Below are 72,089 nucleotides of genomic sequence, written 5' to 3'. Positions count from 1 at the left end.
TTCTTTTCAGTGGCAAACTCCACTCCATAAATATATATGGGGAGGTACAATCTCCAAATCTGTTTTACAGTGAAAACTGCAAGAACTTCAAACCGGCACTAGGAAACAGACTGAGAATCCAGAGTAAAAGTTTCTCCTGCAAACCGTTTCCTTTGTGCTAGATGAACGAACGTATATCCACATGCTCAGTTCTGAGAGATAAGTGTGTGTGAAAGCCGTCCTTCACCTAGCTTGTTGGGAACACAAATTTTCTTTTCAGTTGCAAACTCCATTCCATACATATATATGGGGAGGTACGAGCTCCAACACTGTTTTACAGTGAAAACTGCAGGAACTTCAAACCGGCACTAGGAAACAGACTGAGAAACCAGAGAAAAAGTTTCTCCGGCAACCCGTTCCCTTTGTGCTAGATGAACGAACGTCTCTCCACATGCTCAGTTCTGAGAGATAAGTGTGTGTGAAAGCCATCCTTCACCTAGCTTGTTGGGAACACAAAGGTTCTTTTCAGTTGCAAACTATAATCCATAGATATATAAGGGGAGGTACGAGCTCCAACTCTGTTTTACAGTGAAAAATGCAGGAACATCAAACCGGCACTAGGAAACATACTTTGAAACCAGAGTAAATGTTTCTCCTGCAACCAGATCCCTTTGTGCTAGATGAACGAACGTCTCTCCACATGCTCATTTCTGAGAGATAAGTGTGTGTGAAAGCCGTCCTTCATATAGCTTGTTGGGAACATAAAGATTCTTTTCAGTTGCAAACTCCAGTCCATACATCTATATGGAGAGGTACTAGCTCCAACTCGGTTTTACAGTGAAAACTGCAGTAACTTCCAACTGGCACTAGGAAACAGACTGAGAAAACAGAGTAAAAGTTCCTCCTGCAACTCGTTCCCTTTTTGCTAGTGAGCGAACGTCTCTCCCCATGCTCAGTTCTGAGAGAAAAGTGTGAAAGCCGACCTTCACCTAGCTTGTTGGGAACACAAAGATTCTTTTCACTTGCAAATTCCACTCCATACATATATATGGGGAGGTATTAGCTCCAACACGGTTTTACAGTGAAAACTGCAGGAACTTCAAATTGGCACTAGGAAACACAATGAGAAACCAGAGTAAAAGTTTCCCCTGCAACCCGTTCAATTTTTCTAGATGAACGAACTTCTCTCCACATGCTCAGTTCTGAGAGATAATTGTGTGTGAAAGCCGTCCTTCACCTAGCTTGTTGGGAACACAAAGTTCTTTTCATTTGCAAACTCCACTCCATACATATATATGGTTAGGTACGAGCTCCAACTCTGTTTTACAGTGAAAACTGCAGGAACTTCAAACCGGCACTAGGAAATAGACTGAGAAACAAAGGTAAAAGTTTCCCTGCAACCCGTTCCCTTTGTGCTAGATGAACGAACGTCTCTCCACATGCTCAGTTCTGAGAGATAATTGTGTGTGAAAGCCTTCCTTCATATAGCTTGTTGGGAACATAAAGATTCTTTTCAGTTGCAAACTCCAGTCCATACATATATATGGAGAAGTACTAGCTCCAACTCGGATTTACAGTGAAAACTGCAGGAACATCAAACCGGCAGTAGGAAACACACTGAGAAACCAGAGTAAAAGTTTCTCCTGCAAACCGTTCCCTTTGTGCTAGATGAACGAACGTCTCTCCACATGCTCAGTTCTGAGTGATAAGTGTGTGTGAAAGCCGTCCTTCACCTAACTTGTTGGGAACATAAAGTTTCTTTTCACTTGCAAACTCCACTCCATACATATATATGGGGAGGGACTAGCTCCAAGTCGCTTTCACAGTGAAAACTGCAGGAACTTCAAACCGGCACTAGGGAACAGACTGAGAAACCAGATTAAAAATTTCTCCAGCAACCCGTTCCCTTTGTGCTAGATGAACGAACGTCTTCTCCACATGCTCAATTCTGAAGAGATAAGTGTGTGTGAAAGCCGTCCTTCAACTAGCTTGTTGGGAACACTAAGTTTCTTTTCAGTGGCACACTCCACTCAATAAATATATATGGGGAGGTACGATCTCCAAATCTGTTTTACAGTGAAAACTGCAAGAACTTCAAACCGGCTCTAGGAAACAGACTGAGATTCCAGAGTAAAAGTTTATCCTGCAACCCGTTTCCTTTGTGCTAGATTAACGAACGTATCTCCACATGCTCAGTTCTGAGAGATAAGTGTGTGTGAAAGCCGTCCTTCACCTAGCTTGTTGGGAACACAAATTTTCTTTTCAGTTGCAAACTCCACTCCATACATATATATGGGGAGGTACGAGCTCCAACACGGTTTTACAGTGAAAACTGCAGGAACTTCAAACCGGCACTAGGAAACAGACTGAGAACCCAGAGTAAAAGGTTCTCCTGCAAACCGTTCCCTTTGTGCTAGATGAACGAACTTCTCTCCACATGCTCAGTTCTGAGAGATAAGTGTGTGTGAAAGTCGTCCTACACCTAGCTTGTTGGGAACACAAAATTTCTTTTCAGTTGCAAACCCCACTCCATACATATATATGGGGAGGTATGAGCTCCAACACGGTTTTACAGTGAAAACTGCAGGAACTACAAACCGGCACTAGGAAACAGACTGAGAACCCAGAGTAAAAGTTTCCCTGCAACCCGTTCCCTTTGTGCTAGAAGAACGAAGTCTCTCCACATGCTCAGTTCTGAGAGATAAGTGTGTGTGAAAGCAGTCCTTCACCTAGCTTGTTGGGAACACAAATTTTCCTTTCTGTTGCAAACTCCTCTCCATACATATATATGGGGAGGTACGAGCTCCAACTCTCTTTTACACTGAAAACTGCAGGAACTTCATACCGGCACTAGGAAACAGACTGAGAAACCAGAGTAAAAGTTTCTCATGCAACCCGTTCCAATTGTGCTAGATGAACGAACGTCTCTACACATGCTCAGTTCTGAGAGATAAGTGTGTGTGAAAGCCGTCCTTCACCTAACATGTTGGGAACACAAAGTTTCTTTTCACTTGCCAACTCCACTCCATACATATATATGGGGAGGTACTAGCTCCAAATCTGTTTTACAGTGAAAACTGCAGGAACTTCAAACCGGCACTGGGAAACAGACTGAGAAACCACAGAAAAAGTGTCTCCGGCAACCCGTTCCCTTTGCGCTAGATGAACGAACGTCTCTCCACATGCTCAGTTCTGAGAGATAAGTGTGTGTGAAAGCCGTCCTTCACCTAGCTTTTTGGGAACACAAAGGTTCTTTTCAGTTTCAAACTCCACTCCATACATATATATGGGTAACTACTAGCTCCAACTCGGTTTTACAGTGAAAACTGCAGGAACTTCAAACCGGCACTAGGAAACAGACTGAGAAAGAAGAGAAAAAGTTTCCCCTTCAACCCGTTCCCTTTGGGCTAGATGAACGAACGTCTCTCCACATGCTCAGTTCTGAGAGATAAGTGTGTGTGAAAGCCGCCCTTCACCTAGCTTGTTGGGAGCACTAAGTTTCTTTTCAGTGGCAAACTCCACTCCATAAATATATATGGGGAGGTACAATCTCCAAATCTGTTTTACAGTGAAAACTGCAAGAACTTCAAACCGGCACTAGGAAACAGACTGAGAATCCAGAGTAAAAGTTTCTCCTGCAACCCGTTTCCTTTGTGCTAGATGAACGAACTTATCTCCACATGCTCAGTTCTGAGAGATAAGTGTGTGTGAAAGCCGTCCTTCACCTAGCTTGATGGGAAAACAAATTTTCTTTTCAGTTGCAAACTCGATTCCATACATATATATGGGGAGGTACGAGCTCCAACACGGTTTTACAGTGAAAACTGCAGGAACTACAAACCGGCACTAGGAAACAGACTGAGAACCCAGAGTAAAAGTTTCCATGCAAACCGTTCCCTTTGTGCTAGAAGAACGAAGTCTCTCCACATGCTCAGTTCTGAGAGATAAGTGTGTGTGAAAGCCGTCCTTCACCTAGCTTGTTGGGAACACAAAGTTTCCTTTCTGTTGCAAACTCCACTCCATACATATATATGGGGAGGTACGAGCTCCAACTCTCTTTTACACTGAAAACTGCAGGAACTTCATACCGGAACTAGGAAACAGACTGAGAAACCAGAGTAAAAGTTTCTCATGCAACCCGTTCCCTTTGTGCTAGATGAACGAACGTCTCTACACATGCTCAGTTCTGAGAGATAAGTGTGTGTGAAAGCCGTCCTTCACATAGCTTGTTTCTGAACACAAAGTTTCTTTTCACTTGCCAACTCCACTCCATACATATATATGGGGAGGTACTAGCTCCAAATCTGTTTTACAGTGAAAACTGCAGGAACTTCAAACCGGCACTAGGAAACAGACTGAGAAACCAGAGAAAAAGTTTCTCCGGCAACCCGTTCCCATTGCGCTAGATGAACGAACGTCTCTCCACATGCTCAGTTCTGAGAGATAAGTGTGTGTGAAAGCCGTCCTTCACCTAGCTTGTTGGGAACACAAAGTTTCTTTTCACTTGCAAACTCCACTCCATACATATATATGGGGAGGTATTAGCTCCAACACGGTTTTACAGTGAAAACTGCAGGAACTTCAAACCGGCACTAGGAAACACAATGAGAAACCAGAGTAAAAGTTTCCCCTGCAACCCGTTCAATTTTTGCTAGATGAACGAACTTCTCTCCACATGATCAGTTCTGAGAGATAATTGTGTGTGAAAGCCGTCCTTCACCTAGCTTGTTGGGAACACAAAGTTCTTTTCATTTGCAAACTCCACTCCATACATATATATGGTTAGGTACGAGCTCCAACTCTGTTTTACAGTGAAAACTGCAGGAACTTCAAACCGGCACTAGGAAATAGACTGAGAAACAAGGGTAAAAGTTTCCCTGCAACCCGTTCCCTTTGTGCTAGATGAACGAACGTCTCTCCACATGCTCAGTTCTGAGAGATAAGTGTGTGTGAAAGCCGTCCTTCACCTAGCTTGTTGGGAACACAAATTTTCTTTTCAGTTGCAAACTCCACTCCATACATATATATGGGGAGGTACGAGCTCCAACACGGTTTTACAGTGAAAACTGCAGGAACTTCAAACCGGCACTAGGAAACAGACTGAGAACCCAGAGTAAAAGGTTCTCCTGCAAACCGTTCCCTTTGTGCTAGATGAACGAACTTCTCTCCACATGCTCAGTTCTGAGAGATAAGTGTGTGTGAAAGTCGTCCTACACCTAGCTTGTTGGGAACACAAAATTTCTTTTCAGTTGCAAACCCCACTCCATACATGTATATGGGGAGGTACGAGCTCCAACACGGTTTTACAGTGAAAACTGCAGGAACTACAAACCGGCACTAGGAAACAGACTGAGAACCCAGAGTAAAAGTTTCCCTGCAACCCGTTCCCTTTGTGCTAGAAGAACGAAGTCTCTCCACATGCTCACTTCTGAGAGATAAGTGTGTGTGAAAGCCGTCCTTCACCTAGCTTGTTGGGAACACAAAGTTTCCTTTCTGTTGCAAACTCCTCTCCATACATATATATGGGGAGGTACGAGCTCCAACTCTCTTTTACACTGAAAACTGCAGGAACTTCATACCGGCACTAGGAAACAGACTGAGAAACCAGAGTAAAAGTTTCTCATGCAACCCGTTCCATTTGTGCTAGATGAACGAACGTCTCTACACATGCTCAGTTCTGAGAGATAAGTGTGTGTGAAAGCCGTCCTTCACCTAACATGTTGGGAACACAAAGTTTCTTTTCACTTGCCAACTCCACTCCATACATATATATGGGGAGGTACTAGCTCCAAATCTGTTTTACAGTGAAAACTGCAGGAACTTCAAACCGGCACTGGGAAACAGACTGAGAAACCACAGAAAAAGTGTCTCCGGCAACCCGTTCCCTTTGCGCTAGATGAACGAACGTCTCTCCACATGCTCAGTTCTGAGAGATAAGTGTGTGTGAAAGCCGTCCTTCACCTAGCTTTTTGGGAACACAAAGGTTCTTTTCAGTTTCAAACTCCACTCCATACATATATATGGGGAACTACTAGCTCCAACTCGGTTTTACAGTGAAAACTGCAGGAACTTCAAACCGGCACTAGGAAACAGACTGAGAAAGAAGAGAAAAAGTTTCCCCTTCAACCCGTTCCCTTTGGGCTAGATGAACGAACGTCTCTCCACATGCTCAGTTCTGAGAGATAAGTGTGTGTGAAAGCCGCCCTTCACCTAGCTTGTTGGGAGCACTAAGTTTCTTTTCAGTGGCAAACTCCACTCCATAAATATATATGGGGAGGTACAATCTCCAAATCTGTTTTACAGTGAAAACTGCAAGAACTTCAAACCGGCACTAGGAAACAGACTGAGAATCCAGAGTAAAAGTTTCTCCTGCAACCCGTTTCCTTTGTGCTAGATGAACGAACTTATCTCCACATGCTCAGTTCTGAGAGATAAGTGTGTGTGAAAGCCGTCCTTCACCTAGCTTGATGGGAAAACAAATTTTCTTTTCAGTTGCAAACTCGATTCCATACATATATATGGGGAGGTACGAGCTCCAACACGGTTTTACAGTGAAAACTGCAGGAACTACAAACCGGCACTAGGAAACAGACTGAGAACCCAGAGTAAAAGTTTCCATGCAACCCGTTCCCTTTGTGCTAGAAGAACGAAGTCTCTCCACATGCTCAGTTCTGAGAGATAAGTGTGTGTGAAAGCCGTCCTTCACCTAGCTTGTTGGGAACACAAAGTTTCCTTTCTGTTGCAAACTCCACTCCATACATATATATGGGGAGGTACGAGCTCCAACTCTCTTTTACACTGAAAACTGCAGGAACTTCATACCGGAACTAGGAAACAGACTGAGAAACCAGAGTAAAAGTTTCTCATGCAACCCGTTCCCTTTGTGCTAGATGAACGAACGTCTCTACACATGCTCAGTTCTGAGAGATAAGTGTGTGTGAAAGCCGTCCTTCACATAGCTTGTTTCTGAACACAAAGTTTCTTTTCACTTGCCAACTCCACTCCATACATATATATGGGGAGGTACTAGCTCCAAATCTGTTTTACAGTGAAAACTGCAGGAACTTCAAACCGGCACTAGGAAACAGACTGAGAAACCAGAGAAAAAGTTTCTCCGGCAACCCGTTCCCATTGCGCTAGATGAACGAACGTCTCTCCACATGCTCAGTTCTGAGAGATAAGTGTGTGTGAAAGCCGTCCTTCACCTAGCTTGTTGGGAACACAAAGTTTCTTTTCACTTGCAAACTCCACTCCATACATATATATGGGGAGGTATTAGCTCCAACACGGTTTTACAGTGAAAACTGCAGGAACTTCAAACCGGCACTAGGAAACACAATGAGAAACCAGAGTAAAAGTTTCCCCTGCAACCCGTTCAATTTTTGCTAGATGAACGAACTTCTCTCCACATGATCAGTTCTGAGAGATAATTGTGTGTGAAAGCCGTCCTTCACCTAGCTTGTTGGGAACACAAAGTTCTTTTCATTTGCAAACTCCACTCCATACATATATATGGTTAGGTACGAGCTCCAACTCTGTTTTACAGTGAAAACTGCAGGAACTTCAAACCGGCACTAGGAAATAGACTGAGAAACAAGGGTAAAAGTTTCCCTGCAACCCGTTCCCTTTGTGCTAGATGAACGAACGTCTCTCCACATGCTCAGTTCTGAGAGATAAGTGTGTGTGAAAGCCGTCCTTCACCTAGCTTGTTGGGAACACAAATTTTCTTTTCAGTTGCAAACTCCACTCCATACATATATATGGGGAGGTACGAGCTCCAACACGGTTTTACAGTGAAAACTGCAGGAACTTCAAACCGGCACTAGGAAACAGACTGAGAACCCAGAGTAAAAGGTTCTCCTGCAAACCGTTCCCTTTGTGCTAGATGAACGAACTTCTCTCCACATGCTCAGTTCTGAGAGTTAAGTGTGTGTGAAAGTCGTCCTACACCTAGCTTGTTGGGAACACAAAATTTCTTTTCAGTTGCAAACCCCACTCCATACATATATATGGGGAGGTACGAGCTCCAACACGGTTTTACAGTGAAAACTGCAGGAACTACAAACCGGCACTAGGAAACAGACTGAGAACCCAGAGTAAAAGTTTCCCTGCAACCCGTTCCCTTTGTGCTAGAAGAACGAAGTCTCTCCACATGCTCACTTCTGAGAGATAAGTGTGTGTGAAAGCCGTCCTTCACCTAGCTTGTTGGGAACACAAAGTTTCCTTTCTGTTGCAAACTCCTCTCCATACATATATATGGGGAGGTACGAGCTCCAACTCTCTTTTACACTGAAAACTGCAGGAACTTCATACCGGCACTAGGAAACAGACTGAGAAACCAGAGTAAAAGTTTCTCATGCAACCCGTTCCATTTGTGCTAGATGAACGAACGTCTCTACACATGCTCAGTTCTGAGAGATAAGTGTGTGTGAAAGCCGTCCTTCACCTAACATGTTGGGAACACAAAGTTTCTTTTCACTTGCCAACTCCACTCCATACATATATATGGGGAGGTACTAGCTCCAAATCTGTTTTACAGTGAAAACTGCAGGAACTTCAAACCGGCACTGGGAAACAGACTGAGAAACCACAGAAAAAGTGTCTCCGGCAACCCGTTCCCTTTGCGCTAGATGAACGAACGTCTCTCCACATGCTCAGTTCTGAGAGATAAGTGTGTGTGAAAGCCGTCCTTCACCTAGCTTTTTGGGAACACAAAGGTTCTTTTCAGTTTCAAACTCCACTCCATACAAATATATGGGGAACTACTAGCTCCAACTCGGTTTTACAGTGAAAACTGCAGGAACTTCAAACCGGCACTAGGAAACAGACTGAGAAAGAAGAGAAAAAGTTTCCCCTTCAACCCGTTCCCTTTGGGCTAGATGAACGAACGTCTCTCCACATGCTCAGTTCTGAGAGATAAGTGTGTGTGAAAGCCGCCCTTCACCTAGCTTGTTGGGAGCACTAAGTTTCTTTTCAGTGGCAAACTCCACTCCATACATATATATGGGGAGGTATTAGCTCCAACACGGTTTTACAGTGAAAACTGCAGGAACTTCAAACCGGCACTAGGAAACACAATGAGAAACCAGAGTAAAAGTTTCCCCTGCAACCCGTTCAATTTTTGCTAGATGAACGAACTTCTCTCCACATGCTCAGTTCTGAGAGATAATTGTGTGTGAAAGCCGTCCTTCACCTAGCTTGTTGGGAACACAAAGTTCTTTTCATTTGCAAACTCCACTCCATACATATATATGGTTAGGTACGAGCTCCAACTCTGTTTTACAGTGAAAACTGCAGGAACTTCAAACCGGCACTAGGAAATAGACTGAGAAACAAGGGTAAAAGTTTCCCTGCAACCCGTTCCCTTTGTGCTAGATGAACGAACGTCTCTCCACATGCTCAGGTCTGAGAGATAAGTGTGTGTGAAAGCCTTCCTTCATATAGCTTGTTGGGAACATAAAGATTCTTTTCAGTTGCAAACTCCAGTCCATACATATATATGGAGAAGTACTAGCTCCAACTCGGTTTTACAGTGAAAACTGCAGGAACTTCAAACCGGCACTAGGAAACATACTGAGAAACCAGAGTAAAAGTTTCTCCTGCAACCCGTTCCCTTTTTGCTAGATGAACGAACGTCTCTCCACATGCTCATTTCTGAGAGATAAGTGTGTGTGAAAGCCGTCCTTCACCTAGCTTGTTGGGAACATAAAGTTTCTTTTCACTTGCAAACTCCACTCCATACATATATATGGGGAGGGACTAGCTCCAAGTCGCTTTCACAGTGAAAACTGCAGGAACTTCAAACCGGCACTAGGGAACAGACTGAGAAACCAGAGTAAAAATTTCTCAAGCAACCCGTTCCAATTGTGCTAGATGAACGAACGTCTCTCCACATGCTCAATTCTGAAGACATAATTGTGTGTGAAAGCCGTCCTTCACCTAGCTTGTTGGGAACACTAAGTTTCTTTTCAGTGGCAAACTCCACTCAATAAATATATATGGGGAGGTACAATCTCCAAATCTGTTTTACAGTGAAAACTGCAAGAACTTCAAACCAGCTCTAGGAAACAGACTGAGAATCCAGAGTAAAAGTTTCTCCTGCAACCCGTTTACTTTGTGCTAGATGAACGAACGTATCTCCACATGCTCAGTTCTGAGAGATAAGTGTGTGTGAAAGCCGTCCTTCACCTAGCTTGTTGGGAACACAAATTTTCTTTTCAGTTGCAAACTCCATTCCATACATATATATGGGGAGGTACGAGCTCCAACACTGTTTTACAGTGAAAACTGCAGGAACTTCAAACCGGCACTAGGAAACAGACTTTGAAACCAGAGTAAATGTTTCTCCTGCAACCAGTTCCCTTTGTGCTAGATGAACGAACGTCTCTCCACATGCTCATTTCTGAGAGATAAGTGTGTGTGAAAGCCGTCCTTCATATAGCTTGTTGGGAACATAAAGATTCTTTTCAGTTGCAAACTCCAGTCCATACATCTATATGGAGAGGTACTAGCTCCAACTCGGTTTTACAGTGAAAACTGCAGGAACTTCAAACCGGCACTAGGAAACACAATGAGAAACCAGAGTAAAAGTTTCCCCTGCAACCCGTTCAATTTTTGCTAGATGAACGAACTTCTCTCCACATGCTCAGTTCTGAGAGATAATTGTGTGTGAAAGCCGTCCTTCACCTAGCTTGTTGGGAACACAAAGTTCTTTTCATTTGCAAACTCCACTCCATACATATATATGGTTAGGTACGAGCTCCAACTCTGTTTTACAGTGAAAACTGCAGGAACTTCAAACCGGCACTAGGAAATAGACTGAGAAACAAGGGTAAAAGTTTCCCTGCAACCCGTTCCCTTTGTGCTAGATGAACGAACGTCTCTCCACATGCTCAGGTCTGAGAGATAAGTGTGTGTGAAAGCCTTCCTTCATATAGCTTGTTGGGAACATAAAGATTCTTTTCAGTTGCAAACTCCAGTCCATACATATATATGGAGAAGTACTAGCTCCAACTCGGTTTTACAGTGAAAACTGCAGGAACTTCAAACCGGCACTAGGAAACATACTGAGAAACCAGAGTAAAAGTTTCTCCTGCAACCCGTTCCCTTTTTGCTAGATGAACGAACGTCTCTCCACATGCTCATTTCTGAGAGATAAGTGTGTGTGAAAGCCGTCCTTCACCTAGCTTGTTGGGAACATAAAGTTTCTTTTCACTTGCAAACTCCACTCCATACATATATATGGGGAGGGACTAGCTCCAAGTCGCTTTCACAGTGAAAACTGCAGGAACTTCAAACCGGCACTAGGGAACAGACTGAGAAACCAGAGTAAAAATTTCTCAAGCAACCCGTTCCAATTGTGCTAGATGAACGAACGTCTCTCCACATGCTCAATTCTGAAGACATAATTGTGTGTGAAAGCCGTCCTTCACCTAGCTTGTTGGGAACACTAAGTTTCTTTTCAGTGGCAAACTCCACTCAATAAATATATATGGGGAGGTACAATCTCCAAATCTGTTTTACAGTGAAAACTGCAAGAACTTCAAACCAGCTCTAGGAAACAGACTGAGAATCCAGAGTAAAAGTTTCTCCTGCAACCCGTTTACTTTGTGCTAGATGAACGAACGTATCTCCACATGCTCAGTTCTGAGAGATAAGTGTGTGTGAAAGCCGTCCTTCACCTAGCTTGTTGGGAACACAAATTTTCTTTTCAGTTGCAAACTCCATTCCATACATATATATGGGGAGGTACGAGCTCCAACACTGTTTTACGGTGAAAACTGCAGGAACTTCAAACCGGCACTAGGAAACAGACTTTGAAACCAGAGTAAATGTTTCTCCTGCAACCAGTTCCCTTTGTGCTAGATGAACGAACGTCTCTCCACATGCTCATTTCTGAGAGATAAGTGTGTGTGAAAGCCGTCCTTCATATAGCTTGTTGGGAACATAAAGATTCTTTTCAGTTGCAAACTCCAGTCCATACATCTATATGGAGAGGTACTAGCTCCAACTCGGTTTTACAGTGAAAACTGCAGTAACTTCCAACTGGCACTAGGAAACAGACTGAGAAACCAGAGTAAAAGTTCCTCCAGCAACCCGTTCCCTTTTTGCTAGTGAGCGAACGTCTCTCCCCATTCTCAGTTCTGAGAGAAAAGTGTGAAAGCCGTCCTTCACCTAGCTTGTTGGGAACACAAAGATTCTTTTCACTTGCAAACTCCACTCCATACATATATATGGGGAGGTATTAGCTCCAACACGGTTTTACAGTGAAAACTGCAGGAACTTCAAACTGGCACTAGGAAACACAATGAGACACCAGAGTAAAAGTTTCCCCTGCAACCCGTTCAATTTTTGCTAGATGAACGAACTTCTCTCCACATGCTCATTTCTGAGAGATAATTGTGTGTGAAAGCCGTCCTTCACCTAGCTTGTTGGGAACACAAAGTTCTTTTCATTTGCAAACTCCACTCCATACATATATATGGTTAGGTACGAGCTCCAACTCTGTTTTACAGTGAAAACTGCAGGAACTTCAAACCGGCACTAGGAATTAGACTGAGAAACAAGGGTAAAAGTTTCCCTGCAACCCGTTCCCTTTGTGCTAGATGAACGAACGTCTCTCCACATGCTCATTTCTGAGAGATAATTGTGTGTGAAAGCCTTCCTTCATATAGCTTGTTGGGAACATAAAGATTCTTTTCAGTTGCAAACTCCAGTCCATACATATATATGGAGAAGTACTAGATCCAACTCGGTTTTACAGTGAAAACTGCAGGAACATCAAACCGGCAATAGGAAACACACTGAGAAACCAGAGTAAAAGTTTCTCCTGCAACCCGTTCCCTTTGTGCTAGATGAACGAACGTCTCTCCACATGCTCAGTTCTGAGTGATAAGTGTGTGTGAAAGCCGTCCTTCACCTAGCTTGTTGGGAACATAAAGTTTCTTTTCACTTGCAAACTCCACTCCATACATATATATGGGGAGGGACTAGCTCCAAGTCGATTTCACAGTGAAAACTGCAGGAACTTCAAACCGGCACTAGGGAACAGACTGAGAAACCAGATTAAAAATTTCTCCAGCAACCCGTTCCATTTGTGCTAGATGAACGAACGTCTTCTCCACATGCTCAATTCTGAAGAGATAAGTGTGTGTGAAAGCCGTCCTTCACCTAGCTTGTTGGGAACACTAAGTTTCTTTTCAGTGGCACACTCCACTCAATAAATATATATGGGGAGGTACAATCTCCAAATCTGTTTTACAGTGAAAACTGCAAGAACTTCAAACCGGCTCTAGGAAACAGACTGAGTTTCCAGAGTAAAAGTTTATCCTGCAACCCGTTTCCTTTGTGCTAGATTAACGAACGTATCTCCACATGCTCAGTTCTGAGAGATAAGTGTGTGTGAAAGCCGTCCTTCACCTAGCTTGTTGGGAACACAAATTTTCTTTTCAGTTGCAAACTCCACTCCATACATATATATGGGGAGGTACGAGCTCCAAAACGGTTTTACAGTGAAAACTGCAGGAACTTCAAACCGGCACTAGGAAACAGACTGAGAACCCAGAGTAAAAGGTTCTCCTGCAAACCGTTCCCTTTGTGCTAGATGAACGAACTTCTCTCCACATGCTCAGTTCTGAGAGATAAGTGTGTGTGAAAGTCGTACTTCACCTAGTTTGTTATGAACACAAAATTTCTTTTCAGTTGCAAACCCCACTCCATACATATATATGGGGAGGTACGAGCTCCAACACGGTTTTACAGTGAAAACTGCAGGAACTATAAACCGGCACTAGGAAAAATACTGAGAACCCAGAGTATAAGTTTCCCTGCAACCGGTTCCTTTTGTGCTAGAAGAACGAAGTCTCTCCACATGCTCAGTTCTGAGAGATAAGTGTGTGTGACAGCCGACCTTCACCTAGCTTGTTCGGAACACAAAGTTTCCTTTCTGTTGCAAACTCCTCTCCATACATATATATGGGGAGGTACGAGCTCCAACTCTCTTTTACACTGAAAACTGCAGGAACTTCATACCGGCACTAGGAAACAGACTGAGAAACCAGAGTAAAAGTTTCTCATGCAACCCGTTCCATTTGTGCTAGATGAACGAACGTCTCTACACATGCTCAGTTCTGAGAGATAAGTGTGTGTGAAAGCCGTCCTTCACCTAACATGCTGGGAACACAAAGTTTCTTTTCACTTGCCAACTCCACTCCATACATATATATGGGGAGGTATTAGCTCCAACACGGTTTTACAGTGAAAACTGCAGGAACTTCAAACTGGCACTAGGAAACACAATGAGACACCAGAGTAAAAGTTTCCCCTGCAACCCGTTCAATTTTTGCTAGATGAACGAACTTCTCTCCACATGCTCATTTCTGAGAGATAATTGTGTGTGAAAGCCGTCCTTCACCTAGCTTGTTGGGAACACAAAGTTCTTTTCATTTGCAAACTCCACTCCATACATATATATGGTTAGGTACGAGCTCCAACTCTGTTTTACAGTGAAAACTGCAGGAACTTCAAACCGGCACTAGGAATTAGACTGAGAAACAAGGGTAAAAGTTTCCCTGCAACCCGTTCCCTTTGTGCTAGATGAACGAACGTCTCTCCACATGCTCATTTCTGAGAGATAATTGTGTGTGAAAGCCTTCCTTCATATAGCTTGTTGGGAACATAAAGATTCTTTTCAGTTGCAAACTCCAGTCCATACATATATATGGAGAAGTACTAGATCCAACTCGGTTTTACAGTGAAAACTGCAGGAACATCAAACCGGCAATAGGAAACACACTGAGAAACCAGAGTAAAAGTTTCTCCTGCAACCCGTTCCCTTTGTGCTAGATGAACGAACGTCTCTCCACATGCTCAGTTCTGAGTGATAAGTGTGTGTGAAAGCCGTCCTTCACCTAGCTTGTTGGGAACATAAAGTTTCTTTTCACTTGCAAACTCCACTCCATACATATATATGGGGAGGGACTAGCTCCAAGTCGATTTCACAGTGAAAACTGCAGGAACTTCAAACCGGCACTAGGGAACAGACTGAGAAACCAGATTAAAAATTTCTCCAGCAACCCGTTCCATTTGTGCTAGATGAACGAACGTCTTCTCCACATGCTCAATTCTGAAGAGATAAGTGTGTGTGAAAGCCGTCCTTCACCTAGCTTGTTGGGAACACTAAGTTTCTTTTCAGTGGCACACTCCACTCAATAAATATATATGGGGAGGTACAATCTCCAAATCTGTTTTACAGTGAAAACTGCAAGAACTTCAAACCGGCTCTAGGAAACAGACTGAGTTTCCAGAGTAAAAGTTTATCCTGCAACCCGTTTCCTTTGTGCTAGATTAACGAACGTATCTCCACATGCTCAGTTCTGAGAGATAAGTGTGTGTGAAAGCCGTCCTTCACCTAGCTTGTTGGGAACACAAATTTTCTTTTCAGTTGCAAACTCCACTCCATACATATATATGGGGAGGTACGAGCTCCAAAACGGTTTTACAGTGAAAACTGCAGGAACTTCAAACCGGCACTAGGAAACAGACTGAGAACCCAGAGTAAAAGGTTCTCCTGCAAACCGTTCCCTTTGTGCTAGATGAACGAACTTCTCTCCACATGCTCAGTTCTGAGAGATAAGTGTGTGTGAAAGTCGTACTTCACCTAGTTTGTTATGAACACAAAATTTCTTTTCAGTTGCAAACCCCACTCCATACATATATATGGGGAGGTACGAGCTCCAACACGGTTTTACAGTGAAAACTGCAGGAACTATAAACCGGCACTAGGAAAAATACTGAGAACCCAGAGTATAAGTTTCCCTGCAACCGGTTCCTTTTGTGCTAGAAGAACGAAGTCTCTCCACATGCTCAGTTCTGAGAGATAAGTGTGTGTGACAGCCGACCTTCACCTAGCTTGTTCGGAACACAAAGTTTCCTTTCTGTTGCAAACTCCTCTCCATACATATATATGGGGAGGTACGAGCTCCAACTCTCTTTTACACTGAAAACTGCAGGAACTTCATACCGGCACTAGGAAACAGACTGAGAAACCAGAGTAAAAGTTTCTCATGCAACCCGTTCCATTTGTGCTAGATGAACGAACGTCTCTACACATGCTCAGTTCTGAGAGATAAGTGTGTGTGAAAGCCGTCCTTCACCTAACATGCTGGGAACACAAAGTTTCTTTTCACTTGCCAACTCCACTCCATACATATATATGGGGAGGTACTAGCTCCAAATCTGTTTTACAGTGAAAACTGCAGGAACTTCAAACCGGCACTGGGAAACAGACTGAGAAACCAGAGAAAAAGTTTCTCCGGCAACCCGTTCCCTTTGCGCTAGATGAACGAACGTCTCTCCACATTCTCAGTTCTGAGAGATAAGTGTGTGTGAAAGCCGTCCTTCACCTAGCTTTTTGGGAACACAAAGGTTCTTTTCAGTTTCAAACTCCACTCCATACATATATATGGGGAACTACTAGCTCCAACTCGGTTTTACAGTGAAAACTGCAGGAACTTCAAACCGGCACTAGGAAACAGACTGAGAAAGAAGAGAAAAAGTTTCCCCTTCAACCCGTTCCCTTTGGGCTAGAAGAACGTAGTCTCTCCACATGCTCAGTTCTGAGAGATAAGTGTGTGTGAAAGCCGTCCTTCACCTAGCTTGTTGGGAACACTAAGTTTCTTTTCAGTGGCAAACTCCACTCCATAAATATATATGGGGAGGTACAATCTCCAAATCTGTTTTACAGTGAAAACTGCAAGAACTTCAAACCGGCACTAGGAAACAGACTGAGAATCCAGAGTAAAAGTTTCTCCTGCAACCCGTTTCCTTTGTGCTATATGAACGAACTTATATCCACATGCTCAGTTCTGAGAGATAAGTGTGTGTGAAAGCCGTCCTTCACCTAGCATGATGGGAAAACAAATTTTCTTTTCAGTTGCAAACTCGATTCCATACATATATATGGGGAGGTACGAGCTCCAACACGGTTTTACAGTGAAAACTGCAGGAACTACAAACCGGCACTAGGAAACAGACTGAGAACCCAGAGTAAAAGTTTCCATGCAACCCGTTCCCTTTGTGCTAGAAGAACGAAGTCTCTCCACATGCTCAGTTCTGAGAGATAAGTGTGTGTGAAAGCCGTCCTTCACCTAGCTTGTTGGGAACACAAAGTTTCCTTTCTGTTGCAAACTCCACTCCATACATATATATGGGGAGGTACGAGCTCCAACTCTCTTTTACACTGAAAACTGCAGGAACTTCATACCGGAACTAGGAAACAGACTGAGAAACCAGAGTAAAAGTTTCTCATGCAACCCGTTCCCTTTGTGCTAGATGAACGAACGTCTCTACACATGCTCAGTTCTGAGAGTTAAGTGTGTGTGAAAGCCGTCCTTCACATAGCTTGTTTCTGAACACAAAGTTTCTTTTCATTTTCCAACTCCACTCCATACATATATATGGGGAGGTACTAGCTCCAAATCTGTTTTACAGTGAAAACTGCAGGAACTTCAAACCGGCACTAGGAAACAGACTGAGAAACCAGAGAAAAAGTTTCTCCGGCAACCCGTTCCCATTGCGCTAGATGAACGAACGTCACTCCACATGCTCAGTTCTGAGAGATAAGTGTGTGTGAAAGCCGTCCTTCACCTAGCTTGTTGGGAACAAAAAGGTTCTTTTCAGTTGCAAACTCCACTCCATACATATATATGGGGAACTACTAGCTCCAACTCGTTTTTACAGTGAAAACTGCAGGAACTTCAAACCGGCACTAGGAAACAGACTGAGAAAGAAGAGAAAAAGTTTCCCCTGCAACCCGTTCCCTTTGGGCTAGATGAACGAACGTCTCTCCACATGCTCAGTTCTGAGAGATAAGTGTGTGTGAAAGCCGTCCTTCACCTAGCTTGTTGGGAACAAATAGTTTCTTTTAATTTGCAAACTCCACTACATACATATATATTGGGTGGTACTAGCTCCAAATCGGTTTTACAGTGAAAAATGCAGGAAATTCAAACCGGCACTAGGAAACATACTGTGAATCCAGAATAAATGTTTCTCCTGCAACCCGTTCCCTTTGTGCTAGATGAACGAACGTCTCTGCACATGCTCAGTTCTGAGAGATAAGTGTTTGTGAAAGCCGTCCTTCACCTAGCTTGTTGGGAACACAAAGTTTCTTTTCACTTGCAAACTCCACTCCATAAATATATATGCGGAGGTATTTCCTCCAACTCGGTTTTACAGTGAAAACTGCAGGAACTTCAAACGGGCACTAGGAAACACACTGAGAAACCAGAGTAAAAGTTACTCCTGCAACCCTTTCCCTATGTGCTAGATGAACGAACGAATCTCCACATGCTCAGTTCTGAGAGATAATTGTGTGTGAATGCCGTCCTTCACCTAGCTTGTTGGGAACACAAAGTTTCTTTTCATTTGCAAACTCCAATCCATACATATATATGGGGAGGTACGAGCACCAACTCTCTTTTACAGTGAAAACTGCAGGAACTTCAAAGCGTCACTAGGAAACAGACTGAGAAACCAGAGTAAAAATTTCTCCTGCAACCCGTTCCCTTTGTGCTAGATGAACGAATGTCTCTCCACATGCTCAGTTCTGAGAGATAAGTGTGTGTGAAAGCCTTCCTTCACAAATGTTGTTTCGAACACAAAGTTACTTTTCAGTTTCAAACTCCATTCCATACATATATATTGGGAAATACTTCCTCCAACTCGGTTTTACAGTGAAAACTGCAGGAACTTCAAACCGGCACTAGGAAACATACTGAGAAACCAGAGTAATAGTTTCTCCTGCAAACCGTTCCCTTTGTGCTAGATGAACGAACGTCTCTCCACATGCTCAGTTCTCAGAGATAAGTGTGTGTGAAAGCCGTCCTTCACCTTCCTTGTTGGGAACACAAAGTTTCTTTTCACTTGCAAACACCACTCCATACATATATATGGGGAGGTACTATCTCCAACTCGGTTTTACAGTGAAAACTGCAGGAACTTCAAACCGGCACTAGGAAACAGAGTGAGAAACCAGAGTAAAATTTCTCCAGCAACCCGTTCCCTTTGTGCTAATTGAACAAATGTCTCTCCACATGCTCAGTTCTTAGTGATAAGTGGGTGTGAAAGCCGAACTTCACCTAGCTTGTTGGGAAAACAAAGTTTCTTTTCAGTTGCCAACACCACTCCTTACATATATATGTGGAGGTACTAGCTCCAACTAGGTTTTACAGTGAAAACTGCAGGAATTTCAAACCAGCACTAGGAAACAGACTGAGAATCCAGAGTAAAATTTTCTCCTGCAACCCGTTCCATTTGTGCTAGATGAACGAACGTCTATCCACATGCTCAGTTCTGAGAGGTATGTGTGTGTGAAAGCCGAACTTCACCTAGCTTTTTGGGAACACAAAATTTCTTTTCACTTGCAAACTCCACTCCATACATATATATGGGGAGGTACTAGCTACAACTCGGTTTTACAGCGACAACTGCAGGAACTTCAAACCGGCACTAGGAAACAGTCTGAGAAACAAGAGTAAAAGTTTCCCCTGCAACCCTTTCCCTTTGTGCTAGATGAAAGAACGTCTCTCCACATGCTCAGTTCTGGGAGATAAGTGTGTGTGAAAGCCGTCCTTCACCTAGCTTGTTGGGAACACAAAGTTTCTTTTCATTTGCAAACTCCAATCCATATATATATATGGGGAGGTACGAGCTCCAACACTGTTTTACAATGAAAACTGCAGGAACTTCAAACCGGCACTAGGAAACATACAGTGAAACCAGAGTAAAGGATTCTCCTTCAACCCGTTCCCTTTGTGCTAGATGAACGAACGTCTCTCCACATGCTCAGTTCTGAGAGATAAGTGTGTGTGAAAGCCGTGCATCACGTAGCTTGTTGGGAACACAAAGTTTCTTTTCATTTGCAAACTCCACTCCATACAAATATATGGGGAGGTACTAGCTCCAACACGGTTTTACAGTGAAAACTGAATGAACTACAAACCTGCACTAGGAAACAGACTCTGAAACCAGAGTAAAAGTTTCTCCTGCAACCAGTTCCCTTTGTGCTAGATGAACGAACGTCTCTCCACATGCTCAATTCTGAGAGATATCTGTGTGTGAAAGCCGTCCTTCACCTAGCATGTTGGGAACACAAATTTTCTTTTCACTTGCAAACTCCACTCCATACATATGTATGGGTAGGTACTAGCTCCAACACGGTTTTACAGTGAAAAATGCAGGAACTTCAAACCGGTACTAAGAAACAGACTGAGGAACCAGAGTAAAAGTTTCTACTGCTACCTGATCCCTTTGTGCTAGATGAACGAACGTCTCTCCACATGCTCAGTTCTGAGAGATAATTGTGTGTGAAAGCTGTCCTTCAACAAGCTTGTTGGGAACACAAAGTTTATTTTCACTTGCAAACTACACTCCATACATATAATGGGGAGGTACTAGCTCCAAACCTGTTTTACAGTGAAAACTGCAGGAACTTCAAACCGGCACTAGGAAACAGACTGAGAAACCAGTGTAAATGTTTCTCCTGCCACCCGTTCCCTTTGTGCCAAATGAACGATCGTCTCTCCACATGCTCAATTCTGAGAGATAAGTGTGTGTGAAAGCCGTCCTTCACATTGCTTGTTGGGAACACACAGTTTCTTTTCAGTTGCAAACTCCACTCCATACATATATATGGGGAGGTACTAGCTCCAAATCGGCTTTAAAGTGAAAACTGCAGGAACTTCAAACCGGCACTAGGAAACAGACTGAGAAACCAGGGTAAAAGTTTCTCCTTCAAAACGTTCCCTTTGTGCTAGATGAACGAACGTCTCTCCACATGCTCAATTCTGAGAGATAAGTGTGTGTGAAAGCCGAACTTCACCTAGCTTGTTGGGAACACAAAGTTTCTTTTCACATGCAAACTCCAATCCATACATATATACATGGAGTTACGAGCTCCAAGTCTATTTTACAGTGAAAACTGCAGGAACTTCAAACAGGCACTAGGAAACATACTGTGAAACAAGAGTAAAACTTTCTCCTACCACACGTTCCATTTGTGCTAGATGAACGAACGTCTCTCCACATGCTCAGTTCTGAGAGATAAGTGTGTGTGAAAGCCGTCTTTCACCTAGCTTGATGGGAAAACAAATTTTCTTTTCAGTTGCAAACTCGATTCCATACATATATATGGGGAGGTACGAGCTCCAACACAGTTTTACAGTGAAAACTGCAGGAACTACAAACCGGCACTAGGAAACAGACTGAGAACCCAGAGTAAAAGTTTCCATGCAAACCGTTCCCTTTGTGCTAGAAGAACGAAGTCTCTCCACATACTCAGTTCTGAGAGATAAGTGTGTGTGAAAGCCGTCCTTCACCTAGCTTGTTGGGAACACAAAGTTTCCTTTCTGTTGCAAACTCCACTCCATACATATATATGGGGAGGTACGAGCTCCAACTCTCTTTTACACTGAAAACTGCAGGAACTTCATACCGGAACTAGGAAACAGACTGAGAAACCAGAGTAAAAGTTTCTCATGCAACCCGTTCCCTTTGTGCTAGATGAACGAACGTCTCTACACATGCTCAATTCTGAGAGATAAGTGTGTGTGAAAGCCGTCCTTCACCTAGCTTGTTGGGAACACAAAGTTTCTTTTCACTTGCCAACTCCACTCCATACATATATATGTGGAGGTACTAGCTCCAAATCTGTTTTACAGTGAAAACTGCAGGAACTTCAAACCGGCACTAGGAAACAGACTGAGAAACCAGAGAAAAAGTTTCTCCGGCAACCCGTTCCCATTGCGCTAGATGAACGAACGTCTCTCCACATGCTCAGTTCTGAGAGATAAGTGTGTGTGAAAGCCGTCCTTCACCTAGCTTGTTGGGAACAAAAAGGTTCTTTTCAGTTGCAAACTCCACTCCATACATATATATGGGGAACTACTAGCTCCAAATCGGTTTTACACTGAAAACTGCAGGAACTTCAAACCGGCACTAGGAAACAGACTGAGAAAGAAGAGAAAAAGTTTCCCCTGCAAACCGTTCCTTTGGGCTAGATGAACGAACGTCTCTCCACATGCTCAGTTCTGAGAGATAAGTGTGTGTGAAAGCCGTCCTTCACCTAGCTTGTTGGGAACACTAAGTTTCTTTTCAGTGGCAAACTCCACTCCATAAATATATATGGGGAGGTACAATCTCCAAATCTGTTTTACAGTGAAAACTGCAAGAACTTCAAACCGGCACTAGGAAACAGACTGAGATTCCAGAATAAAAGTTTATCCTGCAACCCGTTGCTTTGTGCTAGATTAACGAACGTATCTCCACATGCCCAGTTCTGAGAGATAAGTGTGTGTGAAAGCCGTCCTTCACTTAGCTTGTTGGGAACACAAATTTTCTTTTCAGTTGCAAACTCCACTCCATACATATATATGGGGAGGTACGAGCTCCAACACGGTTTTACAGTGAAAACTGCAGGAACTTCAAACCGGCACTAGAGAACAGACTGAGAAACCAGAGTAAAAATTTCTCCAGCAACCCGTTCCATTTGTGCTACATGAACGAACGTATCTCCACATGCTCAATTCTGAAGAGATAAGTGTGTGTGAAAGCCGTCCTTCACATAGCTTGTTGGTAACACTAAGTTTCTTTTCAGTGGCAAACTCCACTCCATAAATATATATGGGGAGGTACAATCTAAAAATCTGTTTTACAGTGAAAACTGCAAGAACTTCAAACCGGCACTAGGAAACAGACTGAGAATCCAGAGTAAAAGTTTCTCCTGCAACCCGTTTCCTTAGTGCTAGATGAACGAACGTATCTCCACATGCTCAGTTCTGAGAGATAAGTGTGTGTGAAAGCCGTCCTTCACCTAGCTTGTTGGGAACACAAATTTTCTTTTCAGTTGCAAACTCCATTCCATACATATATATGGGGAGGTACGAGCTCCAACACTGTTTTACAGTGAAAACTGCAGGAACTTCAAACCGGCACTAGGAAACAGACTGAGAAAGAAGAGAAAAAGTTTCCCCTGCAACCCGTTCCCTTTCTGCTAGATGAACGAACGTCTCTCCACATGCTCAGTTCTGAGAGATAAGTGTGTGTGAAAGCCGTCCTTCACCTAGCTTGTTGGGAACACAAAGTTTCTTTTCACTTGCAAACTCCACTCCATACATATATATGGTTAGGTACGAGCTCCAAGTCTGTTTTACAGTGAAAACTGCAGGAACTTCAAAACGGCACTAGGAAATAGACTGAGAAACAAGGGTAAAAGTTTCCCTGCAACCCATTCCCTTTGTGCTAGATGAACGAACGTCTCTCAACATGCTCAGTTCTGAGAGATAAGTGTGTGTGAAAGCCTTCCTTCATATAGCTTGTTGGGAACATAAAGATTCTTTTCAGTTGCAAACTCCAGTCCATACATATATATGGAGAAGTACTAGCTCCAACTCGGTTTTACAGTGAAAACTGCAGGAACTTCAAACAGGCACTAGGAAACACACTGAGAAACCAGAGTAAAAGTTTCTCCTGCAACCCGTTCCCTTTGTGCTAGATGAACGAACGTCTCTCCATATGCTCAGTTCTGAGAGATAAGTGTGTGTGAAAGCCGTTCTTCAACTAGCTTGTTGGGAACATAAAGTTTCTTTTCACTTGCAAACTCCACTCCATACATATATATGGGGAGGGACTAGCTCCAAGTCGCTTTCACAGTGAAAACTGCAGGAACTTCAAACCGGCACTAGGGAACAGACTGAGAAACCAGAGTAAAAATTTCTCCAGCAACCCGTTCCAATTGTGCTAGATGAACGAACGTCTCTCCACATGCTCAATTCTGAAGAGATAAGTGTGTGTGAAAGCCGTCCTTCACCTAGCTTGTTGGGAACACTAAGTTTCTTTTCAGTGGCAAACTCCACTCAATAAATATATATGGGGAGGTACAATCTCCAAATGTGTTTTACAGTGAAAACTGCAAGAAATTCAAACCAGCTCTAGGAAACAGACTGAGATTCCAGAATAAAAGTTTATCCTGCAACCCGTTTCTTTGTGCTAGATTAACGAACGTATCTCCACATGCCCAGTTCTGAGAGATAAGTGTGTGTGAAAGCCGTCCTTCACTTAGCTTGTTGGGAACACAAATTTTCTTTTCAGTTGCAAACTCCACTCCATACATATATATGGGGAGGTACGAGCTCCAACACGGTTTTACAGTGAAAACTGCAGGAACTTCAAACCGGCACTAGAGAACAGACTGAGAAACCAGAGTAAAAATTTCTCCAGCAACCCGTTCCATTTGTGCTAGATGAACGAACGTATCTCCACATGCTCAATTCTGAAGAGATAAGTGTGTGTGAAAGCCGTCCTTCACCTAGCTTGTTGGGAACACAAAGTTTCCTTTCTGTTGCAAACTCCACTCCAACATTTATATGGGGAGGTACGAGCTCCAACTCTCTTTTAAACTGAAAACAGCAGGAACTTCATACCGGCACTAGGAAACAGACTGAGAAACCAGAGAAAAAGTTTCTCCGGCAACCCGTTCCCTTTGTGCTAGATGAACGAACGTCTCTCCACATGCTCAGTTCTGAGAGATAAGTGTGTGTGAAAGCCGTCTTTCACCTAGCTTGTTGGGAACACAAAGTTTCTTTTCAGTTGCATACACCACTCCATACATATATATGGGGAACTACTAGCTCCAACTCGGTTTTACAGTGAAAACTGCAGGAACTTCAAACCGGCACTAGGAAACAGACTGAGAAAGAAGAGAAAAAGTTTCCCCTGCAACCCGTTCCCTTTCTGCTAGATGAACGAACGTCTCTCCACATGCTCAGTTCTGAGAGATAAGTGTGTGTGAAAGCCGTCCTTCACCTAGCTTGTTGGGAACACAAAGTTTCTTTTCACTTGCAAACTCCACTCCATACATATATATGGTTAGGTACGAGCTCCAAGTCTGTTTTACAGTGAAAACTGCAGGAACTTCAAAACGGCACTAGGAAATAGACTGAGAAACAAGGGTAAAAGTTTCCCTGCAACCCATTCCCTTTGTGCTAGATGAACGAACGTCTCTCAACATGCTCAGTTCTGAGAGATAAGTGTGTGTGAAAGCCTTCCTTCATATAGCTTGTTGGGAACATAAAGATTCTTTTCAGTTGCAAACTCCAGTCCATACATATATATGGAGAAGTACTAGCTCCAACTCGGTTTTACAGTGAAAACTGCAGGAACTTCAAACAGGCACTAGGAAACACACTGAGAAACCAGAGTAAAAGTTTCTCCTGCAACCCGTTCCCTTTGTGCTAGATGAACGAACGTCTCTCCATATGCTCAGTTCTGAGAGATATGTGTGTGTGAAAGCCGTTCTTCACCTAGCTTGTTGGGAACATAAAGTTTCTTTTCACTTGCAAACTCCACTCCATACATATATATGGAGAGGGACTAGCTCCAAGTCGCTTTCACAGTGAAAACTGCAGGAACTTCAAACCGGCACTAGGGAACAGACTGAGAAACCAGAGTAAAAATTTCTCCAGCAACCCGTTCCAATTGTGCTAGATGAACGAACGTCTCTCCACATGCTCAATTCTGAAGAGATAAGTGTGTGTGAAAGCCGTCCTTCACCTAGCTTGTTGGGAACACTAAGATTCTTTTCAGTGGCAAACTCCACTCAATAAATATATATGGGGAGGTACAATCTCCAAATGTGTTTTACAGTGAAAACTGCAAGAAATTCAAACCAGCTCTAGGAAACAGACTGAGATTCCAGAATAAAAGTTTATCCTGCAACCCGTTTCTTTGTGCTAGATTAACGAACGTATCTCCACATGCCCAGTTCTGAGAGATAAGTGTGTGTGAAAGCCGTCCTTCACTTAGCTTGTTGGGAACACAAAGTTTCTTTTCAGTTGCAAACTCCACTCCATACATATATATGGGGAGGTACGAGCTCCAACACGGTTTTACAGTGAAAACTGCAGGAACTTCAAACCGGCACTAGAGAACAGACTGAGAAACCAGAGTAAAAATTTCTCCAGCAACCCGTTCCATTTGTGCTAGATGAACGAACGTATCTCCACATGCTCAATTCTGAAGAGATAAGTGTGTGTGAAAGCCGTCCTTCACATAGCTTGTTGGTAACACTAAGTTTCTTTTCAGTGGCAAACTCCACTCCATAAATATATATGGGGAGGTACAATCTCCAAATCTGTTTTACAGTGAAAACTGCAAGAAATTCAAACCGGCACTAGGAAACAGACTGAGAATCCAGAGTAAAAGTTTCTCCTGCAACCCGTTTCCTTTGTGCTAGATGAACGAACGTATCTCCACATGCTCAGTTCTGAGAGATAAGTGTGTGTGAAAGCCGTCCTTCACCTAGCTTGTTGGGAACACAAATTTTCTTTTCAGTTGCAAACTCCATTCCATACATATATATGGGGAGGTACGAGCTCTAACACTGTTTTACAGTGAAAACTGCAGGAACTTCAAACCGGCACTAGGAAACAGACTGAGAAACCAGAGAAAAAGTTTCTCCGGCATCCCGTTCCCTTTGTGCTAGATGAACGAACGTCTCTCCACATGCTCAGTTCTGAGAGATAAGTGTGTGTGAAAGCCGTCCTTCACTTAGCTTGTTGGGAACACAAAGGTTCTTTTCAGTTGCAAACTCCAATCCATAGATATATAAGGGGAGGTACGAGCTCCAACTCTGTTTTACAGTGAAAAATGCAGGAACTTCCAACTAGCACTAGGAAACAGACTGAGAAACCAGAGTAAAAGTTCCACCTGCAACCCGTTCCCTTTTTGCTAGTGAGAGAACGTCTCTCCACATGCTCAGTTCTGAGAGAAAAGTGTGAAAGCCGTCCTTCACCTAGCTTGTTGGGAACACAAAGTTTCTTTTCACTTGCAAACTCCACTCCATACATATATATGGGGAGGTATTAGCTCCAACACGGTTTTACAGTGAAAACTGCAGGAACTTCAAACTGGCACTAGGAAACACAATGAGAAACCAGAGTAAAAGCTTCCCCTGCAACCCGTTCAATTTTTGCTAGATGAACGAACTTCTCTCCACATGCTCAGTTCTGAGAGATAATTGTGTGTGAAAGCCGTCCTTCACCTAGCTTGTTGGGAACACAAAGTTCTTTTCATTTGCAAACTCCACTCCATACATATATATGGTTAGGTACGAGCTCCAACTCTGTTTTACAGTGAAAACTGCAGGAACTTCAAACCGGCACTAGGAAATAGACTGAGAAACAAGGGTAAAAGTTTCCCTGCAACCCGTTCCCTTTGTGCTAGATGAACGAACGTCTCTCCACATGCTCAGTTCTGAGAGATAAGTGTGTGTGAAAGCCTTCCTTCATATAGCTTGTTGGGAACATAAAGATTCTTTTCAGTTGCAAACTCCAGTCCATACATATATATGGAGAAGTACTAGCTCCAACTCGGTTTTACAGTGAAAACTGCAGGAACTTCAAACCGGCACTAGGAAACACACTAAGAAACCAGAGTAAAAGTTTCTCCTGCAACCCGTTCCCTTTGTGCTAGATGAACGAACGTCTCTCCACATGCTCAGTTCTGAGAGATAAGTGTGTGTGAAAGCCGTCCTTCACCTAGCTTGTTGGGAACATAAAGTTTCTTTTCACTTGCAAACTCCACTCCATACATATATATGGGGAGGGAATAGCTCCAAGTCGCTTTCACAGTGAAAACTGCAGGAACTTCAAACCGGCACTAGGAAACAGACTGAGAAACCAGATTAAAAATTTCTCCAGCAACCCGTTCCATTTGTGCTAGATGAACGAACGTCTCTCCACATGCTCAGTTCTGAGAGATATTTGTGTGTGAAAGCCGTCCTTCACCTAGCTTTTAGGGAACACAAAATTTCTTATCAGTTGCAAACCCCACTCCATACATATATATGGGGAGGTACGAGCTCCAACACGGTTTTACAGTGAACACTGCAGGAACTACAAACCGGCACTAGGAAACAGACTGAGAATCCAGAGTAAAAGTTTCCCTGCAACCCGTTCCCTTTGTGCTAGAAGAACGAAGTCTCTCCACATGCTCAGTTCTGAGAGATAAGTGTGTGTGAAAGCCGTCCTTCACCTAGCTTGTTGGGAACCCAAAGTTTCCTTTCTGTTGCAAACTCCACTCCATACATATATATGGGGAGGTACGAGCTCCAATTCTCTTTTACAATGAAAACTGCAGGAACTTCATACCGGCACTAGGAAACAGACTGAGAAACCAGAGTAAAAGTTTCTCATGCAACCCGTTCCATTTGTGCTAGATGAACGAAAGTCTCTACACATGCTCAGTTCTGAGAGATAAGTGTGTGTGAAAGCCGTCCTTCACATAGCATGTTGGGAACACAAAGTTTCTTTTCACTTGCCAACTCCACTCCATACATATATATGGGGAGGTACTAGCTCCAAATCTGTTTTACAGTGAAAACTGCAGGAACTTCAAACCGGCACTAGGAAACAGACTGAGAAACCAGAGAAAAAGTTTCTCCGGCAACCCGTTCCCTTTGCGCTAGATGAAAGAACGTCTCTCCACATGCTCAGTTCTGAGAGATAAGTGTGTGTGAAACCCGTCCTTCACCTAGCTTGTTGGGAACACAAAGGTTCTTTTCAGTTTCAAACTCCACTCCATACATATATATGGGGAACTACTAGCTCCAACTCGGTTTTACAGAGAAAACTGCAGGAACTTCAAACCGGCACTAGGAAACAGACTGAGAAAGAAGAGAAAAAGTTTCCCCTGCAACCCTTTCCATTTGGGCTAGATGAACGAACGTCTCTCCACATGCTCAGTTCTGAGAGATAAGTGTGTGTGAAAGCCGTCCTTCAACTAGCTTGTTGGGAACACTAAGTTTCTTTTCAGTGGCAAACTCCACTCCATAAATATATATGGGGAGGTACAATCTCCAAATCTGTTTTACAGTGAAAACTGCAAGAACTTCAAACCGGCACTAGGAAACAGACTGAGAATCCAGAGTAAAAGTTTCTCCTGCAACCCGTTTCCTTTGTGCTAGATGAACGAACGTATCTCCACATGCTCAGTTCTGAGAGATAAGTGTGTGTTAAAGCCGTCCTTCACCTAGCTTGTTGGGAACACAAATTTTCTTTTCAGTTGCAAACTCGATTCCATACATACATATGGGGAGGTACGAGCTCCAACACGGTTTTACAGTGAAAACTGCAGGAACTACAAACCGGCACTAGGAAACAGACTGAGAACCCAGAGTAAAAGTTTCCATGCAACCCGTTCCCTTTGTGCTAGAAGAACGAAGTCTCTCCACATGCTCAGTTCTGAGAGATAAGTGTGTGTGAAAGCCGTCCTTCACCTAGCTTGTTGGGAACACAAAGTTTCCTTTCTGTTGCAAACTCCACTCCAACATTTATATGGGGAGGAACGAGCTCCAACTCTCTTTTAAAATGAAAACAGCAGGAACTTCATACCGGCACTAGGAAACAGACTGAGAAACCAGAGAAAAAGTTTCTCCGGCAACCCGTTCCCTTTGTGCTAGATGAACGAACGTCTCTCCACATGCTCAGTTCTGAGAGATAAGTGTGTGTGAAAGCCGTCTTTCACCTAGCTTGTTGGGAACACAAAGGTTCTTTTCAGTTGCATACACCACTCCATACATATATATGGGGAACTACTAGCTCCAACTCGGTTTTACAGTGAAAACTGCAGGAACTTCAAACCGGCACTAGGAAACAGACTGAGAAAGAAGAGAAAAAGTTTCCCCTGCAACCCGTTCCCTTTCTGCTAGATGAACGAACGTCTCTCCACATGCTCAGTTCTGAGAGATAAGTGTGTGTGAAAGCCGTCCTTCACTTAGCTTGTTGGGAACACAAAGTTTCTTTTCACTTGCAAATTCCACTCCATACATATATATGGGGAGGTATTAGTTCCAACACTGTTTTACAGTGAAAACTGCAGGAACTTCAAACCGGCACTAGGAAACACAATGAGAAACCAGAGAAAAAGTTTCTCCTGCAACCCGTTCCTTTTGTGCTAGATGAAAGAACGTCTCTCCACATGCTCAATTTTGTTAGATAAGTGTGTGTGAAAGCCGTCCTTCACCTAGCTTCTTGGGAACACAAAGTTTCTTTTCAGTTGCAAACTCCACTCCATACATATATATGGGGAGGTATTAGCTCCAACACGGTTTTACAGTGAAAACTGCAGGAACTTCAAACTGGCACTAGGAAACACAATGAGAAACCAGAGTAAAAGCTTCCCCTGCAACCCGTTCAATTTTTGCTAGATGAACGAACTTCTCTCCACATGCTCAGTTCTGAGAGATAATTGTGTGTGAAAGCCGTCCTTCACCTAGCTTGTTGGGAACACAAAGTTCTTTTCATTTGCAAACTCCACTCCATACATATATATGGTTAGGTACGAGCTCCAACTCTGTTTTACAGTGAAAACTGCAGGAACTTCAAACCGGCACTAGGAAATAGACTGAGAAACAAGGGTAAAAGTTTCCCTGCAACCCGTTCCCTTTGTGCTAGATGAACGAACGTCTCTCCACATGCTCAGTTCTGAGAGATAAGTGTGTGTGAAAGCCTTCCTTCATATAGCTTGTTGGGAACATAAAGATTCTTTTCAGTTGCAAACTCCAGTCCATACATATATATGGAGAAGTACTAGCTCCAACTCGGTTTTACAGTGAAAACTGCAGGAACTTCAAACCGGCACTAGGAAACACACTAAGAAACCAGAGTAAAAGTTTCTCCTGCAACCCGTTCCCTTTGTGCTAGATGAACGAACGTCTCTCCACATGCTCAGTTCTGAGAGATAAGTGTGTGTGAAAGCCGTCCTTCACCTAGCTTGTTGGGAACATAAAGTTTCTTTTCACTTGCAAACTCCACTCCATACATATATATGGGGAGGGAATAGCTCCAAGTCGCTTTCACAGTGAAAACTGCAGGAACTTCAAACCGGCACTAGGAAACAGACTGAGAAACCAGATTAAAAATTTCTCCAGCAACCCGTTCCATTTGTGCTAGATGAACGAACGTCTCTCCACATGCTCAGTTCTGAGAGATATTTGTGTGTGAAAGCCGTCCTTCACCTAGCTTTTAGGGAACACAAAATTTCTTATCAGTTGCAAACCCCACTCCATACATATATATGGGGAGGTACGAGCTCCAACACGGTTTTACAGTGAACACTGCAGGAACTACAAACCGGCACTAGGAAACAGACTGAGAATCCAGAGTAAAAGTTTCCCTGCAACCCGTTCCCTTTGTGCTAGAAGAACGAAGTCTCTCCACATGCTCAGTTCTGAGAGATAAGTGTGTGTGAAAGCCGTCCTTCACCTAGCTTGTTGGGAACCCAAAGTTTCCTTTCTGTTGCAAACTCCACTCCATACATATATATGGGGAGGTACGAGCTCCAATTCTCTTTTACAATGAAAACTGCAGGAACTTCATACCGGCACTAGGAAACAGACTGAGAAACCAGAGTAAAAGTTTCTCATGCAACCCGTTCCATTTGTGCTAGATGAACGAAAGTCTCTACACATGCTCAGTTCTGAGAGATAAGTGTGTGTGAAAGCCGTCCTTCACATAGCATGTTGGGAACACAAAGTTTCTTTTCACTTGCCAACTCCACTCCATACATATATATGGGGAGGTACTAGCTCCAAATCTGTTTTACAGTGAAAACTGCAGGAACTTCAAACCGGCACTAGGAAACAGACTGAGAAACCAGAGAAAAAGTTTCTCCGGCAACCCGTTCCCTTTGCGCTAGATGAAAGAACGTCTCTCCACATGCTCAGTTCTGAGAGATAAGTGTGTGTGAAACCCGTCCTTCACCTAGCTTGTTGGGAACACAAAGGTTCTTTTCAGTTTCAAACTCCACTCCATACATATATATGGGGAACTACTAGCTCCAACTCGGTTTTACAGAGAAAACTGCAGGAACTTCAAACCGGCACTAGGAAACAGACTGAGAAAGAAGAGAAAAAGTTTCCCCTGCAACCCTTTCCATTTGGGCTAGATGAACGAACGTCTCTCCACATGCTCAGTTCTGAGAGATAAGTGTGTGTGAAAGCCGTCCTTCAACTAGCTTGTTGGGAACACTAAGTTTCTTTTCAGTGGCAAACTCCACTCCATAAATATATATGGGGAGGTACAATCTCCAAATCTGTTTTACAGTGAAAACTGCAAGAACTTCAAACCGGCACTAGGAAACAGACTGAGAATCCAGAGTAAAAGTTTCTCCTGCAACCCGTTTCCTTTGTGCTAGATGAACGAACGTATCTCCACATGCTCAGTTCTGAGAGATAAGTGTGTGTTAAAGCCGTCCTTCACCTAGCTTGTTGGGAACACAAATTTTCTTTTCAGTTGCAAACTCGATTCCATACATACATATGGGGAGGTACGAGCTCCAACACGGTTTTACAGTGAAAACTGCAGGAACTACAAACCGGCACTAGGAAACAGACTGAGAACCCAGAGTAAAAGTTTCCATGCAACCCGTTCCCTTTCTGCTAGAAGAACGAAGTCTCTCCACATGCTCAGTTCTGAGAGATAAGTGTGTGTGAAAGCCGTCCTTCACCTAGCTTGTTGGGAACACAAAGTTTCCTTTCTGTTGCAAACTCCACTCCAACATTTATATGGGGAGGTACGAGCTCCAACTCTCTTTTAAAATGAAAACAGCAGGAACTTCATACCGGCACTAGGAAACAGACTGAGAAACCAGAGAAAAAGTTTCTCCGGCAACCCGTTCCCTTTGTGCTAGATGAACGAACGTCTCTCCACATGCTCAGTTCTGAGAGATAAGTGTGTGTGAAAGCCGTCTTTCACCTAGCTTGTTGGGAACACAAAGGTTCTTTTCAGTTGCATACACCACTCCATACATATATATGGGGAACTACTAGCTCCAACTCGGTTTTACAGTGAAAACTGCAGGAACTTCAAACCGGCACTAGGAAACAGACTGAGAAAGAAGAGAAAAAGTTTCCCCTGCAACCCGTTCCCTTTCTGCTAGATGAACGAACGTCTCTCCACATGCTCAGTTCTGAGAGATAAGTGTGTGTGAAAGCCGTCCTTCACCTAGCTTGTTGGGAACACAAAGTTTCTTTTCACTTGCAAATTCCACTCCATACATATATATGGGGAGGTATTAGTTCCAACACTGTTTTACAGTGAAAACTGCAGGAACTTCAAACCGGCACTAGGAAACACAATGAGAAACCAGAGAAAAAGTTTCTCCTGCAACCCGTTCCTTTTGTGCTAGATGAAAGAACGTCTCTCCACATGCTCAATTTTGTTAGATAAGTGTGTGTGAAAGCCGTCCTTCACCTAGCTTCTTGGGAACACAAAGTTTCTTTTCAGTTGCAAACTCCACTCCATACATATAAAATGGGAGGTACTATTTCCATCTCGGTTTTACAGTGAAAACTGCAGGAACTTCAAACCGGCACTTGGAAACATACTGTGAAACCAGAGTAAAAGTTTCTCCTGCAATCCGTTCAATTTTTGCTAGATGAACGAACTTCTCTCCACATGCTCAGTTCTGAGAGATAATTGTGTGTGAAAGCAGTGCTTCACATAGCTTGTTGGGAACACAAAGTTCTTTTCATTTGCAAACTCCACTCCATACATATATATGGTTAGATACGAGCTCCAACTCTTTTTTACAGTGAAAACTGCAGGAACTTCAAACCGGCACTAGGAAACAGACTGAGAAACAAGGGTAAAATTTTCCCTGCAAAACGTTCCCTTTGTGCTAGATGAACGATAGTCTCTCCACATGCTCAATTCTGAGAGATAAGTGTGTGTGAAAGCCGTCCTTCACATAGCTTGCTGGGAACACAAAGTTTCTTTTCAGTTGCAAACTCCCCTCCATACATATATATGGGGAGGTACTAGTTCCAACTAGGATTTACAGTGAAAACTGCAGGAACATCAAACCGGCACTAGGAAACAGACTGAGAAACCAGAATAAATGTTTCTCCTTCAACCCGTTCCCTTGGTGCTAGATGAACGAACGTCTCTCCACATGCTCATTTCTGAGAGATAACTGTGTGAAACCGTCCTTCAACTAGCTTGTTGGGAACACAAAGTTTCTTTTCAGTTGCAAACTCCACTCCATACATATATATGGGGAGGTACTAGCTCCAACTCGGTTTTAGAGTGAAAACTGCAGGAACTTCAAACCGGCACTAGGAAACAGATTGAGAAACCAGAGTAAAAGTTTCTCCTGCAACCCTTTCCCTTTGTGCTAGATGAACGAACGTCTCTCCACATGCTCAGTTCTGAGAGATAAGTGTGTGTGAAAGCCGTACTTCACCTAGCTTTTTGGGAACACAAATTTTCTTTTCAGTTGCAAACTACAAACCATAAGTATATATGGGGTGGTACTAGCTCCAACTCTTTTTTACAGTGAAAACTGCGGGATATTCAAACCGGCACTTGGAAACAGACTGAGAAACCAGAGTAAAAGTTTCTCCAGCAACCCGTTCCCTTTGTGCTAGATGAACGAACGTCTCTCCTCATGCTCAGTTCTGAGAGATAAGTGTGTGAGAAAGCCGTTCTTCAACTAGCTTGTTGGTAACACAAAGTTTCTTTTCAGTTGATAACTCCATTCCTTACATATATATGGGGGGGTACTAGCTCCAACTCGGTTTTACAGTGAAAACTGCAGGAACTTCAAACCGGCACTAGGAAACAGACTGAGAAAACAGAGTAAATGTTTCTCCTGCAACCCGTTCCCTTTGTGCTAGATGAACGAAAGTCTCTCCACATGCTCAGTTCTGAGAGATATATGTGTGTGAAAGCCGTCCTTCACCTAGCTTGCTGGGAATACAAAGTTTCTTTTCAGTTGCAAACTCCACTCCATACATATATATGGGGAGGTACTAGCTCCAAATCTGTTTTACAGTGAAAACTGCAGGAACTTCAAACCGGCACTAGGAAACAGACTGAGAAACCAGAGAAAAAGTTTCTCCGGCAACCCGTTCCCATTGCGCTAGATGAACGAACGTCTCTCCACATGCTCAGTTCTGAGAAATAAGTGTGTGTGAAAGCCGTCCTTCACCTAGCTTGTTGGGAACACAAAGGTTCTTTTCAGTTGCAAACTCCACTCCATACATATATATGGGGAACTACTAGCTCCAACTCGGTTTTACAGTGAAAACTGCAGGAACTTCAAACCGGCACTAGGAAACAGACTGAGAAAGAAGAGAAAAAGTTTCCCCTGCAACCCGTTCCCTTTGGGCTAGATGAACGAACGTCTCTCCACATGCTCAGTTCTGAGAGATAAGTGTGTGTGAAAGCCGTCCTTCACCTAGCTTGTTGGGAACAAATAGTTTCTTTTAATTTGCAAACTCCACTACATACATATATATTGGGTGGTACTAGCTCCAACTCGGTTTTACAGTGAAACTGCAGGAACTTCAAACCGGCACTAGGAAACATACTGTGAATCCAGAATAAATGTTTCTCCTGCAACCCGTTCCCTTTGTGCTAGATGAACGAACGTCTCTGCACATGCTCAGTTCTGAGAGATAAGTGTTTGTGAAAGCCGTACTTCACCTAGCTTGTTGGGAACACAAAGTTTCCTTTCAGTTGCAAACTCCACTCCATACATATATATGGGTGGTACTTCCTTCAACTCGGTTTTACAGTGAAAAAAGCATTCCTTCACCTAGCTTGTTGGAACACAAAGTTTCTTTTCAGTTGCAAACTCCACTCCATACATATATATGGGTAGGTACTGGCTCCAACTCGATTTTATAGTGAAAACCGCAGGAACTTCAAACCGGCACTAGGAAACAGACTGAGAAACCAGAGTAAAAGTATCTCCTGCAACCCGTTCCCTTTGTGCCAAATGAACGGACGTCTCTCCACATGCTCAATTCTGAGAGATAAGTGTGTGTGAAAGCCGTCTTTCACCTTGCTTTTTGGGAAAACAAAGTTTCTTTTCAGTTGCAAACTCCAATCCATACATATATATGGGGACGTACTAGCTCCAACTCGGTTTACAGTGAAAACTGCAGGAATTTCAAACCGGCACTAGGAAACATACTGTGAAACCAGAGTAAATGTTTCTCCTACCACACGTTCCCTTTGTGCTAGATGAACGAAAGTCTCTCCACATGCTCAGTTCTGAGAGATAAGTGTGTGTGAAAGACGTCCTTCACCTAGCTTGTTGGGAACACAAAGTTTCTTTTCACTTGCAAACTCCTCTCCATAAATATATATGCGGAGGTATTTCCTCCAACTCGGTTTTACAGTGAAAACTGCAGGAACTTCAAACGGGCACTAGGAAACACACTGAGAAACCAGAGTAAAAGTTACTCCTGCAACCCTTTCCCTATGTGCTAGATGAACGAACGAATTTCCACATGCTCAGTTCTGAGAGATAATTGTGTGTGAATGCCGTCCTTCACCTAGCTTGTTGGGAACACAAAGTTTCTTTTCATTTGCAAACTCCAATCCATACATATATATGGGGAGGTACGAGCACCAACTCTCTTTTACAGTGAAAACTGCAGGAACTTCAAAGCGTCACTAGGAAACAGACTGAGAAACCAGAGTAAAAATTTCTCCTGCAACCCGTTCCATTTGTGCTAGATGAACGAATGTCTCTCCACATGCTCAGTTCTGAGAGATAAGTGTGTGTGAAAGCCGTCCTTCACCTAGCTTTTTGGGAACACAAAGTTTCTTTTCACTTGCAAACTCCACTCCATACATATAAACGGGGAGGTACTAGCTCCTACTCGGTTTTACAGTGAAAAATGCAGGAACATCAAACCGGCACTAGGAAACAGACTGAGAATCCAGAGTAAAATTTTCTCATGCAACCCGTTCCCTTTATGCTAGGTGAACGACCGTCTCTCCACATGCTCAGTTCTGAGAGATAAGTGTGTGTGAAAGACGTCCTTCACCTAGCTTGTTGGGAACACAAAGTTTCTTTTCACTTGCAAACACCACTCCATACATATAAACGGGGAGGTACTAGCTCCAACTCGGTTTTACAGTGAAAACTGCAGGAAATTCAAAAAGGGACTAGGAAACACACTGAGAAAACAGAGTAAAAGTTTCTCCTGCAACCCGTTTCCTTTGTGCTAGATGAACGAACGAATCTCCACATGCTCAGTTCTGAGAGATAAGTGTGTGTGAAAGTCGTCCTTCACCTAGCTTGTTGGGAACACAAAATTTCTTATCAGTTGCAAACCCCACTCCATACATATATATGGGGAGGTACGAGCTCCAACACGGTTTTACAGTGAAAACTGCAGGAACTACAAACCGGCACTAGGAAACAGACTGAGAATCCAGAGTAAAAGTTTCCCTGCAACCCGTTCCCTTTGTGCTAGAAGAACGAAGTCTCTCCACATGCTCAGTTCTGAGAGATAAGTGTGTGTGAAAGCCGTCCTTCACCTAGCTTGTTGGGAACCCAAAGTTTCCTTTCTGTTGCAAACTCCACTCCATACATATATATGGGGAGGTACGAGCTCCAACTCTCTTTTACAATGAAAACTGCAGGAACTTCATACCGGCACTAGGAAACAGACTGAGAAACCAGAGTAAAAGTTTCTCATGCAACCCGTTCCATTTGTGCTAGATGAACGAACGTCTCTACACATGCTCATTTCTGAGAGATAACTGTGTGAAACCGTCCTTCAACTAGCTTGTTGGGAACACAAAGTTTCTTTTCAGTTGCAAACTCCACTCCATACATATATATGGGGAGGTACTAGCTCCAACTCGGTTTTAGAGTGAAAACTGCAGGAACTTCAAACCGGCACTAGGAAACAGATTGAGAAACCAGAGTAAAAGTTTCTCCTGCAACCCTTTCCCTTTGTGCTAGATGAACGAACGTCTCTCCACATGCTCAGTTCTGAGAGATAAGTGTGTGTGAAAGCCGTACTTCACCTAGCTTTTTGGGAACACAAATTTTCTTTTCAGTTGCAAACTACACACCATAAGTATATATGGGGTGGTACTAGCTCCAACTCTTTTTTACAGTGAAAACTGCGGGATATTCAAACCGGCACTTGGAAACAGACTGAGAAACCAGAGTAAAAGTTTCTCCAGCAACCCGTTCCCTTTGTGCTAGATGAACGAACGTCTCTCCACATGCTCAGTTCTGAGAGATAAGTGTGTGAGAAAGCCGTTCTTCAACTAGCTTGTTGGTAACACAAAGTTTCTTTTCAGTTGATAACTCCATTCCTTACATATATATGGGGGGGTACTAGCTCCAACTCGGTTTTACAGTGAAAACTGCAGGAACTTCAAACCGGCACAAGGAAACAGACTGAGAAAACAGAGTAAATGTTTCTCCTGCAACCCGTTCCCTTTGTGCTAGATGAACGAAAGTCTCTCCACATGCTCAGTTCTGAGAGATATATGTGTGTGAAAGCCGTCCTTCACCTAGCTTGCTGGGAATACAAAGTTTCTTTTCAGTTGCAAACTCCAATCCATACATATATATGGGGAGGTACTAGCTCCAAATCTGTTTTACAGTGAAAACTGCAGGAACTTCAAACCGGCACTAGGAAACAGACTGAGAAACCAGAGAAAAAGTTTCTCCGGCAACCCGTTCCCATTGCGCTAGATGAACGAACGTCTCTCCACATGCTCAGTTCTGAGAAATAAGTGTGTGTGAAAGCCGTCCTTCACCTAGCTTGTTGGGAACACAAAGGTTCTTTTCAGTTGCAAACTCCACTCCATACATATATATGGGGAACTACAAGCTCCAACTCGGTTTTACAGTGAATACTGCAGGAACTTCAAACCGGCACTAGGAAACAGACTGAGAAAGAAGAGAAAAAGTTTCCCCTGCAACCCGTTCCCTTTGGGCTAGATGAACGAACGTCTCTCCACATGCTCAGTTCTGAGAGATAAGTGTGTGTGAAAGCCGTCCTTCACCTAGCTTGTTGGGAACAAATAGTTTCTTTTAATTTGCAAACTCCACTACATACTTATATATTGGGTGGTACTAGCTCCAACTCGGTTTTACAGTGAAAACTGCAGGAACTTCAAACCGGCACTAGGAAACATACTGTGAATCCAGAATAAATGTTTCTCCTGCAACCCGTTCCCTTTGTGCTAGATGAACGAACGTCTCTGCACATGCTCAGTTCTGAGAGATAAGTGTTTGTGAAAGCCGTACTTCACCTAGCTTTTTGGGAACACAAAGTTTCCTTTCAGTTGCAAACTCCACTCCATACATATATATGGGTGGTACTTCCTTCAACTCGGTTTTACAGTGAAAAAAGCATTCCTTCACCTAGCTTGTTGGAACACAAAGTTTCTTTTCAGTTGCAAACTCCACTCCATACATATATATGGGTAGGTACTGGCTCCAACTCGATTTTATAGTGAAAACCGCAGGAACTTCAAACCGGCACTAGGAAACAGACTGAGAAACCAGAGTAAAAGTATCTCCTGCAACCCGTTCCCTTTGTGCCAAATGAACGGACGTCTCTCCACATGCTCAATTCTGAGAGATAAGTGTGTGTGAAAGCCGTCTTTCACCTTGCTTTTTGGGAAAACAAAGTTTCTTTTCAGTTGCAAACTCCAATCCATACATATATATGGGGACGTACTAGCTCCAACTCGGTTTACAGTGAAAACTGCAGGAATTTCAAACCGGCACTAGGAAACATACTGTGAAACCAGAGTAAATGTTTCTCCTACCACACGTTCCCTTTGTGCTAGATGAATGAAAGTCTCTCCACATGCTCAGTTCTGAGAGATAAGTGTGTGTGAAAGCCGTCCTTCACCTAGCTTGTTGGGAACACAAAGTTTCTTTTCACTTGCAAACTCCACTCCATAAATATATATGCGGAGGTATTTCCTCCAACTCGGTTTTACAGTGAAAACTGCAGGAACTTCAAACGGGCACTAGGAAACACACTGAGAAACCAGAGTAAAAGTTACTCCTGCAACCCTTTCCCTATGTGCTAGATGAACGAACGAATCTCCACATGCTCAGTTCTGAGAGATAATTGTGTGTGAAAGACGTCCTTCACCTAGCTTGTTGGGAACACAAAATTTCTTATCAGTTGCAAATCCCACTCCATACATATATATGGGGAGGTACGAGCTCCAACACTGTTTTACAGTGAAAACTGCAGGAACTACAAACCGGCACTAGGAAACAGACTGAGAATCCAGAGTAAAAGTTTCCCTGCAACCCGTTCCCTTTGTGCTAGAAGAACGAAGTCTCTCCACATGCTCAGTTCTGAGATATAAGTGTGTGTGAAAGCCGTCCTTCACCTAGCTTGTTGGGAACCCAAAGTTTCCTTTCTGTTGCAAACTCCACTCCATACATATATATGGGGAGGTACGAGCTCCAACTCTCTTTTACAATGAAAACTGCAGGAACTTCATACCGGCACTAGGAAACAGACTGAGAAACCAGAGTAAAAGTTTCTCATGCAACCCGTTCCATTTGTGCTAGATGAACGAACGTCTCTACACATGCTCAGTTCTGAGAGATAAGTGTGTGTGAAAGCCGTCCTTCACATAGCATGTTGGGAACACAAAGTTTCTTTTCACTTGCCAACTCCACTCCATACATATATATGGGGAGGTACTAGCTCCAAATCTGTTTTACAGTGAAAACTGCAGGAACTTCAAACCGGCACTAGGAAACAGACTGAGAAACCAGAGAAAAAGTTTCTCCGGCAACCCGTTCCCTTTGCGCTAGATGAAAGAACGTCTCTCCACATGCTCAGTTCTGAGAGATAAGTGTGTGTGAAACCCGTCCTTCACCTAGCTTGTTGGGAACACAAAGGTTCTTTTCAGTTTCAAACTCCACTCCATACATATATATGGGGAACTACTAGCTCCAACTCGGTTTTACAGAGAAAACTGCAGGAACTTCAAACCGGCACTAGGAAACAGACTGAGAAAGAAGAGAAAAAGTTTCCCCTGCAACCCTTTCCATTAGGGCTAGATGAACGAACGTCTCTCCACATGCTCAGTTCTGAGAGATAAGTGTGTGTGAAAGCCGTCCTTCACCTAGCTTGTTGGGAACACTAAGTTTCTTTTCAGTGGCAAACTCCACTCCATAAATATATATGGGGAGGTACAATCTCCAAATCTGTTTTACAGTGAAAACTGCAAGAACTTCAAACCGGCACTAGGAAACAGACTGAGAATCCAGAGTAAAAGTTTCTCCTGCAACCCGTTTCCTTTGTGCTAGATGAACGAACGTATCTCCACATGCTCAGTTCTGAGAGATAAGTGTGTGTTAAAGCCGTCCTTCACCTAGGTTGTTGGGAACACAAATTTTCTTTTCAGTTGCAAACTCGATTCCATACATACATATGGGGAGGTACGAGCTCCAACACGGTTTTACAGTGAAAACTGCAGGAACTACAAACCGGCACTAGGAAACAGACTGAGAACCCAGAGTAAAAGTTTCCATGCAACCCGTTCCCTTTCTGCTAGAAGAACGAAGTCTCTCCACATGCTAAGTTCTGAGAGATAAGTGTGTGTGAAAGCCGTCCTTCACCTAGCTTGTTGGGAACACAAAGTTTCCTTTCTGTTGCAAACTCCACTCCAACATTTATATGGGGAGGTACGAGCTCCAACTCTCTTTTAAAATGAAAACAGCAGGAACTTCATACCGGCAGTAGGAAACAGACTGAGAAACCAGAGAAAAAGTTTCTCCGGCAACCCGTTCCCTTTGTGCTAGATGAACGAACGTCTCTCCACATGCTCAGTTCTGAGAGATAAGTGTGTGTGAAAGCCGTCTTTCACCTAGCTTGTTGGGAACACAAAGGTTCTTTTCAGTTGCATACACCACTCCATACATATATATGGGGAACTACTAGCTCCAACTCGGTTTTACAGTGAAAACTGCAGGAACTTCAAACCGGCACTAGGAAACAGACTGAGAAAGAAGAGAAAAAGTTTCCCCTGCAACCCGTTCCCTTTCTGCTAGATGAACGAACGTCTCTCCACATGCTCAGTTATGAGAGATAAGTGTGTGTGAAAGCCGTCCTTCACCTAGCTTGTTGGGAACACAAAGTTTCTTTTCACTTGCAAATTCCACTCCATACATATATATGGGGAGGTATTAGTTCCAACACTGTTTTACACTGAAAACTGCAGGAACTTCAAACCGGCACTAGGAAACACAATGAGAAACCAGAGAAAAAGTTTCTCCTGCAACCCGTTCCTTTTGTGCTAGATGAAAGAACGTCTCTCCACATGCTCAATTTTGTTAGATAAGTGTGTGTGAAAGCCGTCCTTCACCTAGCTTCTTGGGAACACAAAGTTTCTTTTCAGTTGCAAACTCCACTCCATACATATAAAAGGGGAGGTACTATTTCCATCTCGGTTTTACAGTGAAAACTGCAGGAACTTCAAACCGGCACTTGGAAACATACTGTGAAACCAGAGTAAAAGTTTCTCCTGCAATCCGTTCAATTTTTGCTAGATGAACGAACTTCTCTCCACATGCTCAGTTCTGAGAGATAATTGTGTGTGAAAGCAGTGCTTCACATAGCTTGTTGGGAACACAAAGTTCTTTTCATTTGCAAACTCCACTCCATACATATATATGGTTAGATACGAGCTCCAACTCTTTTTTACAGTGAAAACTGCAGGAACTTCAAACCGGCACTAGGAAACAGACTGAGAAACAAGTGTAAAATTTTCCCTGCAAAACGTTCCCTTTGTGCTAGATGAACGATAGTCTCTCCACATGCTCAATTCTGAGAGATAAGTGTGTGTGAAAGCCGTCCTTCACATAGCTTGCTGGGAACACAAAGTTTCTTTTCAGTTGCAAACTCCCCTCCATACATATATATGGGGAGGTACTAGTTCCAACTATGATTTACAGTGAAAACTGCAGGAACATCAAACCGGCACTAGGAAACAGACTGAGAAACCAGAATAAATGTTTCTCCTTCAACCCGTTCCCTTGGTGCTAGATGAACGAACGTCTCTCCACATGCTCATTTCTGAGAGATAACTGTGTGAAACCGTCCTTCAGCTAGCTTGTTGGGAACACAAAGTTTCTTTTCAGTTGCAAACTCCACTCCATACATATATATGGGGAGGTACTAGCTCCAACTCGGTTTTAGAGTGAAAACTGCAGGAACTTCAAACCGGCACTAGGAAACAGATTGAGAAACCAGAGTAAAAGTTTCCCCTGCAACCCTTTCCCTTTGTGCTAGATGAACGAACGTCTCTCCACATGCTCAGTTCTGAGAGATAAGTGTGTGTGTAAGCCGTCCTTCACCTAGCTTGTTGGGAACAAATAGTTTCTTTTAATTTGCAAACTCCACTACATACATATATATTGGGTGGTACTAGCTCCAACTCGGTTTTACAGTGAAAACTGCAGGAACTTCAAACCGGCACTAGGAAACATACTGTGAATCCAGAATAAATGTTTCTCCTGCAACCCGTTCCCTTTGTGCTAGATGAACGAACGTCTCTGCACATGCTCAGTTCTGAGAGATAAGTGTTTGTGAAAGCCGTACTTCACCTAGCTTGTTGGGAACACAAAGTTTCCTTTCAGTTGCAAACTCCACTCCATACATATATATGGGTGGTACTTCCTTCAACTCGGTTTTACAGTGAAAAAAGCATTCCTTCACCTAGCTTGTTGGAACACAAAGTTTCTTTTCAGTTGCAAACTCCACTCCATACATATATATGGGTAGGTACTGGCTCCAACTCGATTTTATAGTGAAAACCGCAGGAACTTCAAACCGGCACTAGGAAACAGACTGAGAAACCAGAGTAAAAGTATCTCCTGCAACCCGTTCCCTTTGTGCCAAATGAACGGACGTCTCTCCACATGCTCAATTCTGAGAGATAAGTGTGTGTGAAAGCCGTCTTTCACCTTGCTTTTTGGGAAAACAAAGTTTCTTTTCAGTTGCAAACTCCAATCCATACATATATATGGGGACGTACTAGCTCCAACTCGGTTTACAGTGAAAACTGCAGGAATTTCAAACCGGCACTAGGAAACATACTGTGAAACCAGAGTAAATGTTTCTCCTACCACACGTTCCCTTTGTGCTAGATGAACGAATGTCTCTCCACATGCTCAGTTCTGAGAGATAAGTGTGTGTGAAAGCCGTCCTTCACCTAGCTTGTTGGGAACACAAAGTTTCTTTTCACTTGCAAACTCCACTCCATAAATATATATGCGGAGGTATTTCCTCCAACTCGGTTTTACAGTGAAAACTGCAGGAACTTCAAACGGGCACTAGGAAACACACTGAGAAACCAGAGTAAAAGTTACTCCTGCAACCCTTTCCCTATGTGCTAGATGAACGAACGAATCTCCACATGCTCAGTTCTGAGAGATAATTGTGTGTGAATGCCGTCCTTCACCTAGCTTGTTGGGAACACAAAGTTTCTTTTCATTTGCAAACTCCAATCCATACATATATATGGGGAGGTACGAGCACCAACTCTCTTTTACAGTGAAAACTGCAGGAACTTCAAAGCGTCACTAGGAAACAGACTGAGAAACCAGAGTAAAAATTTCTCCTGCAACCCGTTCCCTTTGTGCTAGATGAACGAATGTCTCTCCACATGCTCAGTTCTGAGAGATAAGTGTGTGTGAAAGCCGTCCTTCACCTAGCTTTTTGGGAACACAAAGTTTCTTTTCACTTGCAAACTCCACTCCATACATATAAACGGGGAGGTACTAGCTCCTACTCGGTTTTACAGTGAAAAATGCAGGAACATCAAACCGGCACTAGGAAACAGACTGAGAATCCAGAGTAAAATTTTCTCATGCAACCCGTTCCCTTTATGCTAGGTGAACGACCGTCTCTCCACATGCTCAGTTCTGAGAGATAAGTGTGTGTGAAAGACGTCCTTCACCTAGCTTGTTGGGAACACAAAGTTTCTTTTCACTTGCAAACACCACTCCATACATATAAACGGGGAGGTACTAGCTCCAACTCGGTTTTACAGTGAAAACTGCAGGAAATTCAAAAAGGCACTAGGAAACACACTGAGAAAACAGAGTAAAAGTTTCTCCTGCAACCCGTTTCCTTTGTGCTAGATGAACGAACGAATCTCCACATGCTCAGTTCTGAGAGATAAGTGTGTGTGAAAGTCGTCCTTCACCTAGCTTGTTGGGAACACAAAATTTCTTATCAGTTGCAAACCCCACACCATACATATATATGGGGAGGTACGAGCTCCAACACGGTTTTACAGTGAAAACTGCAGGAACTACAAACCGGCACTAGGAAACAGACTGAGAATCCAGAGTAAAAGTTTCCCTGCAACCCGTTCCCTTTGTGCTAGAAGAACGAAGTCTCTCCACATGCTCAGTTCTGTGAGATAAGTGTGTGTGAAAGCCGTCCTTCACCTAGCTTGTTGGGAACCCAAAGTTTCCTTTCTGTTGCAAACTCCACTCCATACATATATATGGGGAGGTACGAGCTCCAACTCTCTTTTACAATGAAAACTGCAGGAACTTCATACCGGCACTAGGAAACAGACTGAGAAACCAGAGTAAAAGTTTCTCATGCAACCCGTTCCATTTGTGCTAGATGAACGAACGTCTCTACACATGCTCAGTTCTGAGAGATAAGTGTGTGTGAAAGCCGTCCTTCACATAGCATGTTGGGAACACAAAGTTTCTTTTCACTTGCCAACTCCACTCCATACATATATATGGGGAGGTACTAGCTCCAAATCTGTTTTACAGTGAAAACTGCAGGAACTTCAAACCGGCACTAGGAAACAGACTGAGAAACCAGAGAAAAAGTTTCTCCGGCAACCCGTTCCCTTTGCGCTAGATGAAAGAACGTCTCTCCACATGCTCAGTTCTGAGAGATAAGTGTGTGTGAAACCCGTCCTTCACCTAGCTTGTTGGGAACACAAAGGTTCTTTTCAGTTTCAAACTCCACTCCATACATATATATGGGGAACTACAAGCTCCAACTCGGTTTTACAGAGAAAACTGCAGGAACTTCAAACCGGCACTAGGAAACAGACTGAGAAAGAAGAGAAAAAGTTTCCCCTGCAACCCTTTCCATTTGGGCTAGATGAACGAACGTCTCTCCACATGCTCAGTTCTGAGAGATAAGTGTGTGTGAAAGCCGTCCTTCACCTAGCTTGTTGGGAACACTAAGTTTCTTTTCAGTGGCAAACTCCACTCCATAAATATTTATGGGGAGGTACAATCTCCAAATCTGTTTTACAGTGAAAACTGCAAGAACTTCAAACCGGCACTAGGAAACAGACTGAGAATCCAGAGTAAAAGTTTCTCCTGCAACCCGTTTCCTTTGTGCTAGATGAACGAACGTATCTCCACATGCTCAGTTCTGAGAGATAAGTGTGTGTTAAAGCCGTCCTTCACCTAGGTTGTTGGGAACACAAATTTTCTTTTCAGTTGCAAACTCGATTCCATACATACATATGGGGAGGTACGAGCTCCAACACGGTTTTACAGTGAAAACTGCAGGAACTACAAACCGGCACTAGGAAACAGACTGAGAACCCAGAGTAAAAGTTTCCATGCAACCCGTTCCCTTTGTGCTAGAAGAACGAAGTCTCTCCACATGCTCAGTTCTGAGAGATAAGTGTGTGTGAAAGCCGTCCTTCACCTAGCTTGTTGGGAACACAAAGTTTCCTTTCTGTTGCAAACTCCACTCCAACATTTATATGGGGAGGTACGAGCTCCAACTCTCTTTTAAAATGAAAACAGCAGGAACTTCATACCGGCACTAGGAAACAGACTGAGAAACCAGAGAAAAAGTTTCTCCGGCAACCCGTTCCCTTTGTGCTAGATGAACGAACGTCTCTCCACATGCTCAGTTCTGAGAGATAAGTGTGTGTGAAAGCCGTCTTTCACCTAGCTTGTTGGGAACACAAAGGTTCTTTTCGGTTGCATACACCACTCCATACATATATATGGGGAACTACTAGCTCCAACTCGGTTTTACAGTGAAAACTGCAGGAACTTCAAACCGGCACTAGGAAACAGACTGAGAAAGAAGAGAAAAAGTTTCCCCTGCAACCCGTTCCCTTTCTGCTAGATGAACGAACGTCTCTCCACATGCTCAGTTATGAGAGATAAGTGTGTGTGAAAGCCGTCCTTCACCTAGCTTGTTGGGAACACAAAGTTTCTTTTCACTTGCAAATTCCACTCCATACATATATATGGGGAGGTATTAGTTCCAACACTGTTTTACAGTGAAAACTGCAGGAACTTCAAACCGGCACTAGGAAACACAATGAGAAACCAGAGAAAAAGTTTCTCCTGCAACCCGTTCCTTTTGTGCTAGATGAAAGAACGTCTCTCCACATGCTCAATTTTGTTAGATAAGTGTGTGTGAAAGCCGTCCTTCACCTAGCTTCTTGGGAACACAAAGTTTCTTTTCAGTTGCAAACTCCACTCCATACATATAAAAGGGGAGGTACTATTTCCATCTCGGTTTTACAGTGAAAACTGCAGGAACTTCAAACCGGCACTTGGAAACATACTGTGAAACCAGAGTAAAAGTTTCTCCTGCAATCCGTTCAATTTTTGCTAGATGAACGAACTTCTCTCCACATGCTCAGTTCTGAGAGATAATTGTGTGTTAAAGCAGTGCTTCACATAGCTTGTTGGGAACACAAAGTTCTTTTCATTTGCAAACTCCACTCCATACATATATATGGTTAGATACGAGCTCCAACTCTTTTTTACAGTGAAAACTGCAGGAACTTCAAACCGGCACTAGGAAACAGACTGAGAAACAAGTGTAAAATTTTCCCTGCAAAACGTTCCCTTTGTGCTAGATGAACGATAGTCTCTCCACATGCTCAATTCTGAGAGATAAGTGTGTGTGAAAGCCGTCCTTCACATAGCTTGCTGGGAACACAAAGTTTCTTTTCAGTTGCAAACTCCCCTCCATACATATATATGGGGAGGTACTAGTTCCAACTATGATTTACAGTGAAAACTGCAGGAACATCAAACCGGCACTAGGAAACAGACTGAGAAACCAGAATAAATGTTTCTCCTTCAACCCGTTCCCTTGGTGCTAGATGAACGAACGTCTCTCCACATGCTCATTTCTGAGAGATAACTGTGTGAAACCGTCCTTCAACTAGCTTGTTGGGAACACAAAGTTTCTTTTCAGTTGCAAACTCCACTCCATACATATATATGGGGAGGTACTAGCTCCAACTCGGTTTTAGAGTGAAAACTGCAGGAACTTCAAACCGGCACTAGGAAACAGATTGAGAAACCAGAGTAAAAGTTTCTCCTGCAACCCTTTCCCTTTGTGCTAGATGAACGAACGTCTCTCCACATGCTCAGTTCTGAGAGATAAGTGTGTGTGAAAGCCGTACTTCACCTAGCTTTTTGGGAACACAAATTTTCTTTTCAGTTGCAAACTACACACTATAAGTATATATGGGGTGGTACTAGCTCCAACTCTTTTTTACAGTGAAAACTGCGGGATATTCAAACCGGCACTTGGAAACAGACTGAGAAACCAGAGTAAAAGTTTCTCCAGCAACCCGTTCCCTTTGTGCTAGATGAACGAACGTCTCTCCACATGCTCAGTTCTGAGAGATAAGTGTGTGAGAAAGCCGTTCTTCAACTAGCTTGTTGGTAACACAAAGTTTCTTTTCAGTTGATAACACCACTCCATACATATATATGGGGGGGTACTAGCTCCAACTCGGTTTTACAGTGAAAACTGCAGGAACTTCAAACCGGCACTAGGAAACAGACTGAGAAAACAGAGTAAATGTTTCTCCTGCAACCCGTTCCCTTTGTGCTAGATGAACGAAAGTCTCTCCACATGCTCAGTTCTGAGAGATATATGTGTGTGAAAGCCGTCCTTCACCTAGCTTGCTGGGAATACAAAGTTTCTTTTCAGTTGCAAACTCCACTCCATACATATATATGGGGAGGTACTAGCTCCAAATCTGTTTTACAGTGAAAACTGCAGGAACTTCAAACCGGAACTAGGAAACAGACTGAGAAACCAGAGAAAAAGTTTCTCCGGCAACCAGTTCCCATTGCGCTAGATGAACGAACGTCTCTCCACATGCTCAGTTCTGAGAAATAAGTGTGTGTGAAAGCCGTCCTTCACCTAGCTTGTTGGGAACACAAAGGTTCTTTTCAGTTGCAAACTCCACTCCATACATATATATGGGGAACTACTAGCTCCAACTCGGTTTTACAGTGAAAACTGCATGAACTTCAAACCGGCACTAGGAAACAGACTGAGAAAGAAGAGAAAAAGTTTCCCCTGCAACCCGTTCCCTTTGGGCTAGATGAACGAACGTCTCTCCACATGCTCAGTTCTGAGAGATATGTGTGTGTGAAAGCCGTCCTTCACCTAGCTTGTTGGGAACAAATAGTTTCTTTTAATTTGCAAACTCCACTACATACATATATATTGGGTGGTACTAGCTCCAACTCGGTTTTACAGTGAAAACTGCAGGAACTTCAAACCGGCACTAGGAAACATACTGTGAATCCAGAATAAATGTTTCTCCTGCAACCCGTTCCCTTTGTGCTAGATGAAAGAACGTCTCTGCACATGCTCAGTTCTGAGAGATAAGTGTTTGTGAAAGCCGTACTTCACCTAGCTTGTTGGGAACACAAAGTTTCCTTTCAGTTGCAAACTCCACTCCATACATATATATGGGTGGTACTTCCTCCAACTCGGTTTTACAGTGAAAAAAGCATTCCTTCACCTAGCTTGTTGGAACACAAAGTTTCTTTTCAGTTGCAAACTCCACTCCATACATATATATGGGTAGGTACAGGCTCCAACTCGATTTTATAGTGAAAACCGCAGGAACTTCAAACCGGCACTAGGAAACAGACTGAGAAACCAGAGTAAAAGTATCTCCTGCAACCCGTTCCCTTTGTGCCAAATGAACGGACGTCTCTCCACATGCTCAATTCTGAGAGATAAGTGTGTGTGAAAGCCGTCTTTCACCTTGCTTTTTGGGAAAACAAAGTTTCTTTTCAGTTGCAAACTCCAATCCATACATATATATGGGGACGTACTAGCTCCAACTCGGTTTACAGTGAAAACTGCAGGAATTTCAACCCGGCACTAGGAAACATACTGTGAAACCAGAGTAAATGTTTCTCCTACCACACGTTCCCTTTGTGCTAGATGAACGAAAGTCTCTCCACATGCTCAGTTCTGAGAGATAAGTGTGTGTGAAAGCCGTCCTTCACCTAGCTTGTTGGGAACACAAAGTTTCTTTTCACTTGCAAACTCCACTCCATAAATATATATGCGGAGGTATTTCCTCCAACTCGGTTTTACAGTGAAAACTGCAGGAACTTCAAACGGGCACTAGGAAACACACTGAGAAACCAGAGTAAAAGTTACTCCTGCAACCCTTTCCCTATATGCTAGATGAACGAACGAATCTCCACATGCTCAGTTCTGAGAGATAATTGTGTGTGAATGCCGTCCTTCACCTAGCTTGTTGGGAACACAAAGTTTCTTTTCATTTGCAAACTCCAATCCATACATATATATGGGGAGGTACGAGCACCAACTCTCTTTTACAGTGAAAACTGCAGGAACTTCAAAGCGTCACTAGGAAACAGATTGAGAAACCAGAGTAAAAATTTCTCCTGCAACCCGTTCCCTTTGTGCTAGATGAACGAATGTCTCTCCACATGCTCAGTTCTGAGAGATAAGTGTGTGTGAAAGCCGTCCTTCACCTAGCTTTTTGGGAACACAAAGTTTCTTTTCACTTGCAAACTCCACTCCATACATATAAACGGGGAGGTACTAGCTCCTACTCGGTTTTACAGTGAAAAATGCAGGAACATCAAACCGGCACTAGGAAACAGACTGAGAATCCAGAGTAAAATTTTCTCATGCAACCCGTTCCCTTTATGCTAGGTGAACGACCGTCTCTCCACATGCTCAGTTCTGAGAGATAAGTGTGTGTGAAAGACGTCCTTCACCTAGCTTGTTGGGAACACAAAGTTTCTTTTCACTTGCAAACACCACTCCATACATATAAACGGGGAGGTACTAGCTCCAACTCGGTTTTACAGTGAAAACTGCAGGAAATTCAAAAAGGCACTAGGAAACACACTGAGAAAACAGAGTAAAAGTTTCTCCTGCAACCCGTTTCCTTTGTGCTAGATGAACGAACGAATCTCCACATGCTCAATTCTGAGAGATAAATGTGTGTGAATGCCGCCCTACACCTAGCTTGTTGGGAACACAAAGTTTCTTTTCAGTTGCTAACCCCAATACATTCATATATATGGGGAGGTACGAGCACCAACTCTCTTTTAAAGTGAAAACTGCAGGAACTTCAAACCGGCACTAGGAAACATACTGTGAAACCAGAGTAAATGTTTCTCCTACCACACGTTCCCTTTGTGCTAGATGAACGAAAGTCTCTCCACATGCTCAGTTCTGAGAGATAAATATGTGTGAAAGCCGTCCTTCACGTAGCTTGTTGGGAACACAAAGTTTCTTTTCACTTACAAACTCCACTCCATACATATATATGAGGAGGTATTTCCTCCAACTCGGTTTTACAGTGAAAACTGCAGGAACTTCAAACCGGCACTAGGAAACACACTGAGAAACCAGAGTAAAAGTTTCTCCTGCAATCCTTTCCATTTGTGCTAAATGAACGAACGAATTTCCACATGCTCATTTCTGAGAGATAATTGTGTTTGAAAGCCGTCCTTCACCTAGCTTGTTGGGAACACAAAGTTTCTTTTCATTTGAAAACTCCAATCCATACATATATATGGGGAGGTACGAGCATCAACTCTCTTTTACAGTGAAAAATGCAGGAACTTCAAACCGGCAATAGGAAACATACTGTGAAACCAGGGTAAAGTTTCTCCTACCAAACGTTCCCCTTGTGCAAGATGAACGAACGTCTCTCCACATGCTCAATTCTGAGAGATAAGTGTGTGTGAAAGCCGTCCTTCAGCTAGCTTGTTGGGAACACAAAGTTTCTTTTCAGATGCAAACTGCACTCCATACATATATATGGGTAGGTACTAGCTCCAACTCGGTTTTACAGTGAAAACTGCAGGAATGTCAAACCGGCACTAGGAAACAGACTGAGAAACCAGAGTAAAAGTTTCCCCTGCAACCCGTTCCCTTTGTGCTAGATGAACGAACGTATCTCCACATGCTCACTTCTGAGAGATAAGTGTGTGTGAAAGCCGTCCTTCACCTAGCTTGTTGGGAACACAAAGATTCTTTTCAGTTAGAAACTCCACTCCATAAATATATATGGGGAGGTACTAGCTCCAACAAATTTTTACAGTGAAAACTGCAGGAACTTCAAACCGGCACTAGGAAACAGAATGAGAAACCAGAGTAAAAATTTCTCCTGCAAACCGTTCCCTTTGTGCTAGATGAACGAACGTCTCTCCACATGCTCAGTTCTGAGAGATAAGAGTGTGTGAAAGCCGTCCTTCACCTAGCTGGTTGGGAACACAAAGTTTCTTTTCACTTGCAAACTCCACTCCATACATATAAACGGGGAGGTACTAGCTCCTAATTTTTTACAGTGAAATCTGCAGGAACATGAAACTGGCACTAGGAAACAGACTGAGAATCCAGAGTAAATTTTTCTGCTGCAACCCGTTCCCTTTGTGCTAGATGAACGAACGTCTCTCCACATGCTCAGTTCTGAGAGATAAGTGTGTGTGAAAGCCTTCCTTCACAAATGTTGTTTCGAACACAAAGTTACTTTTCAGTTTCAAACTCCATTCCATACATATATATGGGGAAATACTTCCTCCAACTCGGTTTTACAGTGAAAACTGCAGGAACTTCAAACCGGCACTAGGAAACATACTGAGAAACCAGAGTAAAAGTTTCTCCTGCAAACCGTTCCCTTTGTGCTAGATGAACGAACGTCTCTCCACATGCTCAGTTCTCAGAGATAAGTGTGTGTGAAAGCCGTCCTTCACCTTCCTTGTTGGGAACACAAAGTTTCTTTTCACTTGCAAACACCACTCCATACATATATATGGGGAGGTACTATCTCCAACTCGGTTTTACAGTGAAAACTGCAGGAACTTCAAACCGGCACTAGGAAACAGACTGAGAAACCAGAGTAAAAGTTTCTCCTGCAACCCGTTCCCTTTGTGCTAATTGAACAAATGTCTCTCCACATGCTCAGTTCTTAGTGATAAGTGGGTGTGAAAGCCGAACTTCACCTAGCTTGTTGGGAAAACAAAGTTTCTTTTCAGTTGCCAACACCACTCCTTACATATATATGGGGAGGTACTAGCTCCAACTAGGTTTTACAGTGAAAACTGCAGGAATTTCAAACCAGCACTAGGAAACAGACTGAGAATCCAGAGTAAAAGTTTCTCCTGCAACCCGTTCCATTTGTGCTAGATGAACGAACGTCTCTCCACATGCTCAGTTCTGAGAGGTATGTGTGTGTGAAAGCCGACCTTCACCTAGCTTTTTGGGAACACAAAGTTTCTTTTCACTTGCAAACTCCACTCCATACATATATATGGGGAGGTATTAGCTACAACTCGGTTTTACAGCGACAACTGCAGGAACTTCAAACCGGCACTATTAAACAGTCTGAGAAACAAGAGTAAAAGTTTCCCCTGCAACCCTTTCCCTTTGTGCTAGATGAAAGAACGTCTCTCCACATGCTCAGTTCTGGGAGATAAGTGTGTGTGAAAGCCGTGCATCACGTAGCTTATTGGGAACACAAAGTTTCTTTTCATTTGCAAACTCCACTCCATACAAATATATGGGGAGGTACTATCTCCAACACGGTTTTACAGTGAAAACTGAATGAACTACAAACCTGCACTAGGAAACAGACTCTGAAACCAGAGTAAAAGTTTCTCCTGCAACCAGTTCCCTTTGTGCTAGATGAACGAACGTCTCTCCACATGCTCAATTCTGAGAGATATCTGTGTGTGAAAGCCGTCCTTCACCTAGCATGTAGGGAACACAAATTTTCTTTTCACTTGCAAACTCCACTCCATACATATGTATGGGTAGGTACTAGCTCCAACACGGTTTTACAGTGAAAACTGCAGGAACTTCAAAACGGCACTAGGAAACAGACTGAGAAACCAGAGTAAAAGTTTCTCCTGCAACCCGTTCCCTTTGTGCTAGATGAACGAACGTCTCTCCACATGCTCAGTTCTGAGAGATAAGTGTTTGTGAAAGCCGTCCTTCACCTAGCTTGTTGGGAACACAAAGTTTCTTTTCAGTTGCAAACTCCAATCCATACATATATATGGGGAGGTACAAGCTCCAACTCGGTTTTACAGTGAAAAATGCAGGAACTTCAAACCGGTACTAAGAAACAGACTGAGGAACCAGAGTAAAAGTTTCTACTGCTACCTGATCCCTTTGTGCTAGATGAACGAACGTCTCTCCACATGCTCAGTTCTGAGAGATAATTGTGTGTGAAAGCTGTACTTCAACAAGCTTGTTGGGAACACAAAGTTTATTTTCACTTGCAAACTCCACTCCATACATATATATGGGGAGGTACTATCTCCAACTCGGTTTTACAGTGAAAACTGCAGGAACTTCAAACCGGCACTAGGAAACAGACTGAGAAACCAGAGTAAAAGTTTCTCCTGCAACCCGTTCCCTTTGTGCTAATTGAACAAATGTCTCTCCACATGCTCAGTTCTTAGTGATAAGTGGGTGTGAAAGCCGAACTTCACCTAGCTTGTTGGGAAAACAAAGTTTCTTTTCAGTTGCCAACACCACTCCTTACATATATATGGGGAGGTACTAGCTCCAACTAGGTTTTACAGTGAAAACTGCAGGAATTTCAAACCAGCACTAGGAAACAGACTGAGAATCCAGAGTAAAAGTTTCTCCTGCAACCCGTTCCATTTGTGCTAGATGAACGAACGTCTCTCCACATGCTCAGTTCTGAGAGGTATGTGTGTGTGAAAGCCGACCTTCACCTAGCTTTTTGGGAACACAAAGTTTCTTTTCACTTGCAAACTCCACTCCATACATATATATGGGGAGGTATTAGCTACAACTCGGTTTTACAGCGACAACTGCAGGAACTTCAAACCGGCACTATTAAACAGTCTGAGAAACAAGAGTAAAAGTTTCCCCTGCAACCCTTTCCCTTTGTGCTAGATGAAAGAACGTCTCTCCACATGCTCAGTTCTGGGAGATAAGTGTGTGTGAAAGCCGTCCTTCACCTAGCTTGTTGGGAACACAAAGTTTCTTTTCATTTGCAAACTCCAATCCATATATATATATGGGGAGGTACGAGCTCCAACACTGTTTTACAATGAAAAATGCAGGAACTTCAAACCGGCACTAGGAAACATACAGTGAAACCAGAGTAAAAGATTCTCCTTCAACCCGTTCCCTTTGTGCTAGATGAACGAACGTCTCTCCACATGCTCAGTTCTGAGAGATAAGTGTGTGTGAAAGCCGTGCATCACGTAGCTTATTGGGAACACAAAGTTTCTTTTCATTTGCAAACTCCACTCCATACAAATATATGGGGAGGTACTATCTCCAACACGGTTTTACAGTGAAAACTGAATGAACTACAAACCTGCACTAGGAAACAGACTCTGAAACCAGAGTAAAAGTTTCTCCTGCAACCAGTTCCCTTTGTGCTAGATGAACGAACGTCTCTCCACATGCTCAATTCTGAGAGATATCTGTGTGTGAAAGCCGTCCTTCACCTAGCATGTAGGGAACACAAATTTTCTTTTCACTTGCAAACTCCACTCCATACATATGTATGGGTAGGTACTAGCTCCAACACGGTTTTACAGTGAAAACTGCAGGAACTTCAAAACGGCACTAGGAAACAGACTGAGAAACCAGAGTAAAAGTTTCTCCTGCAACCCGTTCCCTTTGTGCTAGATGAACGAACGTCTCTCCACATGCTCAGTTCTGAGAGATAAGTGTTTGTGAAAGCCGTCCTTCACCTAGCTTGTTGGGAACACAAAGTTTCTTTTCAGTTGCAAACTCCAATCCATACATATATATGGGGAGGTACAAGCTCCAACTCGGTTTTACAGTGAAAAATGCAGGAACTTCAAACCGGTACTAAGAAACAGACTGAGGAACCAGAGTAAAAGTTTCTACTGCTACCTGATCCCTTTGTGCTAGATGAACGAACGTCTCTCCACATGCTCAGTTCTGAGAGATAATTGTGTGTGAAAGCTGTACTTCAACAAGCTTGTTGGGAACACAAAGTTTATTTTCACTTGCAAACTCCACTCCATACATATATATGGGGAGGTACTAGCTCCAAACCTGTTTTGCAGTGAAAACTGCAGGAACTTCAAACCGGCACTAGGAAACAGACTGAGAAACCAGTGTAAATGTTTCTCCTGCCACCCGTTCCCTTTGTGCCAAATGAACGATCGTCTCTCCACATGCTCAATCTGAGAGATAAGTGTGTGTGAAAGCCGTCCTTCACATTGCTTGTTGGGAACACACAGTTTCTTTTCAGTTGCAAACTCCAATCCATACATATATATGGGGAGGTACTAGCTCCAAATCGGCTTTACAGTGAAAACTGCAGGAGCTTCAAACCGGCACTAGGAAACAGACTGAGAAACCAGGGTAAAAGTTTCTCCTTCAAAACGTTCCCTTTGTGCTAGATGAACGAACGTCTCTCCACATGCTCAATTCTGAGAGATAAGTGTGTGTGAAAGCCGAACTTCACCTAGCTTGTAGGGAACACAAAGTTTCTTTTCACTTGCAAACTCCAATCCATACATATATACATGGAGTTACGAGCTCCAACTCTATTTTACAGTGAAAACTGCAGGAACTTCAAACCGGCACTAGGAAACATACTGTGAAACAAGAGTAAAACTTTCTCCTACCACACGTTCCATTTGTGCTAGATGAACGAACGTCTCTCCACATGCTCAGTTCTGAGAGATAAGTGTGTGTGAAAGCCTTCCTTCACAAAGCTTGTTGGGAACACAAAGTTACTTTTCAGTTGCAAACTCCATTCCATACATATATATGGGGAAATACTTCCTCCAACTCGGTTTTACAGTGAAAACTGCAATAACTTCAATCCGGCACTAGGAAACAGACTGTGAAACCAGAGTAAAAGTTTCTCCTGCAATCCTTTCCCTTTGTGCTAGATGAACGAACATCTCTCCACAAGCTCATTTTTGAGAGATAATTGTGTGTGAAAGCCGTCCTTCACCTAGCTTGTTGGGAACACAAAGTTTCTTTTCACTTGCAAACTCCACTCCATACATATATATGGGGAGGTACTAGCTCCAACTCGGTTTTACAGTGAAATCTGCAGGAATTTCAAACCGGCACTAGGAAACAGACTGAGAAACCAGAGTAAAAGTTTCTCCTGCAACCCGTTCCCTTTGTGCTAATTGAACAAATGTCTATCCACATGCTCAGTTCTTAGTGATAAGTGGGTGTGAAAGCCGAACTTCACCTAGCTTGTTGGGAAAACAAAGTTTCTTTTCAGTTGCCAACTCCACTCCTTACATATATATGGGGAGGTACTAGCTCCAACTCGGTTTTACAGTGAAAACTGCAATAACTTCAAACCGGCACTAGGAAACAGACTGAGAATCCAGAGTAAAAGTTTCTCCTGCAACCCGTTCCATTTTTGCTAGATGAACGAACGTCTCTCCACATGCTCAGTTCTGATACGTAAGTGTGTGTGAAAGCCGAACTTAACCTAGCTTTTTGGGAACACAAAGTTTCTTTTCATTTGCAAACTCCAGTCCATACATATATATGGGGAGGTACTAGCTCCAACTCTGTTTTACAGCGAAAACTGCAGGAAATTCAAACCGGCACTAGGAAACAGACTGAGAATCCAGAGTAAAAGTTTCCCATGCAACCCTTTCCCTTTGTGCTAGATGAAAGAACGTCTCTCCACATGCTCAGTTCTGAGAGCTATTTGTGTGTGAAATCCGTCCTTCACCTAGCTTGTTGGTAACACAAAGTTTCTTTTCAGTTGCAAACTCCACTCCATACATATATATGGGGATGTATTAGCTCCAACTCGGTTTTACAGTGAAAACTGCATGAACTTCAAACCGGCACTAGGAAACAGACTGAAAAAACCAGAGTAAAAATTTCACCTGCAACCCGTTCCCTTTGTGCTAGATGAACGAACGTCTCTCCACATGCTCAGTTCTGAGAGATAATTGTGTGTTTAAGCCATACTTCACCTAGCTTGTTGTAAACACAAAGTTTCTTTTATGTTGCAAACTCCACTCCATACTTATAAATGGGAAAGTACTAGCTCCAAATCTGTTTTACAGTGAAAAATTCAGGAACTTCAAACAGGCACTAGGAAACAGACTGAGAAACCAGAGTAAAAGTTTCTCCTGCAACCCGTTCCCTTTGTGCTAGATGAATGAACGTCTCTCCACATGCTCAGTTCTGAGAGAAAAGTGTGTATGAAAGCCGTACTTCACCTAGCTTGTTGGGAACACAAAGTTTCTTTTCAGTTGCAAACTCCACTCCATACATATATATGGGGAGGTACTAGCTCCAAATCGGTTTTACAGTGAAAAATGCAGGAACTTCAAACTGGCACTAGGAAACAGACTGAGAAACCAGAGTAAAAGTTTCTCCTGCAACCCGTTATATTTGTGCTATATGAACGAACGTCTCACCACATACTCAGTTCTGAGCGATAAGTGTGTGTGAAAGCCGTCCTTCACCTAGCTTATTCAGAACACAAAGTTTATTTCAGTTGCAAACTCTACTGCATACATATATATGGGGAGGTACTAGCTGCAACTCGGATTTACAGTGAAAACTGCAGGAACTTCAAACGGGCACTAGGAAACAAACTGAGAAACCAGAGTAAAAATTTCTCCTGCAACCCGTTCCCTTTGTGCTAGATGAACGAATGTCTCTCCACATGCTCAGTTCTGAGAAATAAGTGTGTGTGAAAGCCGTCCTTCACCTAGCTTGTTGGGAACACAAAGTTTCCTTTCAGTTGCAAACTCCACTCCATACATATATATGGGTGGTACTTCCTCCAACTCGGTTTTACAGTGAAAAAAGCCGTCCTTCACCTAGCTTGTTGGGAACACAAATTTTCTTTTCACTTGCAAACTCCACTCCATATATATATAAGGGGAAGTACTAGCTCCAACTCTGTTTTACAGTGAAAACTGCAGGAACTTCAAACCGGCACTAGGAAACAGACTGAGAAACCAGAATAAAAGTTTCTCCTGCAACCCGTTCCCTTTGTGCTAGATGAACGAACGTCCCTCCACATGCTCAGTTCTGAGAGATAAGTTTGTGTGAAAGCCGTCCTTCACCTAGCTTGTTGGAACACAAAGTTTCTTTTCAGTTGCAAACTCCACTCCATACATATATATGGGGAGGTAATGGCCCCAACTCGATTTTATAGTGAAAACCGCAGGAACTTGAAACCGGCACTAGGAAACAGACTGAGAAACCAGAGTAAAAGTATCTCCTGCAACCTGTTCCCTTTGTGCCAAATGAACGGACGTCTCTCCACATGCTCAATTCTGAGAGATATGTTTGTGTGAAAGCCGTCTTTCACCTTGCTTGTTGGGAAAACCAAGTTTCTTTTCACTTGCAAACTATAATCCATAGATATATAAGGGGAGGTACGAGCTCCAACTCTGTTTTACAGTGAAAAATGCAGGAACATCAAACCGGCACTAGGAAACATACTTTGAAACCAGAGTAAATGTTTCTCCTGAAACCAATTCCCTTTGTGCTAGATGAACGAACGTCTCTCCACATGCTCAGTTCTGAGAGATAAGTGTGTGTGAAAGCCGTCCTTCATATAGCTTGTTGGGAACATAAAGATTCTTTTCAGTTGCAAACTCCAGTCCATACATCTATATGGAGAGGTACTAGCTCCAACTCGGTTTTACAGTGAAAACTGCAGGAACTTCCAACTGGCACTAGGAAACAGACTGAGAAACCAGAGTAAAAGTTCCTCCTGCAACCCGTTGCCTTTTTGCTAGTGAGCGAACGTCTCTCCACATGCTCAGTTCTGAGAGAAAAGTGTGAAAGCCGTCCTTCACCTAGCTTGTTGGGAACACAAAGATTCTTTTCACTTGCAAACTCCACTCCATACATATATATGGGGAGGTATTAGCTCCAACACGGTTTTACAGTGAAAACTGCAGGAACTTCAAACTGGCACTAGGAAACACAATGAGAAACCAGAGTAAAAGCTTCCCCTGCAACCCGTTCAATTTTTGCTAGATGAACGAACTTCTCTCCACATGCTCAGTTCTGAGAGATAAGTGTGTGTGAAAGCCGTCCTTCAACTAGCTTGTTGGGAACACAAAGTTTCCTTTCTGTTGCAAACTCCACTCCATACATATATATTGGGAGGTACGAGCTTCAACTCTCTTTTACACTGAAAACTGCAGGAACTTCATACCGGCACTAGGAAACAGACTGAGAAACCAGAGTAAAAGTTTCTCATGCAACCCGTTCCATTTGTGCTAGATGAACGAACGTCTCTACACATGCTCAGTTCTGAGAGATAAGTGTGTGTGAAAGCCGTCCTTCACGTAGCTTGTTGGGAACACAAAGGTTCTTTTCAGTTTCAAACTCCACTCCATACATATATATGGGGAACTACTAGCTCCAACACGGTTTTACAGTGAAAACTGCAGGAACTTCAAACCGGCACTAGGAAACAGACTGAGAAAGAAGAGAAAAATTTCCCCTTCAACCCGTTCCCTTTGGGCTAGATGAACGAATGTCTCTCCACATGCTCAGTTCTGAGAGATAAGTGTGTGTGAAAGCCGTCCTTCACCTAGCTTTTTGGTAGCACTAAGTTTCTTTTCAGTGGCAAACTCCACTCCATATATATATATGGGGAGGTACAATCTCCAAATCTGTTTTACAGTGAAAACTGCAAGAACTTCAAACCGGCACTAGGAAACAGACTGAGAATCCAGAGTAAAAGTTTCTCCTGCAACCCGTTTCCTTTGTGCTAGATGAACGAACTTATCTCCACATGCTCAGTTCTGAGAGATAAGTGTGTGTGAAAGCCGTCCTTCACCTAGCTTGATGGGAAAACAAATTTTCTTTTCAGTTGCAAACTCGATTCCATACATATATATGGGGAGGTACGAGCTCCAACACGGTTTTACAGTGAGAACTGCAGGAACTACAAACCGGCACTAGGAAACAGACTGAGAACCCAGAGTAAAAGTTTCCATGCAACCCGTTCCCTTTGTGCTAGAAGAACGAAGTCTCTCGACATGCTCAGTTCTGAGAGATAAGTGTGTGTGAAAGCCGTCCTTCACCTAGCTTGTTGGGAATACAAAGTTTCCTTTCTGTTGCAAACTCCACTCCATACATATATATGGGGAGGTACGAGCTCCAAATCTCTTTTACACTGAAAACTGCAGGAACTTCATACCGGAACTAGGAAACAGACTGAGAAACCAGAGTAAAAGTTTCTCATGCAACCCGTTCCCTTTGTGCTAGATGAACGAACGTCTCTACACATGCTCAGTTCTGAGAGATAAGTGTGTGTGAAAGCCGTCCTTCACCTAGCTTGTTGGGAACACAAAGTTTCTTTTCACTTGCCAACTCCACTCCATACATATATATGGGGAGCTACTAGCTCCAAATCTGTTTTACAGTGAAAACTGCAGGAACTTCAAACCGGCACTAGGAAACAGACTGAGAAACCAGAGAAAAAGTTTCTCCGGCAACCCGTCCCATTGCGCTAGATGAACGAACGTCTCTCCACATGCTCAGTTCTGAGAGATAAGTGTGTGTGAAAGCCGTCCTTCACCTAGCTTGTTGGGAACACAAAGGTTCTTTTCAGTTGCAAACTCCACTCCATACATATATATGGGGAACTACTAGCTCCAACTCGGTTTTACAGTGAAAACTGCAGGAACTTCAAACCGGCACTAGGAAACAGACTGAGAAAGAAGAGAAAAAGTTTCCCCTGCAACCCGTTCCCTTTGGGCTAGATGAACGAACGTCTCTCCACATGCTCAGTTCTGAGAGATAAGTGTGTGTGAAAGCCGTCCTTCACCTAGCTTGTTGGGAACACTAAGTTTCTTTTCAGTGGCAAACTCCACTCCATAAATATATATGGGGAGGTACAATCTCCAAATCTGTTTTACAGTGAAAACTGCAAGAACTTCAAACCGGCACTAGGAAACAGACTGAGAATCCAGAGTAAAAGTTTCCCCTGCAACCCGTTCAATTTTTGCTAGATGAACGAACTTCTCTCCACATGCTCAGTTCTGAGAGATAATTGTGTGTGAAAGCCGTCCTTCACCTAGCTTGTTGGGAACACAAAGTTGTTTTCATTTGCAAACTCCACTCCATACATATATATTGTTAGGTACGAGTCCAACTCTGTTTTACAGTGAAAACTGCAGGAACTTCAAAACGGCACTAGGAAATAGACTGAGAAACAAGGGTAAAAGTTTCCCTGCAACCCATTCCCTTTGTGCTAGATGAACGAACGTCTCTCAACATGCTCAGTCCTGAGAGATAAGTGTGTGTGAAAGCCTTCCTTCATATAGCTTGTTGGGAATATAAAGATTCTTTTCAGTTGCAAACTCCAGTCCATACATATATATGGAGAAGTACTAGCTCCAACTCGGTTTTACAGTGAAAACTGCAGGAACTTCAAACCGGCACTAGGAAACACACTGAGAAACCAGAGTAAAAGTTTCTCCTGCAACCCGTTCCCTTTGTGCTAGATGAACGAACGTCTCTCCACATGCTCAGTTCTGAGAGATAAGTGTGTGTGAAAGCCGTCCTTCACCTAGCTTGTTGGGAACATAAAGTTTCTTTTCACTTGCAAACTCCACTGCATACATATATATGGGGAGGGACTAGCTCCAAGTCCCTTTCACAGTGAAAACTGCAGGAACTTCAAACCGGCACTAGGGAACAGACTGAGAAACCAGAGTAAAAATTTCTCCAGCAACCCGTTCCAATTGTGCTAGATGAACGAACGTCTCTCCACATGCTCAATTCTGAAGAGATAAGTGTGTGTGAAAGCCGTCCTTCACCTAGCTTGTTAGGAATACTAAGTTTCTTTTCAGTGGCAAACTCCACTCAATAAATATATATGGGGAGGTACAATCTCCAAATGTGTTTTACAGTGAAAACTGCAAGAACTTCAAACCAGCTCTAGGAAACAGACTGAGATTCCAGAGTAAAAGTTTATCCTGCAACCCGTTTCTTTGTGCTAGATTAACGAACGTATCTCCACATGCCCAGTTCTGAGAGATAAGTGTGTGTGAAAGCCGTCCTTCACTTAGCTTGTTGGGAACACAAATTTTCTTTTCAGTTGCAAACTCCACTCCATACATATATATGGGGAGGTACGAGCTCCAACACGGTTTTACAGTGAAAACTGCAGGAACTTCAAACCGGCACTAGAGAACAGACTGAGAAACCAGAGTAAAAATTTCTCCAGCAACCCGTTCCATTTGTGCTAGATGAACGAACTTATCTCCACATGCTCAATTCTGAAGAGATAAGTGTGTGTGAAAGCCGTCCTTCACATAGCTTGTTGGGAACACTAAGTTTCTTTTCAGTGGCAAACTCCACTCCATAAATATATATGGGGAGGTACAATCTCCAAATCTGTTTTACAGTGAAAACTGCAAGAACTTCAAACCGGCACTAGGAAACAGACTGAGAATCCAGAGTAAAAGTTTCTCCTGCAACCCGTTTCCTTTGTGCTAGATGAACGAACGTATCTCCACATGCTCAGTTCTGAGAGATAAGTGTGTGTGAAAGCCGTCCTTCACCTAGCTTGTTGGGAACACAAATTTTCTTTTCAGTTGCAAACTCCATTCCATACATATATATGGGGAGGTACGAGCTCCAACACTGTTTTACAGTGAAAACTGCAGGAACTTCAAACCGGCACTAGGAAACAGACTGAGAAACCAGAGAAAAAGTTTCTCCGGCAACCCGTTCCCTTTGTGCTAGATGAACGAACGTCTCTCCACATGCTCAGTTCTGAGAGATAAGTGTGTGTGAAAGCCGTCCTTCACTTAGCTTGTTGGGAACACAAAGGTTCTTTTCAGTTGCAAACCCCAATCCATAGATATATAAGGGGAGGTACGAGCTCCAACTCTGTTTTACAGTGAAAAATGCAGGAACATCAAACCGGCACTAGGAAACATACTTTGAAACCAGAGTAAAAGTTTCCCCTGCAACCAGTTCCCTTTGTGCTAGATGAACGAACGTCTCTCCTCATGCTCATTTCTGAGAGATAAGTGTGTGTGAAAGCCATCCTTCATATAGCTTGTTGGGAACATAAAGATTCTTTTCAGTTGCAAACTCCAGTCCATACATCTATATGGAGAGGTACTAGCTCCAACTCGGTTTTACAGTGAAAACTGTAGGAACTTCCAACTGGCACTAGGAAACAGACTGAGAAACCAGAGTAAAAGTTCCACCTGCAACCCGTTCCCTTTTTGCTAGTGAGCGAACGTCTCTCCACATGCTCAGTTCTGAGAGAAAAGTGTGAAAGCCGTCCTTCACCTAGCTTGTTGGGAACACAAATTTTCTTTTCACTTGCAAACTCCACTCCATACATATATATGGGGAGGTATTAGCTCCAACACGGTTTTACAGTGAAAACTGCAGGAACTTCAAACTGGCACTAGGAAACACAATGAGAAACCAGAGTAAAAGCTTCCCCTGCAACCCGTTCAATTTTTGCTAGATGAACGAACTTCTCTCCACATGCTCAGTTCTGAGAGATAATTGTGTGTGAAAGCCGTCCTTCACCTAGCTTGTTGGGAACACAAAGTTCTTTTCATTTGCAAACTCCACTCCATACATATATATGGTTAGGTACGAGCTCCAACTCTGTTTTACAGTGAAAACTGCAGGAACTTCAAACCGGCACTAGGAAATAGACTGAGAAACAAGGGTAAAAGTTTCCCTGCAACCCGTTCCCTTTGTGCTAGATGAACGAACGTCTCTCCACATGCTCAGTTCTGAGAGATAAGTGTGTGTGAAAGCCTTCCTTCATATAGCTTGTTGGGAACATAAAGATTCTTTTCAGTTGCAAACTCCAGTCCATACATATATATGGAGAAGTACTAGCTCCAACTCGGTTTTACAGTGAAAACTGCAGGAACTTCAAACCGACACTAGGAAACACACTGAGAAACCAGAGTAAAAGTTTCTCCTGCAACCCGTTCCCTTTCTGCTAGATGAACGAACGTCTCTCCACATGCTCAGTTCTGAGAGATAAGTGTGTGTGAAAGCCGTCCTTCACCTAGCTTGTTGGGAACATAAAGTTTCTTTTCACTTGCAAACTCCACTCCATACATATATATGGGGAGGGAATAGCTCCAAGTCGCTTTCACTGTGAAAACTGCAGGAACTTCAAACCGGCACTAGGAAACAGACTGAGAAACCAGATTAAAAATTTCTCCATCAACCCGTTCCATTTGTGCTAGATGAACGAACGTCTCTCCACATGCTCAATTCTGAAGAGATAAGTGTGTGTGAAAGCCGTCCTTCACCTAGCTTGTTGGGAACACTAAGTTTCTTTTCAGTGGCACACTCCACTCAATAAATATATATGGAGAGGTACAATCTCCAAATCTGTTTTACAGTGAAAACTGCAAGAACTTCAAACCGGCTCTAGGAAACAGACTGAGATTCCAGAGTAAAAGTTTATCCTGCAACCCGTTTCCTTTGTGCTAGATTAACGAACGTATCTCCACATGCTCAGTTCTGAGAGATAAGTGTGTGTGAAAGCCGTCCTTCACCGAGCTTGTTGGGAACACAAATTTTCTTTTCAGTTGCAAACTCCACTCCATACATATATATGGGGAGGTACGAGCTCCAACACGGTTTTACAGTGAAAACTGCAGGAACTTCTAACCGGCACTAGGAAACAGACTGAGAACCCAGAGTAAAAGGTTCTCCTGCAAACCGTTCCCTTTGTGCTAGATGAACGAACTTCTCTCCACATGCTCAGTTCTGAGAGATAAGTGTGTGTGAAAGTCGTCCTTCACCTAGCTTGTTGGGAACACAAAATTTCTTATCAGTTGCAAACCCCACTCCATACATATATATGGGGAGGTACGAGCTCCAACACGGTTTTACAGTGAAAACTGCAGGAACTACAAACCGGCACTAGGAAACAGACTGAGAATCCAGAGTAAAAGTTTCCCTGCAACCCGTTCCCTTTGTGCTAGAAGAACGAAGTCTCTCCACATGCTCAGTTCTGAGAGATAAGTGTGTGTGAAAGCCGTCCTTCACCTAGCTTGTTGGGAACCCAAAGTTTCCTTTCTGTTGCAAACTCCACTCCATACATTTATATGGGGAGGTACGAGCTCCAACTCTCTTTTACAATGAAAACTGCATTAACTTCATACCGGCACTAGGAAACAGACTGAGAAACCAGAGTAAAAGTTTCTCATGCAACCCGTTCCATTTGTGCTAGATGAACGAACGTCTCTACACATGCTCAGTTCTGAGAGATAAGTGTGTGTGAAAGCCGTCCTTCACATAGCATGTTGGGAACACAAAGTTTCTTTTCACTTGCCAACTCCACTCCATACATATATATGGGGAGGTACTAGCTCCAAATCTGTTTTACAGTGAAAACTGCAGGAACTTCAAACCGGCACTAGGAAACAGACTGAGAAACCAGAGAAAAAGTTTCTCCGGCAACCCGTTCCCTTTGCGCTAGATGAACGAACGTCTCTCCACATGCTCAGTTCTGAGAGATAAGTGTGTGTGAAACCCGTCCTTCACCTAGCTTGTTGGGAACACAAAGGTTCTTTTCAGTTTCAAACTCCACTCCATACATATATATGGGGAACTACTAGCTCCAACTCGGTTTTACAGAGAAAACAGCAGGAACTTCAAACCGGCACTAGGAAACAGACTGAGAAAGAAGAGAAAAAGTTTCCCCTGCAACCCTTTCCATTTGGGCTAAATGAACGAACGTCTCTCCACAGGCTCAGTTCTGAGAGATAAGTGTGTGTGAAAGCCGTACTTCACCTAGCTTGTTGGGAACACTAAGTTTCTTTTCAGTGGCAAACTCCACTCCATAAATATATATGGGGAGGTACAATCTCCAAATCTGTTTTACAGTGAAAACTGCAAGAACTTCAAACCGGCACTAGGAAACAGACTGAGAATCCAGAGTAAAAGTTTCTCCTGCAACCCGTTTCCTTTGTGCTAGATGAACGAACGTATCTCCACATGCTCAGTTCTGAGAGATAAGTGTGTGTGAAAGCCGTCCTTCACCTAGCTTGTTTGGAACACAAATTTTCTTTTCAGTTGCAAACTCGATTCCATACATACATATGGGGAGGTACGAGCTCCAACACGGTTTTACAGTGAAAACTGCAGGAACTACAAACCGGCACTAGGAAACAGACTGAGAACCCAGAGTAAAAGTTTCCATGCAACCCGTTCCCTTTGTGCTAGAAGAACGAAGTCTCTCCACATGCTCAGTTCTGAGAGATAAGTGTGTGTGAAAGCCGTCCTTCACCTAGCTTGTTGGGAACACAAAGTTTCCTTTCTGTTGCAAACTCCACTCCAACATTTATATGGGGAGGTACGAGCTCCAACTCTCTTTTAAACTGAAAACTGCAGGAACTTCATACCGGCACTAGGAAACAGACTGAGAAACCAGAGAAAAAGTTTCTCCGGCAACCCGTTCCCTTTGTGCTAGATGAACGAACGTCTCTCCACATGCTCAGTTCTGAGAGATAAGTGTGTGTGAAAGCCGTCCTTCACCTAGCTTGTTGGGAACACAAAGGTTCTTTTCAGTTGCATACACCACTCCATACATATATATGGGGAACTACTAGCTCCAACTCGGTTTTACAGTGAAAACTGCAGGAACTTCAAACCGGCACTAGGAAACAGACTGAGAAAGAAGAGAAAAAGTTTCCCCTGCAACGCTTTCCCTTTCTGCTAGATGAACGAACGTCTCTCCACATGCTCAGTTCTGAGAGGTAAGTGTGTGGGAAAGCCGTCCTTCACCTAGCTTGTTGGGAACACAAAGTTTCTTTCAGATGCAAACTCCACTCCATACATATATATGGGGAGGTACGAGCTCCAACACGATTTTACAGTGAAAAATGCAGGAAATTCAAACCGGCACTAGGAAACAGACTGAGAAAGAAGAGAAAAAGTTTCCCCTGCAACCCGTTCCCTTTCTGCTAGATGAACGAACGTCTCTCCACATGCTCAGTTCTGAGAGATAAGTGTGTGTGAAAGCCGTCCTTCACCTAGCTTGTTGGGAACACAAAGTTTCTTTTCAGGTGCAAACTCAAATTCATAGATATATAAGGGGAGGTACGAGCTCCAACTCTGTTTTACAGTGAAAAATGCAGGAACATCAAAACGGCACTAGGAAACATACTTTGAAACCAGAGTAAATGATTCTCCTGCAACCAGTTCCTTTTGTGCAAGATGAACGAACGTCTCTCCACATGCTCATTTCTGAGAGATAAGTGTGTGTGAAAGCCGTCCTTCATATAGCTTGTTGGGAACATAAAGATTCTTTTCAGATGCAAACTCCAGTCCATACATCTATATGGAGAGGTACTAGCTCCAACTCGGTTTTACAGTGAAAACTGCAGGAACTTCAAACTGGCACTAGGAAACAGACTGAGAAACCAGAGTAAAAGTTCCTCCTGCAAACCATTCCCTTTTTCTAGATGAGCGAACGTCTCTCCACATGCTCAGTTCTGAGAGAAAAGTTTGAAAGCCGTCCTTCAACTAGCTTGTTGGGAACACAAAGTTTCTTTTCACTTGCAATCGCCACTCCATACATATATATGGGGAGGTAATAGTTCCAACACTGTTTTACAGTGAAAACTGCAGGAACTTCAAACCGGCACTAGGAAACACAATGAGAAACCAGAGTAAAAGTTTCTCTTGCAACCCGTTCCTTTTGTGCTTGATGAACGAACGTCTCTCCACATGCTCAATTTTGTTAGATAAGTGTGTGTGAAAGCCGTCCTTCACCTAGCTTCTTGGGAACACATAGTTTCTTTTCAGTTGCAAACTCCACACCATACATATAAAAGGGGAGGTACTATTTCCATCTCGGTTTTACATTGAAAACTGCAGGAACTTCAAACCGGCACTTGGAAACATACTTTGAAACCAGAGTAAAAGTTTCTCCTGCAATCCGTTCAATTTTTGCTAGATGAACGAACTTCTCTCCACATGCTCAGTTCTGAGAGATAATTGTGTGTGAAAGCAGTGCTTCACATAGCTTGTTGGGAACACAAAGTTCTTTTCATTTGCAAACTCCACTCCATACATATATATGGTTAGATACGAGCTCCAACTCTTTTTTACAGTGAAAACTGCAGGAACTTCAAACCGGCACTAGGAAACAGACTGAGAAACAAGGGTAAAATTTTCCCTGCAAAACGTTCCCTTTGTGCTAGATGAACGAACGTCTCTCCACATGCTCAATTCTGAGAGATAAGTGTGTGTGAAAGCCGTCCTTCACATAGCTTGCTGGGAACACAAAGTTTCTTTTCAGTTGCAAACTCCCCTCCATACATATATATGGGGAGGTACTAGTTCCAACTAGGATTTACAGTGAAAACTGCAGGAACTTCAAACCGGCACTAGGAAACAGACTGAGAAACCAGAATAAATGTTTCCCCTTCAACCCGTTCCCTTGGTGCTAGATGAACGAACGTCTCTACACATGCTCATTTCTGAGAGATAACTGTGTGAAGCCGTCCTTCACGTACCTTGTTGGGAACACAAAGTTTCTTTTCAGTTGCAAACTCCACTCCATACATATATATGGGGAGGTACTAGCTCCAACTCGGTTTTAGAGTGAAAACTGCAGGAACTTCAAACCGGCACTAGGAAACAGACTGAGAAACCAGAGAAAAAGTTTCTCCAGCAACACGTTCCCTTTGTGCTAGATGAAGGAACGTCTCTCCACATGCTCAGTTCTGAGAGATAAGTGTGTGTGAAAGCCGTCCTTCACCTAGCTTGTTGGGAACACAAAGGTTCTTTTCAGTTGCAAACTCCACTCCATACATATATATGGGGAACTACTAGCTCCAACTCGGATTTACAGTGAAAACTGCAGGAACTTGAAACGGCACTAGGAAACAGACTGAGAAAGAAGAGAAAAAGTTTCCCCTGCAACCCGTTCCCTTTGTGCTAGATGAACGAACGTCTCTCCACATGCTCAGTTCTGAGAGATAAGTGTGTGTGAAAGCCGTCCTTCACCTAGCTTGTTGGGAACACAAAGTTTCTTTTCAGGTGCAAACTCAAATTCATAGATATATAAGGGGAGGTACGAGCTCCAACTCTGTTTTACAGTGAAAAATGCAGGAACATCAAAACGGCACTAGGAAACATACTTTGAAACCAGAGTAAATGATTCCCCTGCAACCAGTTCCTTTTGTGCTAGATGAACGAACGTCTCTCCACATGCTCATTTCTGAGAGATAAGTGTGTGTGAAAGCCGTCCTTCATATAGCTTGTTGGGAACATAAAGATTCTTTTCAGTTGCAAACCCCAGTCCATACATCTATATGGAGAGGTACTAGCTCCAACTCGGTTTTACAGTGAAAACTGCAGGAATTTCAAACTGGCACAAGGAAACAGACTGAGAAACCAGAGTAAAAGTTCCTCCTGCAAGCCATTCCCTTTTTTTTGACGAGCGAACGTCTCTCCACATGCTCAGTTCTGAGAGAAAAGTTTGAAAGCCGTCCTTCAACTTGCTTGTTGGGAACACAAAGTTTCTTTTCAGTTTCAAACTCCACTCCATACATATAAAAGGGGAGGTACTATTTCCATCTCGGTTTTACAGTGAAAACTGCAGGAACTTCAAACCGGCACTTGGAAACATACTGTGAAACCAGAGTAATAGTTTCTCCAGCAACCCGTTCAATTTTTGCTAGATGAACGAACTTCTCTCCACATGCTCATTTCTGAGAGATAATTGTGTGTGAAAGCAGTCCTTCACATAGCTTGTTGGGAACACAAAGTTCTTTTCATTTGCAAACTCCACTCCATAAATATATATGGTTAGATAAGAGCTCCAACTCTGTTTTATAGTGAAAACTGCAGGAACTTCAAACCGGCACTAGGAAACAGACTTAGAAACCAGAATAAATGTTTCTCCTTCAACCCGTTCCCTTGGTGCTAGATGAACGAACGTCTCTCCACATGCTCATTTTGAGAGATAACTGTGTGAAACCGTCCTTCACCTAGCTTGTTGGGAACACAAAGTTTCTTTTCAGTTGCAAACTCCACTCCATACATATATATGGGGAGGTACTAGCCCCAACTCGGTTTTAGTGTGAAAACTGCAGGAACTTCAAACCGGCACTAGGAAACAGATTGAGAAACCAGAGTAAAAGTTTCTCCTGCAACCCGTTCCCTTTGTGCTAGATGAACGAACGTCTCTCCAGATGCTCAGTTCTGAGAGATAAGTGTGTGTGAAAGCCGTCGTTCACCTAGCTTGTTGGGAACACAAAGTTTCTTTTCAGTTGCAAACTACACACCATAAGTATATATGGGGCGGTACTAGCTACAACTCTTTTTTACAGTGAAAACTGCGGGATATTCAAACCGGCACTTGGAAACAGACTGAGAAACCAGAGTAAAAGTTTCTCAAGCAACCCGTTCCCTTTGTGCTAGATGAACGAACGTCTCTCCACATGCTCAGTTCTGAGAGATAAGTGTGTGAGAAAGCCTTCTTTCACCTAGCTTGTTGGTAACACAAAGTTTCTTTTCAGTTGCTAACTCCACTCCATACATATATATGGGGAGGTACTAGCTCCAACTCGGTTTTACAGTGAAAACTGCAGGAACTTAAAACCGGCACTAGGAAACAGACTGAGAAACCAGAGTAAATGTTACTCCTGCAACCCGTTCCCTTTGTGCTAGATGAACGAATGTCTTTCCACATGCTCAGTTCTGAGAGATAAATGTGTTTGAAAGCCGTCCTTCACCTAGCTTGCTGGGAATACAAAGTTTCTTTTCAGTTGCAAACTCCACTCCATACATATATATGGGGAGGTACTAGCTCCAACTCGGTTTTACAGTGAAAACTGCAGGTACTTCAAACCGGCACTAGGAAACAGACTGAGAAACCAGAGTAAACGTTTCTCCTGCAACCCGTTCCCTTTGTGCTAGATGAACGAACGTCTCTCACCATGCTCAGTTCTGAGAGATAACTTTGTGT

The sequence above is a fragment of the Camelus bactrianus genome, chromosome 13 (assembly GCF_048773025.1).
Source record: "Camelus bactrianus isolate YW-2024 breed Bactrian camel chromosome 13, ASM4877302v1, whole genome shotgun sequence".
Lineage (NCBI taxonomy): Eukaryota > Metazoa > Chordata > Mammalia > Artiodactyla > Camelidae > Camelus > Camelus bactrianus.
This window is presented reverse-complemented; position numbering follows the sequence as displayed.